This window comes from Juglans microcarpa x Juglans regia, chromosome 8D (assembly GCF_004785595.1).
Source record: "Juglans microcarpa x Juglans regia isolate MS1-56 chromosome 8D, Jm3101_v1.0, whole genome shotgun sequence".
Classification (NCBI taxonomy): Eukaryota; Viridiplantae; Streptophyta; class Magnoliopsida; order Fagales; family Juglandaceae; genus Juglans; species Juglans microcarpa x Juglans regia.
Genome location: NC_054608.1, coordinates 31,837,407 through 31,909,495, shown reverse-complemented (window position 1 = coordinate 31,909,495; position 72,089 = coordinate 31,837,407). Strand labels below are relative to the sequence as shown.

Below are 72,089 nucleotides of genomic sequence, written 5' to 3'. Positions count from 1 at the left end.
CATGTAGATTTGACCCCTGGGCAATATTTCTCCTCCACTAAATTGAACCTTTGGCGAAGGGCCCTTCCATTCGTCGCCGTAATCCACAGTAATAGCATCCTCCTCATTCAACATCGTTGGTGGCAGTCTCCATCTTCTAACATTTCCAGATGAAATCCCAATACAAGACATGGATTTTTCTTGTACTATATAACTGCCAAGCTAGTCCCTCACTTTTAACTCAAGCAAACTAACATCCAACGAGCCTCCTCCCCCTCCTCCACTTTTCCAATTCCTCCACCACTTCCGTTCCGAATTTGGCCAATTTCGGACGTTGAGTGATTGGTGGGCAGCCCATATCGGAGGTAAACACCATGTAGTTAATGTGAAATGCTCCATTGTTTCCTGCCCTACAGGTAACTCTGTATCTCAAGGGGAAAATCTCTCCCCTTCTCCCTTGCAGTTCTCAAAATACATTTATGTATGAATATTATTTTGGGGACTTGAATCTTATGTCATTTTCTTCAGTAGCCTATTCCAACATATATACACCTTTTGTGTGCCTTGTGCCATTCTTATTCTGTGGGTAGCATTAATGTTGAGGAATTTTCAAACTGTTGCATATCTTGCTTCACACAGCACATATGCAATAGCAAATTATTACTTGTGTCGGCCAAACATGCATGACCATTGGGATCCCACTTTTTACCCCTTTTAAAATGTATTTTAGTTTAGCCAAATTTAGAAAGCTCTGTCTGTTGGCAATTGCGTCGAATTTTTGTATCATTTTTTGCACTATAATTATATATAAATGCTTTTATAAACCGCCCTGCATTATTGTTAATGCACGGACCCCCATGGATACATTATTCCCCACAATGTATTACTTGGTCAGAAGTACATTGTTGTTGTTCGCGTCCTGGTGCATTGTGTGGTGTGTATCATTGTACGCCTTGAGGTTACATATATCCTACACTATGACTTACTAAAATGTATCTACTGATATCGTGGGTTATCCTATTGGCATTTAAAAAAGCTTATAATTATGAAAGAAATGTGAAATGTGCATTTGAAACCACAGTGCACAAGAGTAACGAACCCCATGAAGAAGCAAAGATGATGTTGATGGTTATTTTATAAGGATGAGTACTTATCAAAAAAATTTACATAATCATGAGTACTTGGTGCATTATAGTAGGGGTGATACCCGCATATGCGGGGACAGTGTCACCCATTCCCCGCACCCCGCCCCCGCATATGCGGGGGGTGATGTTTTCACCCCTGCACCCCGCCCTTGGGAGGTAGGGGTGGGAGAGGACATCCCATCCCCCCCGCTCACTTCATTCCCATTCGACCTAAAAATTATTTTAGGATTCAAAAATATTTTTTTAGACCCAAACTCCAATTATTATATAATCTAAATATTAAATTAAAATTAAAATATATAACTATAATTTAATAACTGATAACATAAAAACTAGTATCTTTTATGCCTGGCAGGGGCCCCCGCCCTCGCATGGGCGGTGCGGGGTAGCCCGCCCATGCGGGGGCAAGGCGGACGGAGGCGGGGTAGTGGGGGGCGAGCCTCCGCTGCCTACCCCTACATTATAGTGTGCGTGAAGCATTATTGCATTACATACAGAGCTCACTGTTTGATTTCATGTGTGAACATCTTATACTTAATGTGAAATAATCATGCACCTAACTGTCCATTAAAATTTTAGAGCTCTAGTTTTAATTGCTAGTGCATTTTGATAGTTTTTTTTAATAGTCAACAAGTCAAATTTGACAGTGATTTCATGAAAATGTTGTGAAACCTATTATAGTAAGACCACTACTTAATAATAAAAATATCATGTCTTGCGTCCTAGATATACACACCACGACCTGATGAAATGTATGTTATATGTCAAGGCACATATGCCCTGACATGCATCGCCCTATTGGAGGACTAAACAAACCCTATTAGAAACCTACATTGAGTCACAGATAGCCGTCAATGTTTACTTGTAGTAATCCAAGAAATTGTCACAATATATATATTCACGCCTTGAAAAATTTATTACAAGAGCTAATAACCTGTATGCAAGCTTGGAGAAGCCTAACGCGGGGAATAATTATATCTAATATTTTAATAACCAAGATTCAATATCTTCAAACACAAATTTTGAACAACACCTCATTAAAAACCAACTGAGTCAGACTTAAATGACATACGAAATCAACATGAATATTGGCAGTATCGACTCGGTCCCAGTAGCACATCCAAAATTCTTGTAGCTCTATACCATTCTCTAGATATGATTGTTATCTAAAATTGACGTGAGCATGCATAATTCCCTTTCTACATGTTTAAACTGCAATGCCTTTGCAACCTTGATGGTGTAAATCAGTCATACCAACGACATATGTAGATGGTACAGAATGTGAAACATGTTTTGCATCCTCTGTATATATGAAGACTATGGATGGAAACATCTTTGGAGTATAACATCACAAGAGTGGGCATGTCATCTTTGCGTTTGGCATTGTATGATTTATTTATATTCTGAACAAATATGAACACCAAATTACAAATCCCTGAACATGTCTCAAACTCTAGCATTATTCTGCTGGATGTTAATGATAAAGCCTATGACACCTAACCATGGGGGTTTTGAGATTTTGTAGTGCCCATAAAACATTAAACTTTGTCTGATAGGGACTGAAATGCAGTATACACAAGAACTACGTATATAATTTGCATCCCTTGGTTAGCCGTTTCTTTAAAGAAAAATATAAAAAATATTGGGTGAAGATGCTGGTTCAATCATCATTTACCTCTATATCTCGTTGCTGAAAAGGAGTTCCTTATTTTTGCCAAACATTATGTCAAACCACATCTCATAGACTATGAGATAAGTCAGTAATCATAGTCCATTTTATGCATTTTATAAGTGAGCTTTTTGCTTTACACAATTCACCGAGAATACTGACAATTACTCAACAACTTTTTCTATGTCTTAATCAATCGTTAGGTTGCTCCAGTTCATCTAATACTAGGCTTTCCCACCTTTAACTTCATATATTGTTTCATCTAGCCTTGTCTCCTCCTTGTCTTGATCAACATGGTCCTCATCTATATAGTACCATCTTTAATATTAGTCCATCCACCAGATAATTTTTATTTCTTGCGTTCATCAACTCTTGTCTCTTCATCGCATTTGCATTAAAACAAGTTAATCTCTTCGCTAATGCAATCCCCATCTAATAGTTTGCCTGCTAATATCAATGGCACCAAGCTGAGGGGACAAACATTCATACCACATTGAGTGGATGCACCCTTGGAGCCATTGATAGAACTGGCACAGTATCATGTCAGATGGTGGAGCTGGAACTTAGTTCTACATTGTTACAGTTTGGTTCTAACATTTGAAATTTTTTATGTTTTCTTTATAGGCTCAATACCAGATTGTATTCCAAGTAAATAGGTATAACCCAATTACACAGATTGTATACATGAGAATACACCTATTTGTCATGGAAAATTTCAAATTATAATAAAAAATAATATCAAATATTCATGTCATTCACTAGAATTGTAGTGAAGCCAAAAATTTAAAGTGATAAAGAAAAAAATCCCTAAATTCCCCTATTGTTCGTTCACAATGGTTGAACCACCTCCCATTTCTCTCCAACCATAGACACAAGAACAAACACAAATTAGACATCCTCCAAGCAGCTTTATTGCCTCCACAGACCACAACGCCTTGTCAACACAGCCACAACATCCACTGACAACTTGAAAAGTTATTACCCAAGCAATGCCTATCGTTGCAAATATTTAGTGCATAAATATTTCAGTCATTTCGCAATGAAGAAACATGTGGTCAACTGATAAGCCATCTGTGAGAGCACAAAATGAACCAACCCATCACTTATAAACCCCTTTTCCTTAAATTATCAGTAGTTAATTCTCTCTCCAGCGACACCAACTAGTAGAAAAATACAACTTTTGATAGGCACTCTAGCTTTCCAAATGCATTTCTAGGGGTATGTTTCATTATCATGTCTATTTAACACCTTGTAATAGGAATTGACCGAGAATATAGATTTATTATCATGCACCCACTGAATCCTGACCTCCATGACAGCCATTGTTCAAGTCAAAACAATTTTACATAGGAATCAGCAGCGTCACTCACTTCCCAGTCCTGTAAATCTCTAGTAAATTCCACATTCCAATTCAGCATGTGGTTAGAGAACAAGAAACCGGAGTACAAACCTCAACGACGATAATTAGACATTTTATGGAAGAGTTTCATTACATTTGTCTCCTTCCTTTAGCCATAAAATTTTGAATTTTTGTCTTCATGAAATTTCTTCCATAAGCATATATTTGTCAATACATGTTGAATCTCTTTTTTTCAACTCATTTTCCTCACTAAAAATTCAGGTTCTAACTCTTTGGTAGATAATAACAATTCATCCACCCTAATAACTTTCTGTTGTTACAAAGATTGTCTACAAGAGCCAAAAATAGAGTGTTACGAATAAAACAAAACATGCAGACAAACTAGATCAGATCCTTTGCTTCTGCATATGCACTCGAATAACTCACGTCCCATTATAATTCAATACAAAAGCTTGGTCTAGTCTTCACAATGCTTGTTGCAGCAACATTCACTAATAATACAAGCTAGTCCCCACGATATCCTAATGCATTGATATCCATAGATAGATTGGCTCAACCCAACATCAATATAGCCAAACACCGTACTCTTGATCATATGCTAAAAAATGTGATTCATTTTCACTATCTATTTTAACATTTATAATATCTTTCTTACTATTCATGCCTATTGCTTTTCCAATGAAATACGACGATAGCATGAGTTATCCTCATCATTATCTGTTGAAGTAGGCGAAGATGCTTGCAGAGACCAATGAGAGAGTATAAGAAACATTAAGAAGTTATTTAATGTTTCTTTTACTCCAAAACTGACTGTGCAACATAGAAAGCTATTGTATTTTTTTTATAATGGTAATAGGGTTAGCTACAACCTGATTTTACAGTTTATTGCCCACACATAAGCCAATGAATTTTGTGAATTAACTTAACTCAGATAAATGTACTCATCAAGACAGTACCTAAAAAAAGAATTTTTGTCAACCAAAAATCGTTTTCTTCCTTTCTTATTAGAGAAATGTCTTAGTCTAAATGAGATTATAATTTCTATACAAGATGTGTAGTTTGTTGTTGTGCAAGCTTGTCCGTCAGATCATAAAAAGGTATTTGTTGTAAATGGATCTAATATATTATATATACCCTAGCTCAACTTCTGAATTTATTTTAATATCATCTGCTTGTATATTTTGCACTTGGGAGTTATCTGTAATCTTTGAGCTAATATATTATATTAGGACGATAGTATTAGTTCATCTAATTGACTATGTTATATGAATCTTTTTAGATGGACAAAAGATGAATGAACCTACCCAATAGACTTCGATCACTTGCTTACGCCGAAGGCATTGGGAATTTTCTTGACATGGCACGAAACCACGCCATGGGAAATGTTCGCATTCGATTTCCATGCCGAATATGTTGTAATAATCTCTTCCTCCCTATATTTACCATAAAGAGTCACTTGTTTATAAAAGGGATCGATCCAAACTACACGCAATGGATTTTTCATGGTGATGAGGAAACCCAAAATTTCAACATGGACGATGAAGACATTGAGATTAGTGATGAAGATGAATTCATCGATGACATGGCCCATATGTTAGATGACATATGGGCCGGGACAAACGTCGATGTTCTCCAAAGTAGCACTCCAATGCCAAGCCGGGATTCAGTACCTGCATCATTACCATTGTCATCTTTTGACCAGCTATTAGAGGATGTCTAACGTCCTCTTTTCGACAGTTGTATAAAATTCTAGAAACCGTCGTTCATTATGAAGTTGTTACACATTAAAACAGTTGGTGGTTGGTCAATAAAGTCATTTGATATGCTCATTGACTTGTTGAGGCCAGCCTTCCCGGATGTTGAGTTGCCGCATTCATATGAAGAGTCACGGTCTTTGGAGCGAGGTTTGGGCTTCAAGTACCATAAAATTCATGCTTGCCCCAATGATTGCATTTTATTCTAGAAGGAAAATTCATAACTTAATGCATGTCCTATATGTAAGGTATCGAGGTGGATGTCAATTACAAATCGAAAATGGGTGACCCCTTAAAAGGTGTTGCGGCATTTTCCCTTAACGCCAAGACTGCAGCGGCTTTTTCTGCCTACAAAGATAGTTGCTGATATGAGATGGCACAAAGAGAATTGAGTGAATGATGAGAATAATATGCGTCATCTTGCAGACTCTAAGTCTTGGAAGATATTTGATTTAGACCATAGTTGGTTTGCTACCGATGCACGTAATGTTAGTCTCAGTTTGGCAAGTGACGGCTTCAATCCCTTCAACAACATGGCTAAGCTTTACATCATATGGCCAGTGATTATTGTCCCATATAACTTGCCATTGTGGCTATGCATGAAAGACCAATTCTTTATGACATCCCTCATCATTCCTGGGCCAAAATCACTAGGAAATGACATTGATGTTTATTTGCAGCCGTTGCTCGATGAATTGCTTGCACTTTGGGAACATGCGGTACCTACGTATGATGCATCCACCAAAGAAACGTTCAGAATGCATGCCGCTTTATTGTGAACAATCAACGACTTTCCAGCATATGGAAATCTTTCTGACTGGTCGACAAAAGGAAAACTTGCATGTTCATGCTGCAATACCAATATAGATTGTAATTGGTTGAAATATGGCCGAAAACACTGCTATATGGGACATCGACGTTTCCTTCAACCAACCCACATTCAGAGGATGAAAAAAGCCTTGTTTAATGGTAAAGAAGATCATCGCATGCCACTAAGGGAGTTAGAAGGACCAGATATTTTACATCAGCTACAAATGCTTGGGGATGTCTCATTTGGAAAATTTCTAAGAAAGCGAAAATGCACTGTTGAAGAGTTGAACTGGACGAAGCACAGCATATTCTTCAAGTTACCCTATTCGGCAACACTTCGTCTTCGACATAACTTAGATGTCATACATATTGAGAAGAATATATCCGATAACATCTTTGGGACTTTAATGAACATTCCTGAAAAAATTAAGAATAATATAAACTCTAGACATGATCTGGAGGTATTGGGTTTTAGAAAAAAATTGCATTTGAAGCGTGAAGGTGAAAAAATCTCAATGCCTCTTGCATCCTACATGTTACATGGAGATGAAAGGAATGCATTTTGTTCTTGGATGGCCTATGTCAAATTCCTAGATGGGTTCGCCACCAATATTGCGTGTTGTATTTCTGTACGTGATTGTAAAATCTCAGGGTTGAAAAGCCATGACTACCATATTTTCTTACAACGATTACTTCCTATTGCTGTCGGCGGGTACTTAAAGAGTGATATTGCGCTGGCGTTGACTGAGCTATGCACGTTCTTTAAAAAATTGTGCGCAAGAACACTGGATATCACTCGACTATCCCAACTTGAAAGTGATATCGTACTCATTCTATGTAAATTAGAGATGATATTCCCTCCATCATTTTTCGATATCATGGTTCACCTAGCTGTCCGTTTATCTCGTGAGGCCATACTTGGAGGTCTAGTATAATACATGTGAATGTACCCATTTGAGAGGTATTTGGGCAAATTCAAGCGACATGTAAGAAATAACGCACACTTAGAATGTTCAATTGTAGAAGCATACATTCACATCGAATGCCTGTCATTTTGCTCAATGTACCTTAATGATGTTGAGATGAGGTTTAATCAACCAGACCGCAATGTTGATGTGCAAGAAGAGTCGACTACAGATGGATTTTCAATATTTAACCAAAAATTGCGTCTATTAGGTATAGCACATGAGGTGCGATTAGAAGATAAACTCTTTATCATAGGTCGTTGGTACGTGATTAACAACTGCATCGAGCTTACACTATATTTGGAGTAAGTACACATCAATGATATACAAACATTTATTAAAAACTATTTATGTTGTTGCATACGTTTTCGTTGGAACTGTCAAATATATTGCATTTCTTATAGGAAACATACTAATATGGACGACTTCTCATATGTCATGCGTGCAGGGAGCACTACGAGAAGTGTCAAGGGAATAACCAAACTTCTGTTGATCGCACATATCAAAATGAGTACCCAGCATGGCTCAAGAAACGTGTAAGTTTGATTGTTGCATGTCTACTTAGAATGATTCACTACAATGTGTACTATTTCGACTGGCCATACGTGGTGATTAATGGCCCCATATTGTGTAGGTTCAAGATAAGCGAGCCATCAACCCATTTGATGTCTCCGCCGATCTATATGCGCTAGCATGCGGTCCTGATAATTGGGTTGCTTCGTATGTTGCTTGCATAATAGATGAGAAAAGGTTTCATACGAAGCAACGTGAATTTCGACGGCAAACACAGAATTCGAGTATCATGGCAACTGGTGACCATCAGTGTAATAATATAGGCTTCTATGGTGTTATCAATGATGTCGTGGAGTTACACTATATGGGAGGTCGTCACGTGTACTTGTTCAGCTGTGATTGATTTGATGTTGGTGATAAGAAAGGGGGTACGAGTAGACGACCATATGACTAGTGTCAGCATGGACAAGAAATGGTATAAGGACAAACCATTTGTATTGGCATGCTAGGCTTCCCAGTGTTTTTACATTAAAGATTTACGACTGAAAGGAAATTGGTATGTAGTGCAGAAGTTCACAAATCGGAGTGTGTATGACATTCCACCAGTCAGACGGGTGGAAGAAGATATTGATGGGTAATCTAGTGACGATGATGCCCATCAAAAAGATGAATCATCATACGATTACGTACCTATGCAATGTTATGATGTTCCTGTCTCAACTCCACTAAACAGTTCTGATATAGAACCTATGCAAGTTGATGTACGTGAAGTGAGTGCGACGGGTTCACAAGGCATAAACTCAATTGAAGCATTAATTGAAGATTTGCTCACTGCAACTAGGTCAACAAATGCATATAGGGATGGAAAATATTTTGATGAGGAAGACCTATCCACAGATGAGGAGTCCGGGTCAGAATAAACAATCAGTTGGGATAATGTAGACTTGTTAAGGTAAACACCATTTTTAGTATGAAGTTCACAAAATGGTTGATAGTCAGTTTAGAAATCATATCATTACTTCATTTGAAGTAACTTGTGTCGTACCAATAGTTAGTTGGCGTTGTAAATATTGTAACAACGACAATTGTCCTTAACAAGTTAACCAAACTAGTGTGTTTGTTTTAATAGGTGTATGCTCCAACGGGGTGCAATATGACCGATGTACTACATATTGGAAATCTAGTGCTCTTCCTATCCCTTGACTATTTTTCATGGACATATTTTTATGGAGATTATTGGCAGCACCATAACAAGTCGCTAATCGTGAGCTTCTCATTTTTGTGACTTTATTGCAGGTGAGAGGTTGTCCTACATGCTCTAAAGAAGTGGTGTCGGTGTGTTATGGATTAGAAGATGGAAGATCTTCTAATCACATTATTATTTTTGTGTAGTAGAGTAAAGACTAACTGTCAAAATCCATCAAAATGCATGGTCATTAGTATGCCAAATTATATGAATCCAAAGCTGGCCATTATATAGCATAAACAGCTTAATTTACATAAGATATCCTACTTAACTATCCTCATTTGAAGAATTGACCTAATTTGAACCCTTGATGTAAGATTAAGTTAGGGATGTGAATTTAAATTGTGTGCTGGGAAAGGTATCATAATTATTACCTTTATCCAAATCTGGCCAAGTTTGTCAAATAGAATAAACAAGTAAAAATGACAGCATCTTTAGGTGCAACAGTTGTAAGAACAGTTACTTGGACAGTGATGAGATTATTAATCTACTATGTTATGTAATAACATTAGTTTATTGCCAGTCTCAAGTCATAAACTCCAATGCCAAGATGGTGCTAAAAAACTGGTTGTGGAATGAAATTACATAAGCATGCAAAGGTGGTTTTTGGAATGATGCTTGCTACATTTACTCAATTATTAAGCAGGTTGGCAAATAAAAACTAAGGATAAATCACAAAGAATACAAACCCATTTGTTCAAGGCCTAAAGATTTCATGCAAACTGATATGAGTAGATTAGACTTCACTTGAAAATGTAGGTGAATTACTTCACATGCTTGAAAGTTGTAATATAAAATGTAAATAATATATAACTCCAGATTGAATCACTTAACTGTATAGTGTTAACAAATATACAATTGAAGTGCTAGCTATATGGAGGGTAGGTGAATACAGATGGTGCTAAATACTGGGAAATGAAATGTATGAGTAACCATGCAATATAGCTAGTGAATCAAGGGGAATGCACTGCAACACTTAAGTATGAGTGCTTATAATTAATAGTGGGTTTTAAAACTATAGTATGCTGCCAGATGAAACATTATCCAAATGCATGAGAAGTTCCTAAACTAACAGAAAGAGTTATTTGTCATCTCAGGTTTTATTTTGATTTGGCGTTGGGATTTTCACAGTTGGGCGGAAGTTTTACAAAGAAAAGGTAAAAGAAGGGGCAAAGCAGTAATTTCAAAAGTGGAAATCATTTCTGCTGACATGTATATAGCATTGCCAACACAGTTCTCATGGGTACTGACATCCTCCATTCTCGCACTAGGTTGTTCAGAAAACATAAGGGAAGGCTTTCATGGGTTGCAGCTTCCATTTAGCTTCCCACTTGTTGTTGATCTGAAGATAGGCTACAACCTAGTTATTTCATTGACTACTGGACAGATTGTGGTGGTCACTGGAGGACTATAGTACAAGATGAATTTGTAGTGCCCAAAAGTGGGAGCTTTTACTGGCCAGTGCACTGTCAATGTAGTTACAAGTGCATGCTTCAAGTTTGATAGAACAATTTTTGTGTAGTAGGCTTCTTGCAATTTCCAGGTATGTGTTCTAGTTGTTCTTAAGTTGTTTTGGATATATTTGGGTTGGGATTCTTGACTAGGTTCTTTATTTTTTCCTCTGCCTAACTAGGGGTGCAGACATATGGAAGTCCATGCAAGTATATTAGATTTTTTTTTTTTTTGGGAAGGGCCTGGGTGAGATTAAAATATCATTCAGGTAAAACAACATGAAAGATGTCTGCTGATTCTAGATACATATTTAGGGATTTGAATAATAAGACATGCTTGAAAATTTGGGGTGTTGTCTATAGAAATTATATACCCTTCTCCAACCTGATTTTAAGTTTTTGGTGTATGCATGTGAGAAGAGTGACCACTTATATGCAACCATTAAGTGACCTCATTGCTAAGTGAGTTGACATTTATGATCGAAATAATCCATTAAAATTCTTCCAACCTGATTGTATGACCTATTTGTCGTTTTGAATAATAACAAATAGGTCGAAAGTTGGGGAGTTTTGGAAGAAATTATATACCCTTCTCACACCTGAGTTTAAGCAGTGATATTTGGTGCATGCATGTGTACAAGAGTTTCCACTTATAAACAACCATTAAGTGACCTCAATGACAGTAAATTGTCCTGTGTCATAACAGGGCCCAAGATAGCAGTGGGGTGTATTAGACCGACAACAACTTTGAAGGTAGACTATTAACAGTCAAGGTGATGGCACAAATTCTACTTAACATATCTGAATGTATAGTGAGTGAATGCATTTCTGTAGCATCATATTTGCTTATAAAGTGTATTCTATAGAGTTGACATGTAAGTAGTCAAAGCTAGTCCCCTATTGGAACCCTGAACTACGCATACCAAGATGATGCGTAGTTCCATATAATATTTGAGATCTATTTAGGGGGTTTTGAGATTTGCAAGTAGTTGGTTCATAACAGCGTGTCGTCTAAACTTTATAAAGTCACAATAAAAATATAATTGAAGTTAACCAACATTGTCAATATAACCTTAAACCTGGTACATTTGAAGTGAGTTGCATGCATTTTGATGCATCAAACTGGATCATACACAGCATTTGGACACCAACAAAACCCATTTATTGATATACCATAGCAGGACTCAATTAGACATTGGACTTGGTACAAACACAGCCACAACCATCCACATTAGAATCTGGCCAATAGTTAAAGGAATTGGTATACTCCTCATGCTTGATATTTCAGCATTATATAAGAAGTCTAATGGTGGGATTTCATACATTTTCCGGTAAAAACAGCATGATGTTAGAATATGCATGATTTGGTGGAGATTAATACTGTTCCATCAAAATAAATCGGTAGTATTTATCCATGTTTCTATGTTAGTTGGTTCATTAACAAACTATTTTGCCAAGTATAACCACTTTTAAATTCAGGTGACCTCATGAATAAAAATGGACATGGAAGTAGGCGAGGACGGGGTATTCGTCCTAGACGACTTGTGCCGTACTCATGTCACGCCTGCTGACCACGCGGAGTGATCATCAGTTCATACAACAGCCCTCGGGATGCTATTGAGTCTAGCTCAGATGACTCAACACAGTCTCTCAGCCACGTTTGGGAGACTTCACCTGTCCATCCAATCCCACAACCTGCAGCTAGTAGAGATAAAAATGGTAGAGGGAATTACTAATAATTTTTCCAAAATTATTGAGCTTAATCATATAATTGTACAGTAGGCAATGATTATATATAAATAAATGAGATAATCATTTTTTATACTGTTTTTACAGCTACGGATGCGCCAACAGTGTCTATTGTCAACCAAGTACAGAATAAACATGGACGTGGACCCGCGAAGTACACGAAGTTTGAAAAGTTACGTAAGCACAGGAAAATTCCCTTGAAGATAAATGATGGAGAAACCGCTTCTTGTTGTGAGAATGCGAACATGTTTACAACGCGTGTGATATGGATATTAAAACATGACTTGGACGTGAACTATGCTAGATGGAGTGATGTACCCAAAACAGAGAAGGACGAGCTGATTGAATGTGTCCGTGTAAGATCTCTGTACCTTCACTCTAAATGTTTAAAAGCGGACCTAGTATAATTACTGAATATATCATTTTGTGATATATTGTGTACTGTTGGGTGACTTCGTCTTAGATTGGGAGCTGGATAATCATCGAATGGTAGTTTCAAAACAGTTGTGAAAGAGATTTAACGCCTTCCACCATGAGTTGCATAAGAAGTACTTGGCATATGGCAGCCATGAGGAAGTGTTGGTGTCTAGGACTAGTATGGTCGATCCCCTGGTATGGGTAAAGCTATGTGGTTGATGGGGATCTGAAGCCTTAAAGGTATGACATCCATTGTTTTGTTTGTATACATTGGCTAAATACGATTAAGACATAGGCTAAATTGTTTTAACCCTTATGTGCACATAGCTAACATTTGGCATTATTGGCAGAAAATATCAAGCCAAAACCAGGAAAACTGGAAGAGGCTCAATACTAATCACACTGTTGGGCGTAAATTGTTTATTTGAATATTAGAGGAAAAGGTAATATTGGATGGTTTGGGTGGCATATGGTATTATGATGGGGTTTAAAAACATCCCTCATGTGTTCATGTCGATCCTGAATTTATTTTTGTGCATTTGGTAGCTGTTTACAGTTTGTTACTTGGGATACATTTCATATACAAAATGTATGTATTGATTGATACTGAAACACACACATTTATAAAGGGCTGAAAGAGCAAACTTGGTGGACTTCGACAAACAAACTCGTTGGTCTAAGAAGAACAATAAATTTGTGACGTTTGCCACAGAAGACATCCATGTGAGTCCTCATAATAATAGATTCCTCATCTATTATTACAGTACTCTTGATGGTTCTAACAATTTTGTATACAAAGTGATAGATGTCTAGATATCAAACCAGAGAGGGTAACGTTTTATTTTCTCCACGTGCAGAAATCCATTGGCAAGATGGACGAGTTAGACCATTCCTAACGCACTGAGGAGGCAGCAACAACTGTCTTCAAGGAGGAACTTGGAAGTCGACCCAGATATCCATGAGGCCTGGGGGAGATGGTGATACCAGAGCCTACAAGAGTTCGTGATCGTGAGCGGGAGCAACGATACTTAGATTTAGTCGCCAAACATAAGAAGGATGCAAATACCCACAAAGCTGAAATGAAAGAGATGAGGGCAAACATGCATTTACTTTTGGAGCGACAGAATGAGACCGATAAGCTATTGATGACATTTTTTGCCAAATTACCAGCGTTCACTGAGTCTCTCAGGGGGACTCAGTGAACTAGTAATAGTTTATGGAATGACAATGATTTTTTGAGTATTTTGGGTGCATTTTGGTAGTAAGATGGTGGATGAGCAGTATATATGAATGGGAGGTTAAATATTTAGTGTTTTGTGTGATAAAGTTCATGGAAGTGTGACTGGCTTTTGGCATATTAATTGTTCAACTTTTTTGATAGGAGGATTTAGAAAGCTAGTTATATGAATGTCAGTTTTTGACTGTATATGGGGGGAGAGGGGTAACATGCTGTGACATATTGGTGAAGAGGTAAATACACCAGTGCCCATTGACAACTTTTCCTGCACATAACAATTATCACCTTTCGTGACCGACGACATGCACCCTAACTTTTACAATGTTGTTATACAGGCGTACAACAATGGGCGAGTCAACTGAAAATTGGGAGAACAACATGACAATAACTATGGGATGTGGGAGGCAAGTTGGTGCAAACTAGTATTGCAGATGGCCAAATGTGTAAAGGTAAGGGTTATACTTTCAGTAATCAGTCATTACCAGGTGAGATTGGAAATGTATAGGGGAATCTATATAGATTTTGATGAAATTATATATAAGATATAATTGTTGTTTATTAAACATTGACTATGTTTGCTTGTTTTATTTGCAAATAATCATGAAAATGTCCTCCACACTACATCAAACTATGGATAAATTAACTTTAAAACTGTTTTCGTTAGAAATAATATGCCAGATTTTAAACACATGAACAATTCTCTAGTTGCTGTTAGATGGAATATTTCTTGTGCATGTTTAAGAGTAGGTGCAGTTGTTGTAAGGAACATCCTGCATGTCAAATTTACATAGAAGCAGTAGCATAGAAATGACATATTTTACGTCGTAAGTACAGCTATGGTCATGAGATGGGGTGAATAGATACTAAGCATGATGGAAAAGAATTACTATATATACTTGTCAACATTAATGACATTCGGTTTCACTCAACTGACAAGCTAGTTGATTATAAAACAGGTTTTGTATATCATCATAGTGGGTCAGAAATATTGGGCAGAAAAGAATACATATTGGGGTGATATTCTTGGTTACATGGCCACTGGATTCCAAATTACAAATTTCTCTGTTTGATTAGGTTATGCATGCTTGTACAATCATTATGATGTTACTGCAAAGCACATGCAGTACTTCACTATATATAGCCTAGTATTTGTTCGCGTCTTGAGAAAAGTTGTGTAGCCAATGTCAAACATACTTGGTAATGATGTTTAATAAGATTAACTTAGAAGGATGACTTAACAAAGTTAACTTGCAGTGTATGGCCAGAGAGTTAGAGGCGACAACATCAGGGGACAGGGTAAATAAGCATAATAACTAGTGTTGCTGAAAATGTTATCTTGAAACAAATTAAAAAGCTAATATTAATTTGAAGCTAAGAAGGGTAGATTTTTTTAACTCTAGACGTGAACAGACGCATGGATTGAGGTAGCATATTCTTGAGCCTTGCATTTTATGACAAGTGGTTTAATGATGTCTCACATAGGAATAGAAAAAACTAGGGTACTACTAATTTTTGTTACATGGTTTGTAAGGTTTTTAGAAGTAGTGGCAAATTAAGTTTGTTTTATACAACATTGGGCGAAGATGCTACAGATTTTGATGGACAGTAGACCGTCAACAGATAATATAAACAATCTTGGCTACACGAGTAGATCAACTTTTGACCAGTTGCGAAGGGCATATGGATTGAAGGCGTGCAAGCTGCAGTTCATTGCTGCACTGTTATAAGGGTGAAATAGGGTATCATTCCTACCTGCTCGATGAAGACATCTTTCTACATGTTTATTCACTACATGCACCGGTGTATATAGTGGCTTAGGATCTTCAAATACATTATGTAATTAAGTGACTTGGGGGGCACCCAAATGACTGATTTAAGAATATGATGAATGAATGAGCTCTTTGTCTTAGCACATGATGATGGTCCTTATATGTAGACAAAGCTAGGTGTTGAGATGAGATGTATAATATACATTCAGAATGGGTGTGCATATACATACTATTACTTGTGTGTTCAGGATCTCTTTCTTGTTGGAGCCTTTATTTTTAGTGTAATTATTTACATTAGCCTATAGCCGCAGCACACCATGTGTTGAGTTCAAAAATATATATATATATATATATATCATGTGAGGTGTGCGGAGAGTACGGCTGATGTAGCCGCACTCTTATTTTTATGTGTATCAAAAAATATTATATTTACTTTGATATTTCCTGGGTTGTAACTTAATAATGATTTATATGACTGCATTTTGACAAGTATATTTGGGATAACTACCAAATGCATATATGGATGGAAAGGAATTTGGGGTATTGGTCCCAAAATTGTTGGGTGGAAGTAATTGTTTCCAATAACAGGTTTGACAAATAGAAATAATCATGTTTATTTATATAAGCATGAATATTATTGTCAATATATATTTGTGTTACAAGAATGCAGCCAAAAGTGCTACAAAAATAGCAGGAAAATTTCTTATAGACCTTCTTGTAGGTCATGATTATTTTAGGCAAATCAGTTCACTTTAAGCCTTATTTGCATTCAAAACCCACATCAACTCATATCATCTCATCATTACAACTTTATCAAATTTTCACATAAAATATGATAAATAATTCAACTTTTATTCTATTATTCACTAACCATCTCAACTTATCTCTGAATTCAAACCACTCCTAAGTTACAATTTTGCTGTCGAGTTTTTGAAAATTTTCGCAATTGAGGGCAATCTTGGCGAAATACACAGCGGACGAGAAATCGAAAATCACAGTAGACTCTATTGCGATGAACCTCATGATCATTGGGATTTGTGCCTTTTGCGGCGAGTTTATTGGTGCCGCAACAAATATTTACTGTCTAGGGAACTGATTTGCGGCGATATCAAAACGTTGCTAACACCGTATCACGGCGATTTACTTCCGACGGAAAAACCCAATATAATTCAGAATAGTCATTAGCGGCGGTAGCAAAAAGCGTCGCAAAAAAAAAAAATTACCAGCGACAAATTGCTCTATTACGACGATATGTATATGCGAGGAAAATTTATATTTGCGGCGATTAATATGTTGGTCGAGAAAAGGATTTACTATTTGTAGTGAATATTATATCTATTGCGAAGAAAATTTTCGACGATTTTAACTTTTCCCAACGATTTAAGATGGGAGCTGTAGAGTCATTTACGTCAAGTTTTGGGGTAATTGCGTCAAAAATATTTCTCTGGAAAAATCATCATTTTCAATGATTTTGAAAATTCGTTGCTTATTCACAAAAATAAGCAGAGAGTTGCAACAAACAAGCGGCGATGAAAATACGCCGAGAAAGTCCATTTATGGCGATTTTTTAGACTAATAGCGACGACAACTGGCGTTGAGAAATGCCTTTTTTCTTGTAATGACTTGAAAATATTTTTTATTTTAATCATTTATCATATAAAATTGTTTTATTTTTTGAATTTAAAGGCACAGCTGCATGCAATTTCGTAAAGGTTTCCTGGAATTTGCCAAGACATGAAAAAACTTGATAGATAGAGATCATAAAAGATGGTGACGGGAGATTAATATAAAAGCCAATCTAAAATAATATTGGGAATCGGCCTGGAATTATGCTGAAGTAGTCAATGTAAAGATAAAGAACATATATTCTTTTTTTCCTGTCGATTTCAGTTTTAGGCATCTTCACTTTCCTGGCCTTCATCTTCATGTGAAATATTAGTAGCTTCTTCTTCTTCTTTGTAAAGAAGAAACTTTGGAGTTTTACTGTCGGTTGGGGGGTCAGCATGACCGTGTTGTACTTTAAGGTTACGTTTTAATGTCAAGATCATCTCGAATCATCTTAAACCAATTATTAATGAGACTTACTATTTTTTCAACTTATGATAAAAAATTAAATCCATCTTAACTTGTTTCATGCACATATTTCGACCTATTTATATTTAAACACATCTCAATGAGACCTACAAAACACTCATATTCATAGATCAACTCAGATCATCTAAGATTATATCAGCATCCAAACGAAGTCTAAGTAATTCAAATCCTAATTTTGATCATGGGTCTGAGATGCCATTTTTTACTTTGACGATCGAGATCATGCAGTTCGTAGACCTCACGTCCAGATGTATCTTTCACTACAAGAAAAAAGTTTATTTGTGGCTAGTTATTTGTTACGAAATTGAACTTGCATTTTCTACTAAAAAGAGTCTAATCTCGTCGTAAATAATTATTCTCCTCACTCTTTATTTTTCTTGTACTGTTTCCGAATGTTAAATATAATACATACTCTAGAAAATGCTATGTATATATGCATATATAAAACACGATACTCGATACTCTAGATTGTTAAACCAAGTGAATAACAGAGTGCACCCAAGGTGTTTGAGAAAAAGCATCAAAGAAGACTAGAGTCTGAACAAGTATTCTGTGTATATTTCTTGACTTCCTTAATACAGTAACACTCAATTTATAGAAGAAATATTTACAGGAGAATCTTTCTAGAAGAGTCTACAACATTCTATTGAGAAGAATTGGTTTTATCATTTTGTTGAGAGGCAGCTACGGAAGGAGTGGAGGTGACTTTCTGTTGCGAATGTGCAGCGGACGTGGAGAATGTGGCTTGTGAGGTAGTATCCTCTAAGGCAGGTCCATGTGTTCTAATATTCCCCCGCATTTCAAGCGGCACCGGTAGAATGGTGAGGCTTGAACGTAGAAGGGCAAATCGTGCAGAGGAGAGCGACTTTATGAAAATATCTGCAATTTGTTCCTTACTTGGGACAAAGGAGACAGTGAGAGTTTTGTTAGCAATACGATCACGGACAAAATGATAATCAAGATCCACATGTTTAGTCCGTGAATATAAAACAGGATTGACCGAAAGATAAGTTGCACCAATGTTATCACATAACAAGTGTGGTGCTTCAGAAATAAAAATTCTCAATTCTTTAAGTAAAGCTTGTATCCACAAAAGTTCACAAGCAGTATTTGCAACGGATTTATATTCTACTTCAGTCGTAGATCTAGCTATTGTTGGTTGTTTCTTAGAGCCCCAAGACACTAAATGTGACCCAAAGTAAATACAGAAACCACCCGTCAATTTTCGATCATCCGGGCAACCAGCCCAATCAACATCAGAAAATGCTATTAGTTTATGAGGTGAGGCAGAAGAGAAAAATAAGCCAAAGGAGATTGTGAGTTTGAGGTAACGCAGTATGCATTTGACAGCTTGCCAATGAGAGTTACGAGGGCTGTGCATGTACTGGCAAATTTTATTGACTGCAAATGAGATATCCGGACGAGTGAAAGAAAGGTACTGGAGACTACCAACAACACTTCGGTAGAGGTGAGGATCCTCAAATGATGATTCATCAAGAATGGATAGTTTATCAGAAGTGGACATAGGTGTTGTCACGGTTTTGGACTCATGCATATTAGTCTTCTTCAAGAGATCAGAGATATAACGAGACTGAGATAAGAATAGGCCTTCGGCCGTGCGATAAACATGAATTCCTAAGAAGAAGTTAAGAGAACCGAGGTCTTTTACAGGGAAAGATATGGACAGAGAGTGAATAAAATCAGTAATAAGAGAAGAATCTGAGGCAGTAACAATTATGTCATCAATATAAATTAGAACATAAACGGAAGCAATACCAGATGAAAAAATGAAAAGTGATGAATCAGAAATGGAGGCATGAAAACCGAGTGCCAATAATCTTGAACTAAGTTTGGCAAACCAAGCCCTAGGGGCTTGTTTCAAGCCATAGATTGATTTTTTTAATTTACAGACAAAATGAGGGAGATCAGAATGAACAAACCCAGTTGGTTGCTGCATGAAGACATCTTCCTCCAAGTCCCCGTGTAAGAATGCGTTCTATATATCCAATTGATGAAGAGGTCATTTTCGAGACACTGCAATAGAGATCAAAAGCCGAATGGTAACTGGCTTAACTACAGGACTGAAGGTCTCTGAGTAGTCTAGTCTGACTTGTTGATGAAACCCTTTGGCGACAAGAGGAGCCTTGCGCCGCTCAATGGTCCCATCAGTAAGACGTTTGGTCTTAAGGACCCATTTTGAACCAAGAAGGTTTTGACTGGGATGGGGAGGAACGAGAGTCCAAGTATCATTTCGGAGAAGTGCTTCAAATTCACTAGCCATGGCAGTACGCCAAACAGAAAATTTAAAAGCCTCCGTGTAGGAGGTGGGCTCGTCGGGAATGGATGAATGGGTGATAAGCGAGGCACTGTGTTTAGGAGGAGGCCATGGGATGGTGCCATCTTGGCGTTGAAGAGGATGGGTGATGAGGGCTTTGGATCAAGTAGTCATTGAATGAAGATTTGTGGAAGACGGGATGGAGGACGAGGAAATAGCAAGATGAATTGCAGGAGACGGCGCTGAAGTGTTTTCGGGAGAAGAAGATGAATTTGAAGTATGATTAGGGTTTAATGTTATGGGCTCATGGGTTGGATTATTGGAGGGTAGATTGGGAGAAGGGACCATGAGGAGAGATGGGCTGGGCTGGAAGAAGTTGTGATTATTTTGAGAGGGGCCCGAGCAGGTAGGGAGAGAGGTAAAGGTGTGTGCAGAGATGTAGTGGGAGTTGAAGAGAAATCCTGAGAATGAGGAGAATCGGATGATGCAAACGGAAAAAGATTTTCGCTGAAACGCACATCTCGTGAAATATAAACTCGGCCAGATGGAATATGTAAGCAATTATAGCCTTTGTGATCAAGAGTATATCCTAAAAAGACAAAGTTGAGATTGCATGTCTAATTTGTGATGATTAAAAGGACGAAGATTAGGCCAACAAGCCGAGCCAAAGACACGTAAAAAATTATAATCAGGTGGAGAATTAAAGAGAGCTTGAAATGGAGAAATATGATGAAGAATGGGAGTTGACATTCGATTAATAAGAAAAACAGCTGTTTGGAAAGCGTCAGCCCAATATTTGGTAGGTGCTGAGGACTGAGCTAAAAGAGAGAGACCAGTTTCCACAATATGGCGATGACGTCATTCAACGCTACTATTTTGTGCATGAGAATAAGGATAAGTGATTCTATGGGAAATGCCAAGATTTTGCAAGATATCATGAAAGGGACGGAACTCACCCCTCCAATCAGATTGGACAGCAATAATGTTTTTAGCAAAGGTATTACGCACATCATATCCATGTGTTCTAATATAGACATACTATATACTATAGAGTACGTTTATCTAGCTAGGAACTCCAAAATGATACTTATAAGCCCATCATCATGTATAAAAATCAGATTAAGAGAACAAATTGTTGTAGATAATATCAAATTTTCACAATTATCAAATCAGAATTTTGATTTGATATCATATTGATTTTAAGATATCTACCTTAATTATTTGTAATTTTCTTATAAATATGGATCTATGCCTTGTATTCAATCACACTTGAAAAATTATATTGAAATGAGATATTTACAAGGCATAGATTCTTATTTATAAGAAAATGTCTTACTCATTATGAAAATTAAATCAAGATAATATCATATCAAAGTGATTTGATTATAATTATAAAAATCAAATCAAGTTCTTGACTTGATATTATTTTCAATATAAATGTATATATGATATGATAAAAAGACATCATATGATTCCATACTGATCGAGCTTGCTTAAATTATAAATAAGAAAAGATATTTACAATCGTAAATTGTGCAACCGTCGAGTAATCGATTTGAAAAAAGTAAATAAAATATAAAATTCGCAAGAAAAAAATTAATTTTTTAATAGTAGACTCCACTATTTTTCAAAACGATTACGCACATTTATATACTTCACGATTGTATGTAAAATTACTCATTATAAATTAAGAAAGGGTACTCATGATCTTCCAAATTAAAGGCGATCTTGTAAATTAAGATAAAAGTACTAGGTTGCCCCCGGAAAGAAAGAGTAAAAAAGATGGTAATGGTCAGTTTCAACAACTACCAACGATGTTGTTGCTGCAACATAACCAACTAAAGTTATCTCTCAATGCCCGCTAGATTTCCCAATATTCCAGGCCAGTACGACATCCATCGAACACATGATCATGACTAGCACTGTTCATCGGGATTCCGACCCAGGAACCTGGGTATACCCGAACCGGAACCCTGGTTTCAAACCCAAGCCGAAATTCGGACCGGATTAGCCCGGATTAGACCAGGGCCGAAACCCGGATGAATTCAGGTTTTTAAAAACCCGGATTCTGGGTTCCGGATTAAACCTGGATTTTTTTTTTTTTTTAAGTAATAGCAAAAAAAAAAGAGAAGAAGAGACGAACTATAATTACTATATCTAAGACAAAGCAGCGTGTATAAATGTAAGGTTGGCCCTTGGGAACTCGGAAGGGTCTTGGGACTTGGGACTTGGGATAAAGCAACTAAAACCTTGGGAACTTGGTAGAGTCTTGGGAGTTGGGATAAAACAATTAAAACACACAAAGCCCCATTTGAGCCATCTCTATCATCTGCTGCTGCATAAGCCAAAGCCACGTTCTCTGCTGCACTGAAAAGGGAGACGTAAGCACTTGTCTCATGTTTGCATTTCCATCGTTGTTGTCTTTCACCTTTGTCAAATTCTTTTCCGGCATCCACTTCTTTGTCGCTGTCAATGTAGAAGCTGTGATCTGAGACTGAGTTCTTCATCTTCCTGTCTTAGATTTTTGACTCTGCAAAACTCGTACACATTAAAAAACCTTTCAACGGGTTGATTGGAGTCTGAACTCTGAGAGCGGATGAGAGATATGGGGTCGAGGGCGTGGAAGAGAGACTGAAGCACGAGATTCGAGCTGTTGGTCTCTGCCATTGTTGATGAACTTGAGGTTCCAATGAGAGGGGAGACGAAATGCTTTTATTGGCGTTTTAATGGAGGAAACGAACAACCTAAGTCGAGAGAAGGAAGACATAAACATGTACGTGATTTTATGTGTTTGTTCGAAATTTTGAACTAACGCAGAAGGTCTGGAATTGCTTTTTGTTTGCGGATTGAAAGACAAGGAAAAAAAATCCGGGTATCAGATTTAAAGCCGGGTTTCGGATTTAAAATCCGGTATCCGGCCTGGATGTATCCGGGTATTGTTATGCGGGTACCGGGCCAAATTAAATCCGGGCCGAAACCCGGTTATCCGGGTTCCGGACCGGGCTGGGAAAAAACCCAGCCCGGATGAACAGCCTTAATCATGAGCATCCTCGATCTGAGCAATTTTACTTTTTTTTTTTTTAAATGTTTAAAAAAGTTACTACGTATTTTTTTTAATATTAAAGAAAAATCAAAATGCATAAAAGGCAACCTAGCATTACTCTAACTTGATGAATATATTGGCCAGGCATGCATTTAGCATAAACAATATGACATATATACTTCAGTCATGATTTCATTTAATTATTGTTAACATTAATTCAACATTATTTCGTAAATTGGTGTGTAAAGTGCATATTTTATAACCTTGACATGTCAAAACTTGATTTGCAAGAGCAATTTAAAATTCAATTTTCTTATAACTTAAATCTTGACATGTCAATAGCCTGAAAAATATGTTATCCACACCAACTTAAATAAGAATCCTTGCTTTGCACCTGATTTCATTGCATTTCACTAATGCATGAATAAATGAATAAAAAGGGATGTATGGAGAAGACAGCTTTAATGGTCATGAACACTTCATAACTTCTTTTTTTGCCTTGTTTGGAATTTCTTGAAACTATTGTCTTAAAAAAAAGGAAAAAATATGTTCATCATCAATTTTCTCATTATTCTCTTATCATCTCATGATGTGGCATTAGATGATAGGTTTACAAGTAAAATATAATAAATAGTCTTCAATCATCTAATGTCGCATCATGAAATGATGAGAAAATAATGAAAATTGAGATGATGAGTAAAATTACTCTAAAAAAAAATCATCTTTTCACATCAGCGATAACAAAATTCTAATTTCATATATTCGATTAAATAAAAATATCATTATTGCCTTTTATCAAGAAAAAAAAAACCTAAAAAAAAAAATTGGAAGTTATTTATTTCCCTCTCCTTTTCAATTCAGAAATGTTTTTTGAACAGAAAAATTGCCATTTATTTTTAAAAAAATCATAATTATTCAAAAAAAATGCACAAAAAGTCAAAAGAATAATTGGATCAAACCACATTGGGCTGAAACCAAGTGGGTTTGGGCTGGCTTTGGTCGTAAACCTACAAACTGATTGAAGCCCGGCCTGAAAGCCCTTTGACAAACTCTGACGGACCGTTAATTTTGAGCGCCTAAACGCACCGACGCTGAAACAGGCCGTGTCGTTAGGGACAACATCGTAAAAGTCAACATTAGAAAATAAAAATGAAAAGGTAAAAGGAAAAAAGTAAAAAAGAAGGCGTATATTTGTACGATCGATACCGTACAACTCCGAGATCTCCTTGTTTCCTCTGCAACCCGAGCCCTTTCCAGAGCTACGAACGAACCCTAGCGCAAAAAGGCTTCTAGCTCCTCCAGAAATTGCAGATCTCCACGCGGTATTATGCTCCCTTTATTCTGTTTTCAATTTTCCTGTTAATGGCTTTTATTGTACGGTCGATGCTGTTTGCTCTTTCTTTTGATTCTCTTGTTTCTTTGTTAGTCTGCTTTCGCTGTAGTTTACGAGGATATCTTTTTTTATTATATGCTTTTCTGGCGAAACGAAATGCTGTCAAAATGAGGAAAAAATGGGAATGTGTAATTGGGTTGAGATTTGTTGCTGATGGTCGAGGTGTATTCTCTGTGGGGGCAGATTTCCAGTTTGAATTGATACTGTTATTAATGTTAGAAAAATCTTCGTATTTAAAAGCATCTCTAATTAATGTACAAACTATCCGACTCCAGCCTGTAATTAAAATGATAAAGCAGCTTCTACTGCCCCCCAGACTGTTTCAACGCTGTAATTTCACGGATTTCGCTAGGACACCCACTATGGATATTTTATTGCTCCTCTACATTTCTATTTTTTTTTTTTAATTTTTCAACAAAAACTCAATTTGCACACATATTTAAGAAACCCTGCCCACCATGAGTTTGTGCACGGTGAATTGCATATTCTGAAGAAGCGTTATGTGTTTCTTGAGGTGCGTATAAGGGCGCCTGTTTGCAGGATTTCGATTGTGTCCATCTGCAATTGTTATGCACATCTTTTAACTCTCATTTCTGTATAAATTTATAATGATAAGCATTTGATATATAATCTAGGGAGTAAATAAAAATCATGCTTTCCATAAATAATGAATCCGTAGCTTTTGAACTTTTCATGAATCTCAGAAGTACCTTAGTTTTCCCCATTGCAGCTGATTATGTTGCAAGCTTTTTTTCGCAGCTCTGGAAGTTTCTTGTGATCTTGAAGATTGAGAACTTGCAAAAGGAGATTCATAGAGCAAAGAGTGTGAGACTGAATACTTTTGTAGTCTGCTGTGAAATTCTTGCATCTCGGTGAAGTGAGAGGCTTGAAACCGTTCATTTGATTTGTTGAGAATTATACCTATAAAAAAACTTTTCATTTGATTTGTTTGAGAATTATGGGATCCAGAAATGAAATGGGGAGATATGGAGGGAAATAATAGTTGTAACTTGTATTGATTAAATAAGGGATGCAAGTTTTATTAGAAGTGGGTTACATATGTTTCGGCGTTTGGGGTGGTTCATTGGTCTGAATTATACGAGTTGGTCGACAAAGAGGTTGCCTGATGCAAAACCCCGCCCGGCTAGGGTTAAGCCGGTGGCCATGTTGGACACTGTGCAGGAAATTGCCATTTACATTCATAGGTTTCACAATCTTGACCTGTTTCAGCAAGGGTATGTGCTTATTGATTCATCACTTCTTGTGAACTTGTTTTCTCTATGTATATGTTTCCTTAAATAGATCTATGAGATGAATTACTCTTAACCTCAGTGAGTTTTTGTTTTTTCAGGTGGTATCAAATTAAGATTACCATCAGATGGGAAGACGGTGAGTACACTTCTTTGGGAACTCCAGCAAGGGTTGTTCAATATGAAGGTACTATATTGGAGTTTTTAGTAGCTGTTCTCTTCTTTTATTATCACGTATCTGGTTTTGATCATCCATTTCTTTTTTGTTTTTTCTTTTTTCGAAATATGATACTTGAAATCATGAAAGTTTCATCTATTGGTTCATGAAGATTCGAAGTGCTTATCAAATTACTAATAAAAAAAAAAAAAAGTGCTTATCAAGTTACACACAAACATCCACACACCAACACACGTAGTTAATACACACTATATATGCACCTGTGAATTGGAAGGATACCTCTATAAGTACATGGTATGAATAAACTCTTTTTAAACTAAAACATGAACGTTGCAGATTATACAATTGGCCAATATCTTTGTTGATATGGTTCAATCTATTTACTTATTGATTAACCTGCACTATGACTTCTACTAAAACTTTGAAATTATGGTGTTTAATATCATTGAGGAAGTATATTCTGATTTCAATATCTAGCTTCACCAGTGGAGATTTAACTTGAATAAGAGCTACCCTTGTTCAGATATTTTGTTTTAAGCCTCCATTTTTACTGAGAGTGTGATCAGGTGGTCAAAATATGTTTTTTATGATGTATACTGAGATAGACCAGTTCAGTTCCTTGTGCTAATGATGAATTGCATGACTGCTTCAGAAATTTTTACATGGGGTTGCTCAGTAAAATTAAATGATTTCCAAGTATCTTTATTCTGTTAAATACTGTGTCATTGTTCACACTTGAATATTTTTCCCCTTCACTTAAGTGAAAGTATCTGCTAGCATGGCATCTTTGATATTCTTTTTTCAAAGATGAGCTAAGGACTGAGGTGGAAAGTTTCTTTTGAGCTGTAGCCCCTGACCTCGGTTCTGATGATGTATATGGAGTATGGAGGATTGATGACACAGACAACAGCTTCTCAACACAGCCTTTCCGGGTCAAGTATGCGAGGCAGGATGTTCTTTTATCTATCATGATTTCATTCAATCTACCTCTTGGTAGATATGAGGTAGTGCCCTCTCTCTCTCTATATATATATGTGTGTGTGTTTGCATGTTGATAAAAAAAATAGTGTTTGGTGCAGGATCATGTTCACTCAATAACATTTACTATTTGATGTGTATATGTGTGCGCATGTTGCCTGCGTGTGTGTGATAAAATTTTCTTAGTGGAGTAAGTGATTATCTCCAAGTATAAGATAGAATTTGAGATAGCAAATAGATGATCTCCATTGATTTCAAGGTTGGCATCTTGAGTCAGCTAATCTCTATCCAGCAAGAAGCAGTCCTAGTTTGTATGCAGCAGTCTTAACATTTACCCAGCCAAAACCTTTGCTAGCTCACTTGATGGAATTAGAATGTCTTTGGATATCAATGTTATGAATCATTGGACATCTGAGTGTTTCAGGATATATGGATCCCAGCTCTGAAAACTCTTGGGCTACACTCTTTGAGAGATTAAAACAAAAAAGCAAAAGCAAAAGTGTTTGATTGTTCCATCTGGCTAGTTGTGGCTTTTTCTGTTTTTAGTATCTAATGCTGTCCATATAATGTCTTGGCTATTTTGCAGGGTCCACCCACATCTGCAGTTATATTGAAGTTTGAGCTTATGTATGCTCCAGTAATAGAAAAAGGGTGAGTTGAAAGTTTTCTAATATTATGCTTTTGTTTTTTAATATTTTATGCTCGAAATTCAATTAGAAATTAATGAGTCCAGAATGCTTCAAAATGAAAAGGCTTAGGAAGTGAGGAAGGAGTACCCATGGTATCTAGGATGATGGGAATGCGAAGGCCTTTCCTTCGAAAGGAGACCCAGGAAAGGAGCTATGCTATTGACAAACCCTTTCATAGTGACTTCGTTTCTCATTTACTTTTATGAGTAAGAAGACACTAAGACGCACCCACTACAAACTACACACTCAAATGACTAGTGTGGTCCTTCCCCCATCAAAGAGCCACGTATCCAGGGTTGACCACATCATCACTGTTTTCTCAAGGTGTGGCCACGGTCTCAATTGGGTCAGTGTTAAGTATGTCCAAGCTTGACAATAGCAGTGGTGATTTGCAGTCCCTTGGAACGCGACTCCCTATGTAGGTTTCTTTCCCTTACCTCCATACTAGGCTAAGGGCTGCCCTCTCTGTTAGCTGGATGTGGCCATATCCTATCTTTTATTAGGCAGCTATCCTAGGATCTAGTCTGAAGTAGGACAAGCTATGTATTACTGGCGTACAACCTACGGTCTGCATAGCCAAAATAAAAACAACTAAAAGGGATGTCTGGTTTTGTAACTTTAGTCCAATCTTAGACAAAGAGCAAGGAGGATATGAAGCACCGCTGGGTAGACCATGGCTCCAACCAGGGTGGTTCATGACTGGGCTAATAACGATGGGGGGCCTCATACTCAGCAGCTCTAGAGATGTGAGGCTATCTCAATCATTTGTGCGTATCTCAAGATACTCTTTTTTTTCTTATAGGTAATCAAAGATATTATATTCATAGAAATAGGCAAAGCCTAGGTACACATGAAGTATACATGAAGAACGCCTAACTAGAGGTTACAATAAAAAGAAGAAGATCATGGACATTAAGTCCGTTACAAACTAAGGCCCCCCCGCCCATAAGAACAATGACTTGAAAAAGAAAAGTTTTAGCTCATCCATTGTTCTCTCTTGATCTTCGAAACTTCTAGCATTTCTCTCCCTCCAAATACACCAACACATGCATATTGGTACCAATCTCCAAATTGCCGCTACTTGAGAATCGCCATGTAGTCCTCTCCAGCTTGCGAGGAAATCCACCAATCTACAAGACATAACCCAAGACAATCCAACCCTTGAGAAAAAATTATCCCACATAACCTTGGCCACCTCACAGTGTAGTAGCAGATGATCAACTGACTTCTCATGCTTCGGACACATACAATACAAATCTAGGATAATAATCCGTTGTTTCCTCAAATTATCTGTAGTGAGGATTTTGTCCAAAGATGCTGTCCAAACAAAAAAAGCTGCTTTTGAAGGAGCTTTTGTCTGCCATATGCTCTTCCATGGGAACGTAGACATTCCAGAGTTCGTAAGCTTTTGATAAAAAGAACTGACAGAGAAAATACATTTCTTAGAATGATTCTAATGCATCTTGTCTCTGGTGCCCCCTGAAATACTTGCGGAATATAATGTCGCAAAGAACTCCGTAATAGACTCTTAACTCCCAATCATGGGCTGCCCTAATGAAGTCAATATTCCATTTAAGGGTGCCATTTGAAAAGACCAGAAGGTTGGCGATCGATGCCTCCTTTTCTCTAGCAAGCGCAAAGATAGCAGGGAAGGTATCTCGTAGACAATGGTTACCACACCATTTATCAAACTAAAAAGGGACACGCAAACCATCGCCCACAACAAAATGTACATGTCCTCGGAAGGTCCCCCAAAGGCTCCTAATGTTTTTCCACAACCCCACTCCATGAGTGCCTTGTACCTCATTCGAGCACCATCCTCCCCAAGTTTTCCTAAACTGTGAATCGATAACAGACTTCCATAAGGCCTCCCTTTCGTTTTGGTACCTCCACAACCACTTACCCAATAGAGCTTGGTTGAATTTCATCAAGTGGCAAATCCCCAAACCACCCCCAGAAATTGGGGTACAAACTGTTGGCCAATTAACCAAGTGGAATTTGAACTCTTCCCCCAATCCACTCCATAAGAAATCCCTTTGTAACTTCTCAATACGGTTAGCCACCTTTGTGGGAAGCAGGAATAATGACAAAAAATAGGTGGGTAAATTTGAAAGAGTGCTTTTAATCAAAGTCAACCTACCACCTTTTGCCAAGTATAGCATCTTCCAAACAACCAATCTGTGCTCCACCCTTTCGACCACATCATTCCATATCCTTTCAGATTTAAAGGAGGTACCCAAAGGTAAGCCAAGATATTTCATAGGAAGATAACAACTTTACTTCCATATCTCGGGATACTCACTCACTCAAAGATAACAACTTTATCTTTAAAGAGGGAAGGAAAATTCAGTGAAGGGGGCACATTCCCCCGAACTCTGAATCGACTTGACTGCAAAGCAATATGCAAAGCAGCAAGATGGAGGTAACTTGCTTTATAGTGAGTTCTTTCTTTCTTTTTAGTTCTTCCAAGGGTTGGTTCATAGGGGAGAGTAAAGTGACGGTCTTGACCTGGAAGGATTGAATGCTGTAGGTGCATTTACTTGTCTAGTGAAGCACAACCACTCTTCTTTCATGTTAATGGTGATTTTAATTCTTTTGTGTAGGTCTAAGGTACTCGCTTCTCTTGATGCTTCCCCTGCTGCAGTGCATGAATTTCGAATTCCTCCTAAAGCTCTTCTAGGGTTGCATTCTTATTGTCCTGTTCATTTTGATGCTTTCCATGCTGTGCTTGTTGATGTAAGCATACACACAAGTCTGCTGAAGGCTGGTTCTTCCGTGTCCCCAATGAAGGTACCCAGGTTTGTCACATATTCTAGTTTCTAAAATAGATAACCTGGTCATTGTCACATTCAATTACGTAATTCTTTTGGATAGTTAATTGTTATAGGTTTTGGTTCTGAACTAGTTCTTATTTATTTGTTGAAGTAACTTGATCAGTTGAATTATTTCAGTGATTTCTGCACTACCGAAGATGATGCTGGTGACAGTTTTTTTGGCTCGAATCTAGTATGTTCTTCTCACACATTGTATTTATCTGTTTGAATCCTTTGCCTAGTTCTTGGCAACATGGACCTATCTATCTTTGCTCATGAGTACTAGTTTATATGTTGTCTGAGTTCTTTGCTTGGTGCAGCTATCCCATCATGACAATGTGTTTGCCACCAATACTGCATTTATGTGTTTTGATTGGGATGTGTGCATAGCATACCTGTGCATGTTGATGGATGTGCTTGTTAATGTCAATTGTAATTGTATAGGTCTAGCTTTTGGGTTTCTTGGCGTGATATTAATAGCTGCGTAAGCAGTAGGATAATTTTGGATCCAACTTTGCCATTGAAATTTATTTTGTATTGTTATATCAATGTAATTACTATATTAGATATGAGTAAATGATTGTACAAGCCCTGCGCAAGCTCTTTGTAACAAAGTGGACCCTACCATAAAAAAGTATAAAAAAATCACTTTTTTCTAGTAGGACCACTTTATTTACAAAGGGTCTGCTTGAAGCTTGCATACCCAAGGCTTGTTTCTAGCATTACTCATTATATATATATACACTAAGAAGACTATTGGCTCAAAATGTTGTGGAAATTAATTTGAATCCCCTTTCGGAGTGTATTTACTTACCTTGTTCATTGATTACCCAGTATCCCTCTTTCATAATATCCCTAGTGTTGCCTGTAATATTTTCTTTTCTTTGTTATTCAGTATTTTTTTTAAATTCAAAACTTTAAATTTCCAAATCTAGTCCCTCAATAAAAAAATAAAAAAATCGAATTAATTGCAGCTAAGCCAATCAAATGCTAGAGCTCCATCTATCCCTCTTATAATTTAAACTCTCCCCTTCTTTTGTTGACATTCTCCCTTTTTCCCCTCTTCTTTTTCTTCCTCCTCCTGATTCTCTCTCCCTGAATGCTTCTCTCTTGCTCTTTTGTCTCTCTGTTGCCCTGGGTAGCATGCTATCTGGTTAGCCAGTGACCCCTCCCCCCCCCCCCCCTCTCTCTCTCTCTCTCTCTCTCTCCCCTCCCCCCCGCCGCACCCCCACCCTTCACTCAACTCTTTCCCTTTTGCTTTCTCTCTCCCAGTCCGCCCATCACAATCGCCATGGATGGCTTGCTACCACTGCAAGTGGTCTGTGCGAAATAGCAGGACCTTACTCTACCTTACTCTACCTCTCTCTCTCTCTAATCAAACGCTCTACAAACCTTTCTTCATTTACCTTTCCACACAAAAATCATTCTTACAGAAAAAAAAAAAATTGTCTGGGTGTCACACATCGTTGCCAATATAAAAAAACTTATCCCAAAAAGAAAATTCCACTTAAAAATCAAAGCTCCATAAAAAACAAATTCATAATCTAACGACAGAATAATCAAACTACCCGTACTTTCTTACTCTTTTCTCTTCAAGGTTTCCTTCTCTCTTCTCTCTCTCTCTCTCTCTCTCTCTCTCTCTCTCTCTCTCTCAACAGTGTACAAAGATGGTGAGGGAGAATTTTCTTGTGGGTTGAATGGAGGAGGAATGGGGAAGGGGAGGGAGACTTGAAGGAGAAAGGGAGGGGAACTCCTCTCTCCGTATGGGGAAGGGAGGGGGAGGGATGTTCTGCACCTCACCTCATGTTTTCTCCCTTTATTTTAATAATAAATATATGTATATGTATTTTTGTCTGTGCATTCACACTATATAAGAGCTTCACATGATTCCATCATATCATTCAGAACTCCCCAGATTTTTTATTGTATGATATAAGAGCTTTGATAAGGTAGAAAAATGCCATACTGGTAATGGATTTGTGCCTGATGCAAAGGAGTAGGAACCTCTGTAAAATGAAATCTGAATGGTAAACATTTTGTAGAAATGTGCTTTAATGAATTTACTTTCGAGGTGCTTCCATCACTCATGATTATAGTGACTATCGTTTCTTTGAACACTGCTCTTTCACATATTGACCCATGAATTTTGTGATTGGCTAGGCGTTGGGTGGTCAGGTGGCTTCTGTACATTTGAAAGAGATCATGCTTATTAAAGCATTATTAACTTCTCGTGACATTTTGCTTGAGGAGCTACAAAAACTTAGCCGAGAAATTGACAAAGCTGTTGATTTGACTGATTTTATATCCAAAATGGATGATATGAAGTTGTTTGATCCTGTCCTGCGAGCAAATCTTGGTGCTTCTGATGGTCAAGTTTCAGGACAAGGCAAGCCACGAAATGGTCTTGAGGTCCTTACTTAATTTCATGCAGCAGAATCTTCTTGATTCATTTTTGCAATTTTCTCAGGTTTTAAGTTTTTGCTGTTTACTTAATATTCTCTTCTGTTCTTGACAGAAATCAAATGGTACTCTAGATCTTCGGAGTGAGGAATTGCTTCGCTGCTTATCACAGGGTGATTTATTGAACTCTTTTAACACGTTGGGAGATCAAATGTCATATTTATGGAATGCTTTTCTGAAGTTTCACAGGTTAGATATACCCCAATATCATTAAAATACTGTGTAGACTTTGGGTGGTTTTAGTTATTTTTTCTTTCAAGAGCCAAATAAAATTGTATCAGTCAGCTGTGTCATTGAAGGCTCGAGGTGCTTTAAGCTGCAAAAGTGCATAAAAGGCAAAAGCCTGAGTGGCGTAAAGTGAATGTTTTGGAGATACAAAGTAAATGAAATTGCACAGAATGCAAATGGTATTGCAATGGTGCAATGCATGATGATGGAAGCAACAAATTCGAATACATTTTATACAGTTGATATTGATTCCACTGCATCAATCAATTTCTTCTGTCAAGACCAGGTTATTGTCATGTATGCTTATATTCAGTAGCCAATTGCACTTAATAAGTTGAGGAATCTAATACTGAACCCCTAAGGGTTGGTTCAAGTGGTGAGGGCTTTGGTCTTGGGAGTATGCTTCCCCTAGGTTTAAGGTTTGAATCCTTGGGAATAAAAATTTCTAGGGCCACACCCCTTCGATGAAAACTGATGATTACCTGATCCATGTAATGGAGCGCATTACATGGGTTTAGGGTTTAACTCGGTAAAAGATATGTTGCATTTGCATGGTCGCCGGAGTTCCTCGTCATAAAAAAGTTGAAGAATCTAACACCAGCAAGTTAAGACTGGTAACAATTACTAAATATCTATTTTAGAATTATGCCCTCTCACATTTACCATCTAAAAGCAAAACCACAGCAAAGCTCGTGTAAACCTCATTATCGGTATAAAGGACTGGCCAATATGGTTATAAAAAAAATTGACTGGTAAAATGCATTGCTATACATTTTTTTTATAAGTAATGCAATTTTATTGAATGAATCTGGGTACACAGGAAGTGTACAAATATGTTATTATACCATGACCTCGTATTCTTTTTTAGTGGTTGGGAATAAGCAAAAAATATTTGGCTTTTGCTCTTAACCTGGGCCTGATTGAAGGTGCTTGGCTTGGAACACTTGAACAACTTCATGTGCACTTCCCCACATTTTGGACTTAAAAGCATGCCTCAGTGCTCTTATAATAACATCGAACTTGCCTATAGTATTTTATTCTTTAGTAACCTATTTAGCAAGAATTTTTATTATTTAGTAACCTATAAATGTAGTGGTGAATCTATTGATCACTAGCTAACTCATTGTACGGCTGTTAAACACTTTTGTTGAATGGGTGATGGCTGGGGTTGAAGGGGTGATGGCTTCTACTACAATAGATGTGTGACTTTGTTGGAAAAGACTGATTGGATCATATAGGAACAGTTTGATCTGGAATGCGGCCCTCTACCCTGTGTGGATGGTTTGAGAGGGAGGAATAACCTCATCTTGCCGACATTGAGTTATTTACCATCGAGCACAACCTTTTTTTTTTTTCAATATTGAGCTCAACTTCTCATTTCTATGAACTTTTTATGCGTGGACTAATATGTTTGACAATGAGTTATCTACTAAAGTTATCTACTTGATTGTAGTTCTTTAGGGTACTCCACTATAGTCGATTATAGCTCTTTAGGGGATTCTTCTATATACTTCATGTGTATATATTCTATACAGACGGATAGTTATCATCATTATTTTTGTTTGGCACTGGGTGTCTGGAAACAAAGTCCCGACTAATCCCCAAGGTGCACAGGCCCTTGGCAAGGAGTTTCCTGCAAGTGCACCTCGGGTAATTCAAGGGTAAATTCCCCTAGTCCAATGGCCTATAGAAATTGTTTGCATCCAGGGTTTGAGTCTTAGACTTGGAGGGAGCATACCATCAAGACCAAGGCCCTTGCCACTTGAGCCAACCTCTAGGGGGTTAAACAGGGATGGTTATTGACATGATCTGGACCCATGAAAACTTAAACTCACCAAAAAGAAAAAAGAGACGAAACAGCTTAAACGGCTTGAATTTGAGAAATAATTTTTGTTTTAGAAATTGCTGTCTAAATCTGACTTTTTTCCCTTTGAAGTTGTCGGAGAAGTCTCTTACACGAATGTCCATAGGGTTTTATACATAATGTTGATACCTACATATGTGCATCGATTACCTGCATACACATATGTATCTGCACACAAATACTTGCATCTCTTAATAGACTCTGTGGCACGATTTGCTTGGAGAACATTTCTCTTGACTCTAGTTATTTAAATCTGATAAGTACTGTAGTTATTGGTGGTGCATCCATGATAATACGTTTATGGATCAAATTCATGCAGATTGAGATGGCTAATGAGTGGTTAAATAGTCTTATAAGAAAGGGGTTTCTTTACCAAGATACTAAGTGGTTTCTGGGTTGCTTGATATGTTGTGAAGAGCAGCCTGAGTTTCTTCTAAAACATCAAACAACCAGCTTAGGACCTCTTTCTAGGTGGAATATGCCTATCCTTACCCACAAGTTAATGAAAAGAGAGTTCAACCCTGTTACGCAGTTGTTGCTTTGCCTTTTCTTTTTCTTTTTTTCTTCTTTATGTGCTGATCTATAGTTCGATCTAGGGGTAATGAAAGGAAGATTTTGGAATTCTTGCGTGATATATGGGCTAAGGATCGGAGAGCTGAATGGTCCATATGGATGGTATACTCTAAGGTTGAAATGCCTCATCATTATATAAATAGTGGACTTGATGAGTCTTCTCACCATGGTGTACATAAAAGAGTTTCAAGTATGTGGAAGTTAACTGATGATGTAAGTGCTCATATTTGTCCTACATTTTTGTATTCACTTTGTACAGAATGTTAATCTTGGTTTAGCCTTAAGATGTAGACAAATGGATTCTCTATTGTAGAGTCTGACTTGAGAATTTTCTTTTATCTGTACAGCCTGCCCAGGCTGCAGCCATGCGTGCTGAGCTTCATAGGCGAAGTATTTTACAGATGAATGTGAGCAATTGTTCTCTCATGGACTGTTTTATTTTGCTTGTTTTTAGTCAAACTAAAAACAGGTGATTTTTTCATGCAGATCAACAATAGGTCAATTCAAGACATGCACCTATTTGGGAATCCTTCACAGATTCCTATTGTAATTATAGAACGTGTGACGAATGCTCCACGCCGTACTACTAGTGCAAATTCATACCTGAGACATCAGGATGTGATAGACTCACAGGGATTGCTCATTGGACCAAGTTCTGCATCTGTCATCAAGCAATCTGACTTTAGCTTACACCAAAATGCCCGTGCTTTGAAGATTGTTGTCTTTGTGCATGGGTTTCAGGCAAGTTTTGTTCTCTTAGAGCTTCTCTAAAATATATACATGCCATGTGGTTATCATCCTCATGTGTGAAGTTTCATTGCCACAATGAAGATTTTGCTTGTGAGAGGTGCAGATACATATTATCGCAGGGTAATATTTTTCGTAACTGCATATATTTGTCATGGTTTTAAATGTTATGTAGTTGGAATAAATTCATTTGTTATGACCTTGTTGGGTTCTGTAGCACTTTGTGTAGGCCTTCTCGTCAAGGACATTTTATATAGATCCATGTTGCTGGGTAGAAGGTTTCATTAAACTAATTAACATGATCTTGGTATATTTCATTTCCAGCTAATTTAGAGAAAGAACTACATTAAAATTACATAGATTCTTCAAAAGAGCCAATGAGCTGCTTCATGATTTGCAGGAAAAAGAAAGTTATTTCCTGTGTAATATAGTGAATATTTAGCTAAAACTAGATTTGTTTTTTTTTTTTTTAAATATTTTCCATCAACATGGTTTCATATTTCAAGTTTTGGTGCAATCTTGTTATTTTGTAACATTTTGATACACCCCTTCTTTGAAGAATACCTTGGAGATTTCAGATGGATTTTAAAAATAGATATAAACTGAGGAGTTTACATCTTGGTTCTTGGGATTGGGATACTTCTTGTAAAACTGCTTAAGATTGGCACCGCATTCAGATCGACGTCCCAGGTTCTGCTTTGGCCGGACCAATGCTGGGCAATGACCATTTGGGCTTGTGAGCCTGAGTTACCTTCTTTGAATCGGTTGCATGCAGAATATTTTACAATTATTTAATGTGGGGCTTTATAGATATGTTTGGTCCTGTTACCCAGGTATACTGTGCTTGCTAGTGGGAGTTTGATATCAGTAATTACTATGATTTAAAAAAAGACTCAGTTTGGTTATCGGACCATTATCTTTGAAGCCTTTTTTGTTCATGTTTTGTACTCTATTGTAGATAAAGCATAAGCCAGAATAATAATATTATTTGGTATAACTCAACATTATAGGGGCATCACCTGGATTTACGGCTTGTTCGGAATCAATGGCTTCTGTTAGATCCGAAGACACATTTTCTTATGTCAGAGGCAAATGAGGACAAAACATCTGATGATTTCAGAGAAATGGGACTAAGGCTGGCTCAGGAAGTGGTTTCTTTCGTTAAAAAGAAAATGGATAAAGTTTCACGATCTGGAGCCCTAGGAGATATCAGACTTAGTTTTGTGGGACATTCTATTGGAAACATCATTATCAGAACAGCATTAGCAGGTAGAATCCTAGCCTTGGATGCCATGTTTTTCTCTCAGTTTCTAGACTGGTACTAAATCTTGGCTTTTGTTTTTGCAGAGAACATTATGGAGCCATTCCTAAGATACCTATATACTTATGTTTCAATATCTGGTCCACACCTGGGTTATCTTTATAGTTCAAACTCTTTATTTAACTCTGGGTTATGGCTTTTGAAGAAGCTCAAGGGTACACAGTGCATTCATCAGCTAACTTTCACAGATGATCCAGATCTCCAAAATACATTCTTGTATAAACTGTGTAAGGTAATGGAAAATTCCTTTGTTTCTTAATCAAATTTAGGTGTCTTGTACTCTTTCAAACACACGAGAGAGAGGGATATGCTCTTTTCTTACAATCTACTGTTTGACTGAAGACTAAAACAGTAGTTTTATGTTATTTCAGGAGAAAACACTGGAGAGATTTAAGCATGTAATCCTGTTATCTTCGCCCCAGGTATGATTATGGTGCTTTGTATTTAATGATTGGCAGGCTATTTTTTACTTTCTTTTACTAGTAATTGAAGATTTTATTTTATAAATGTAAAAAACATAGTCCAAGAACACAAGACGAATACAAGAGGAACACCTATTATAAGTAGAAAGATACAAAGAATTCATGAAAACTCAGTATTAACATACGTAGTGGCTGTCCAAAGAAAGAAGTATCAATGAGGAAAGAAAGTATTAACATTCATTTTGACATTGGCTCAAAAAAAAAAACCGGATGTTTCTTGATGATGTGCCAAATTTCATTAAATCTGCCTTTGTTTTAGTTGATTTAGTAAATGGGAGAGACCTAGATACTTGTTCATTTTCTGGTTGCCCAAGTGTTATGTTTTTCCCCCTGACCATGATGCTAATAATTCATTATGCCTCTCAGGATGGTTATGTTCCATATCATTCAGCCAGAATTGAGTCATGCCAAGCAGCTTCCTTGGACTCCTCAAAAAAATCTAAAGCATTTCTCGACATGCTAAATAATTGCTTGGACCAAGTACGAGCTCCTTCTTCTGAGTATCGTGTGTTCATGCGCTGTGATGTCAACTTTGATACATCCTCCTACGGCAAGAACTTGAACACCTTCATCGGACGAGCCGCTCATATCGAGTTTTTGGAGTCCGACTTTTTTGCAAGGTTCATAATGTGGTCTTTCCCCGAATTTTTTCGTTAAATGGATGAGGGAGGACCCTTTCTTCCTTGGCATTCTTCATGCTTCTGTGGCCAGTCTTCAGTGGGACATTCTTACTATTCCAGCATCAGCGACCATTGATGGTGGGTGGGGTGGGGGAACTTATGTATCCATTGGCCATTGTGAATTATTTGGTTGTAGCATGTTCCGCCCGAATGAAAGTTGAGTCTGAGACTTAGGATGAATGTGAATCATAATGTGCTTCCCAAGAGGCTTTGGGATCTGACGGTTATAAGGAATAGTGATGTAATTACTTGCTATAGGAGAGGGTTAGATTCCTACTAGTGATTATGCTTTTGACTCAGTCTCTCTTAGATACAGCTTATTTTATAGTGAACTTAGATACGGCTTATTTTATAGTGAACCAGCGAATTAAGAACGGGTCCTTCATTAACTATAATAAAGTTTGGTATAAGACCATCTTTTTGTAATCCTTCTTAATGGACAACTTAATTGTTTTTCTTGAAGGATAAGAGACTTGCACATCAAGAGTGGAGGATCTCAAGAATCACCCAAGAATACCAGCATAAAGAGGTCAAACAATTTGGGGGAAATGGTACCAAAATTTGTCTTTTGCTGAGGTGATCTAAGATACTCTGTGAATAGTAGTAAAAAAGTAATAAATAGTTTGTGAATGATAGTGAACTGTTCATGAATAGTAGTAAAATAGTTTGAGACTTCTCAACTTCCCAAACACAGCTGTTCATCTCATATAAGTTGAGGGAGGTGATTATTTGAAACATTTTGTATCATGTCACCTATAGCCAAGAGGCGAAACTGTGGCCTGCAAGGAACTTTGGCCTTAAAAAATATTCAAGGATTCCAATCAGCTCAAGGATTAGAATCAGTTCAACACTGCAGTCCATATATAATTGAAAAAAATTACTTTTATATTTATTTGATACCAAAATGTAGAATAAACCAGGAAATAAGCAACTTTGATATTATTGAAAACATACTTATAGATAATGTATAATAAACCAGGAATTAATCATTAAGTACTTGATATTATTGAAAGCATATTTACAAGGAGATTAATTCTCAAGAGTAGTGGTAGCGAAATACATTAACAAGACATTATAAAGGAGAAGATTTATTTTTCGCAAAGGAAGAGGGAGGGTAAGATCATGAGAAGAATGATTTTTCTGAATGTCTTTCCTCCGATCCTTGAGTCCCTTTTATAGACATCCAAACAGTAAAAATATACAGTAAGGGTAATTGATCTTTTTTTTTTTTTTTTTTAAATAAGGATAATTGATGCGTAAGCTGAAATGATAATTGATAGGGCCATTTGTCTTGATATGTTCGGCTGTAATGATAATTGACGAGGCCGTTTGTCTTGTGTGCTAGCTGAAACAATAAAAGTTAATAATGATGATTCCTCTAGACGAAAGTTATTTGTCTTATTGTGTCGGTTGGAAGACAACAATAATTGATGAGATTCTTTTGTCTTGTTGCGTCTTTTGGAATAGTGAAAGCTCTTGGATAATTGAAGAGTTCACATTTTTCTTATGATACAATTTGAAGATCATAATCTGAAAGATCTAGATCAAATAGATCTTAGGCTTCTTAAATTAGATGAACTAGTTGGAGAGAAGAAGCCTCTGAGGGGGAGGAGGCTTGCTGAAGATAATCTTGATTGAGATTGGCCTAATGATGAGAGGCCTGTTGTGTTGTAGCAAGTCTTCGCCATTGATGATAAGGAAGATCAAATTATCCAATATGCTAAGAAGATATTAGAAACAATACCCATGAGAACCAACTTTGACTTGTTCAAATTCATTTTCAACCAAGAAACAGCTTCAACGCATGGAAAGAGGGCCTCAAATGAGAGGAGTTGGGTTCACCCCCACAAAATACCAAGGTATTATTTTCAAACAGTACGTGTAAAGTGAGCACACCAAGATTGCTAGTCCCCATAGAAAAGCTAGAGAGAACCCCCACAGAAGTGCTAGATTCTGATGCAAGTTTTTGCACGGCAATCTTCTATCTACCCAATTACTGCCTTTGATATTTCAAGAACATAGTGATAGGTTTAGTTTGCATTTGGGTAGTAAGATGATCTTAGATATTCTATAAACAGTAGTGAAAATGTAATGAAAAAGTAATGATATAATATTGAATAGTAAATAATAGTAGTGAATAGTAATAAAAAGTAAATAAAAATTAATAATAAAATAATAAATAGTAGTAGAGTATTCTAACAAACTAACCCTAAGTTTTCACGAAGTTCTTCGAATGCAGAAGATTTGGGCAATTTCTTCTTATTTTGAAAAGACTATTTTTATATGTATTCGATGGATATATAATTGAAAAGGACAAGATTAAATTTGGGCCAAACATAATCAAAAGTCATCTTTATATATTGGTAAGTTATTAAAAAATTCAACAGATTAACCATGAGGCCCTATTTGGTTGTCAGGTTGTACTGAGATTAACTCAGTTCAATTTAATTTTAACGTGAGTTTAATATTTAAACACTCAATACTTAAACTACTAAACTCATCTCAATTCAAAATCTCTTTATACGGGACTCCTAACTTTTTTCAAATTTGTATAAATATATTTAAACTCATTTTAACATTCAAATACATCTAAACTCATTTTAAGTGGCTTTACAAAACTTACTCCACTATCTCAACTCACTATTATTTATAAATAACTCTACTTATCTCAACTCAACTCAACTCAACTCAACTCAACTCAACTCAACATCTAAACACAATCTGAATCTATTTACTTTTATAAAGTATTAGTCTAGTGTAGGGTATGTGATATTTTTCAATTTGTGAGTGTAATGACTCAGCCCATCGTGCCCAGGCCCTCCGAAACTTTATTTTTTACTTCCCCCTTTTTCCCACAGACCAATACTCCAAGCCGCTGCCCTGAGACTGGCCTATCAGAGTTGTTGCCACATTTCTCTCAACAGAGAGATGAGGATAGGATAAATGTAAAAAACTCGGTTACGTAAGGAAGATAAACTTTATTCTTTTGTATTTTCAGTTTTCTCTTATCATATACGTAAAAAATCTAGCGTTTAATGTTTTTTTTTTTTTTTTTTTTTAAATGTTGCCTTTAATGTTTTTTTTAAAAAGAAATCTATTATTTAATGTCTATATATTTACATTTACTGTACAGAAAGAGAAAATGAATATTTTTCAAGGAGTTTCCATATTGTCAGTCGCCGGTAATTACTTCTCCCCTCTGCGTTTCTTTGAAAGCGACTTGGAGCAGAGTGTTGCTGCAATGGACTCGTCTCTCCCTCAAGATTCATATTTTCTCGGATTTGACAGTTCTACTCAGTAAGCCACAATTTACTCGTTATTCTTCTGTTTCTTCCTTCTTCTTTTTTTTTTTTTTTTTAATTATAATATGCAAATCAAAAGTACCCAGATCGCTATTTGAAGGACTTGGTGTCTTTTTATGTTAATGGGTGTTTTTTTTTTTTTTTTTTATACTTTTATCATATTTGGTTTGGAATTCTTTCATATAATGGGATTGAACTGTTATTGATCAGGGGCTTATCTCGGGGTACAATTATTTTAATTTGTATTTATGATAATTATATGTGTGAGATTGGAATGTTTGTAATCTGAGTTGAATGAAATAATTTTTTTTTTTTTTTTTTCTCAAAGGTCCTTGAAGGGAACTGTATTGGACTCCAATCTCAACATTTTTACTTCAGAGCTGGTCCATTTTGACACTGATTTGCCCCATTACCAGACCAGAGATGGGGTTTTCCGGGACCCCTCCATTAATGGCAGAATTGTCTCACCCACATTAATGTGGGTGGAAGCTTTGGATCTCATGCTTCAAAAACTCTCGAAAAAATTGGATTTTGGGAAAGTCGCTGCTGTTTCTGGCAGTGGACAGCAACATGGTAGCGTGTACTGGAAAAATGGCAGTTCTGCAATGTTTTCTTCATTGGATCCCAAGAAGACATTGGTGGAACAGCTTAGCACTGCCTTTTCTATAAAGGAATCGCCAATATGGATGGACAGCAGCACTACGGCTCAATGTAGAGAGATTGAGAAAGCTGTTGGTGGGGCATTGGAGTTAGCTCGACTTACTGGGTCGCGTGCACATGAAAGATACACCGGTCCACAGATTAAGAAGATATTTGAAATGCAGCCGGAAGTTTATCATGATACCGAGAGGATCTCCCTTGTTAGCTCTTTTATGGCGTCTCTTCTTATTGGCACTTATGCTTCCATTGATGAGACTGATGGTGCAGGGATGAACTTGATGGACATTAAGCAAAGGACCTGGTCTAACATAGTTTTAGAGGTTTGTAATATTTGGGGACACCCTTGTTTATGACCAAGCCGTGATTATTCTGGAATTGATGTTGCCACGTTTTAAAAAATTGCGATCATAGTTTGATTAATGTTCATTGAATTCTTTATATAATTACAGGCCACTGCCCCTAGTTTGGAGGAAAAACTTGGGAAATTAGCCCCTGCCCATGCCGTTGCTGGTTATATTGCTTCATACTTTGTGGAGAGGTTAGGGATACATACATCTTTATTAATTAACCAAGCATTTGATTCTCTTTAAATGCCATAGTGTTTGCTTTGCTGAGCTTTAAGTATTTGATGACTGCATTGAGGTATTTAATATTGGCCGTGAAATGCTATCTTTGTTAACTGTTTCTATTCATTAAAAACATGTAAATTCAAAACAAAGATTAGTGCCTATCGAATTTTAATATAACCAAAGAGTGGCATCTGCATATGATCACATTATCAGACCTTGGATTGAGAAGTACCCTGGGATTTGCATGTGCATGTAGGTATATACAAGACACATGCATCTTGCTGTAACATATTTTAGTTGACGTCTAGAATTCAAATTCATCTGTTTTCAGGTTCCACTTCAATAAAAATTGCTTGGTTATTCAGTGGTCTGGGGACAACCCAAACAGCCTGGCAGGTGCATGATCCTTTCTCATCCCAACTTCTATTATCATATTTATTTGTTAGTTATTCTTATATTTGTTATGTTTTTGTATGTGCGGTATGTTCCACAAAATGCCTTGCAATAATTGTTTGTAGTAAATTTATCTTAAACAGCTTTAGAAATATTTTGATTGTGACCATCGAATTTCTCTGTGCCATGAAATTGTACCATCAGTCTCTAAATAGTTAATCAGTGAGAATGCCTCTTTAAATGTTCTCTTTAGCAAAGTTAAAATTTCACTGTCTTAGAAAAGTGATGGTTTTAACGTATGAAGCCTTTTCTTTACACGGTAATTGAACAGCAAAACATTCATAGATGTTGAGTCAGTTTCTCAATATTTAAGACTTCGTAGAAGATTTGAATTAACTTTTTTAATCTATATTATTTTTTGAGCCTGTTCTCTAGCAGTATATCAATGCATGTGATGCATGTTAGGTGGGTAAAGGAGGTAGCTTAAAACTAAAGAAGAAGATAAAGAGTTCTTTCTGTAAAATTTTAATCTAAGTTTGGCCTTCAGTAATCTCTTGGCTAATGGCAATGTATGTCAGATCTCCCGGTGACAAGAAACAATTAAGCATGCACAATGTCAGCATCCAATGCATTCATGTCTCCAATTTAGTGTTACAACACCTATTGAAATTTTGTACATAATAGGAAATCAATGCATCAATGGCTATCAGAGCGAAAGTCGTGGTATAAATTGCATTGTCCGGGGCATACCAGTTTTTGTAAATAAAGACGCATAAATCAGGGCCCATCTGTACTTGCAAACATTCTTTTGAAGCTACATTTTGTAAAATGAGAGTACTCTCTTTTCTGTTGCAACATTATTTTTTATCCTACCAAAAACTCCTTCCCCGTATACCCTTTAACACATTCAAAGTAGGGCATTTACTAGAGATGAAGTGAAAATGTAAAAGAAAGCATTCTTTGTTTTATTTATACCTTAGCATCTACTAATGGTTCTGCGCTACTAGTTTTTCATTTATGTTGTTATTAAAAAGGTTCTAATCATTACTGAAAAGATTTAGCTTCACATCCCCCCCCCCCCCCCCCTCACCCCCTTCCTTTGCTCTTCTAATCATGGCTTGCAGTCGTCTCCAATTTCATTAATTTTTTATCATCTAAGAGCACTGTGGACCTGCAGGTTTAACCCTAAATACTCCAGGGGATTTGGCAATCAGTCTTGGCACTAGTGACACTGTAAGTTAAACATTTTTGTTTTCTGTAAGTTAAACATATGAACTTATTGTTTGGTCTGTGTATTTGTAAGAGAAACTGTGGACTTTGTTATCTTTAGACCACAAGCGACGATGGCAGAAACATTTCCTTAAATGGAGATACATACCATCATCATTAGGTGCTTGATTAGTTTCAATATTGCATAACATAAATAATTAGCTGAAACTCAATATTAATTTCTTTTGGATAGTACTGAACCTGCTGTTTTTATCTGTATATATACAGTTGGCTTTAGCTTTAATTCGGCCATGTTTATTGCTCAGGTCTTTGGGATTACCACTGAGCCTCAACCTAGACTGGAAGGACATGTTTTCCCCAATCCAGTGGACCCTGAAAATTACATGGTAATGTTGGTCTACAAGAATGGGTCTCTTACTCGTGAAGGTACCATGTTGTCTGATACATATTCCCATGGGTTCCAGTTCAGCCATATTATTTTTCTCTTATGTGACCCATATCTTGATGTCAGATATCCGCAACCACTATGCAGAGAAGTCTTGGGAAGTGTTCAATAAATTTCTGGAGCAAACTCCACCTTTAAATGGTTTGTTACTACGTTCCTTTTGTAGTTATTTGCAGTCAATTGTTTATTGCTTTGTTTCTTTCCTCATTTTAGTTTATGAATAGGTGGAAAGATGGGTTTCTACTACAAGGAGCATGAAATTCTTCCTCCCCTCCCAGGTAAGATTTGGACTGGGGCCAGGCATGTTTTTTCAATGGAAAGTTCTACATACCACACTCCTATCTCACATCTATCCCACTATGATGAGTAGACATTGTCTGCTAACCTTTGAATTTTTCTTTTAAAAAAAATGATCCAAGGGGGATAAAAGTGCCACATTTTATATAGTGGGATGAAAGTAAGAGGGGGATGTGGTGTGTAGCATTGCGCTTTTTCTATATGCCTATCCTGTTGGAAGTTTACATTATCACTTTCCATTTAAACTAAGTTGTAAAAGAGTTGCAAAAAAGATTTTATGTGTATCATTACCCATCCTGCTGAATTTCCCCGAATTTTGGGATGGTTTTTCATAAGCGATAGTTGTGCTTAACATTTGAAATGCATTACAAGCACTAAGATCCACCATCAAGTGTTTTCGACCACCTGATACTATTGGAGAACAACTGGTTAAACTGATGGTAGTTTCGGATCTCCCAAATAGGCCAATGAGGATCCCAGTGACTGGTTGGATAGTTTTATGTAATTTTGACAGTTTACAATTTTTTATGCTCCAGTTGGTTTCCATCGCTATGTTCTGGAAAATTTCTCAGAAAACACTTTGGAGAGCCTGAATGAGAAGGAAGTTGAGGAATTTGATCCTCCATCTGAGGTTAGTAATTGAATATTGATTGTTGACTTAAGCAGATGAGATCCTACATGGACTCTTGATGAACAAAAGTCAATCCATTTACAGGTTCGGGCATTAATTGAAGGTCAGTTCCTCTCAATGAGAGCTCATGCAGAAAGATTTGGGATGCCTTCTCCTCCAAGACGAATAATAGCCACTGGGGGAGCGTCGACCAATCAAAAGATCCTTAGCTCAATAGCTTCCATTTTTGGCTGTGATGTCTATACAGTTGAGAGACCTGGTAAGGAAGTGTACATCTTATCGTGTCATTTCCCATCTCTAATAGTTATAATTAGAAAACTAAACAGAGACATGTTCTGGTTATGCAATGAAAAAAACATTAGTAAAAACATCAAACATCTTGCTCCTTCAATATCCCAGTCTAAACAAGTCGGGTAGTGCCTTTTGTAAGTTTCAAAGTGGCCTTTTTCTTCCCTAAAATAATATCTCTTTCTTTTATCTTGAGCTGTGCCTGATGGAGAAACCTCTGAATCTTCTTTCTTTGTTACAGATTCGGCTTCCCTCGGAGCTGCATTGAGGGCTGCTCATGGTTGGCTGTGTAAAAAGGGTGGTTTTGTACCCATCTCAAGCATGTACGAGGACAAGCTAGACAAGACATCTCTCCGCTGCAAGCTAGCTGTGAGTGCTGCTGACCAACAACTAGTTTGCAAGTATGCCTCATTTATGAAGAAGAGAATGGAGATAGAGAACCGCCTTGTGCAAAAGCTAGGACGTTTCTAATTTTTTATTTTTTATTTAAAAAAAAATATGCTTTATTTGGCCACCGAATAAACTAAATGAATATAGGGAAGATTTATCATTGCTTTGAGTTTTTGTTTCTTACAAAACAACTAAGTAAATTATGTTTATTAAATTAATAATAATATGAGACTTTTGGGTTGAATCTGTCGAGATAAATGAGGTACATATACGCTAATGAAGTGACCTCTCCTACACCTTGCAATTACACATTCATTGCCATCTGATATCACATAATCACAAAGTGTGTTTAAACACAGTTGTAGGATATATAATTGTTGAGTTATTATATTCTCAAGTCTGTATATATAGCACACCATTCACGTTACTTAAATGATAAGATTTGATTTATATAAGATTCAAATTTTAAATTTTATATTTCAAATAGAAGAGAGAAGGGATAGGTAAGGATCATGTCCGACGCAACCCTTTCCCACACTCTCTTCAGTCCTATGTCCGACGCAACCCTTTCCCACACTCTCTTCAGTCCTTGGAAGTAACTTCCCTTCAATTTGAATATAAAAGGTCATCAAACCCATTCCAAGAAACAATGCTTCGAGTCTCTAAAAAATAGGGCAAGGGAGATGACCGCACGAGGCAACGAAGCTTAGATTGGCAATGGTGGTTAGGGTTTTAGCAAGAGAGAGATAATTTTTTTTTTTTTTATTTTTATAAATAAGAGATAAATTTTATTGATGTGAATGAAATAGGCATGTACCAAGTACACAAGAAGTATACAATAGAACACCTAAATACATTCCAAGAGCGATGAACTAAGGATAAGAATTCATGAATATCATCCTCATTTAATACAATAGCTGAAAATCAAAGCAATAAAGTACGTAGAAAAAAATTCTTCAACTCCACCATTGTTCGTTCCTTGTCTTCAAAACAACGTGCATTCCTTTCCGTCTAAATATACCACATGATACACAACGGAATCATTCTCCAAGTTGCTGCCACTTGATGACTGGCTTGCAATTTTTTCCAACAACCCATCAAATCCACCACCCTCATAGGCATTACCCAAGTCATACCAACCCTTCGAAAAATCTCATCCCACAACCCCATCGCTAGGTCACAATGTAGTAAAAGATGATCTACCGATTCTCCATTCTTTTTATACATGTAACAATAATCCAACACTACACATTCTCTCTTCCTCAAATTGTCTGTGGTCAAGATCTTTCCAAGGGCGGCATTCCATATAAAGAAAGCAACTCTAGAGGGCACACGAGACCTCTAAATGTTCTTCCAAGGGAATGGGGTGTGAGCAAGAGAGAGAGAGAGAATTCGAGAAGGGTTTCAAGTTTTCGACCCTTTTGAGCATATATACCGACTTGAAAATATAATTTTATAGTATAAAAAATTGAATAAATCTTCACATCCTCCTCACACTCTACATTTTTTTTTTAATTTTTATTATTATTTTTTCTTTTATCAAATATTTATTATATGAATAATGAATAGAAAATTTGAAATAATTTAAAAAGAATAAACTCAAAAAAAAATTTAAAATTTAAAAAAATGTGGAGTATAGAGTGTAGTGGAGATTGTGTAGCAAAACTCTAAAAAATTATTGATATTTTGACTTTCTATTAACAAACCAGCTTTTTAGTAGTAAAATTTTATTAAAAAAAAATATAGAACACTGATTCTTTTCATGGTAACTTTAATAGTATGGTGTATCAATTAACACTGATACTTTTCCAATTGCCAAATCAAGAGCACTTTTTTGTATCACATTCAGCTTCTTCCACAGGTTGAATTACGTACTAGCTCTCAAGTCCAGATTTGTACTATCATGATGAGAGGAAATAGCAGAAGCACTACAGCTCACAAACTCAAACGAACCATTATCGCAAATACAAGCCTTTATAGACACCATAAGATGCGTCAAGCCGAATAGGAAGAGTATTACAAAGCCAGAGCCATCATGGGTTCCAAATCACAGAAAAATATTATTGATAATGCAGAAGTCTGCAGAAAAGCACATACAAAGCCCAGCAACAGCTTTAAAAGGAAACAACCGCAACAAAAGCCAACATATTACAGCAGACATCAAAAGGGATTACATCGAGCCTCTAGTATTCATCTCCTTCATCACCATCCTCTCCCTCGGCAGATTCTGCACCAACCTCCTCGTAATCCTTCTCCAGGGCAGCCAGATCTTCACGAGCCTCTGAGAACTCCCCCTCCTCCATACCCTCACCGACATACCAGTGCACAAAGGCACGTTTGGCATACATGAGATCAAACTTGTGGTCAATGCGAGAGAACACCTCAGCAACACTGGTTGAGTTAGAGATCATGCAGACGGCCCTTTGCACCTTAGCAAGGTCGCCTCCCGGAACAACAGTGGGTGGCTGGTAATTGATACCACACTTAAATCCAGTAGGACACCAGTCAACAAATTGGATGGTGCGCTTGGTCTTGATGGTGGCCACAGCTGCATTCACATCCTTGGGCACAACATCACCACGGTACATCAAGCAGCAAGCCATGTACTTGCCATGGCGTGGGTCACACTTTGCCATCATGGAAGAGGGTTCAAAGGCACTGTTCGTAATCTCGGCCACTGAAAGTTGCTCATGGTATGCCTTCTCAGCTGAGATGACAGGAGCATAGGAGGAAAGCATGAAATGGATCCTGGGGTAGGGAACCAAGTTGGTCTGGAACTCAGTCACATCAACATTCAGGGCTCCATCGAACCGCAAGGAGGCAGTCAGGGACGAGATCACCTGAATTACAATCACCCATTATTTACAGCATCCATTTTAATTCAAAGGGATGCCAAAAAATGTCCACAATCTTGGAAATTTCATTATACCTGAGAGACAAGGCGGTTAAGATTAGTGTAAGTAGGACGCTCGATGTCAAGGGAGCGCCTGCAGATGTCATAGATGGCCTCATTATCAAGAAGCACAGCAACATCAGTATGCTCAAGGAGGGAGTGAGTTGAAAGGACGCTGTTGTATGGCTCCACAACGGATGTGGACACCTGTGGTGAGGGATAGACAGTGAAACCGAGCTTAGACTTTTTGCCATAATCAACGGAGAGACGCTCCAAAAGCAGCGATCCAAGACCAGAACCGGTACCCCCTCCGACAGCATTGAAAACCAAGAAGCCTTGAAGACCAGTGCAGTTGTCTGCAAGCTTGCGGATCCGGTCCAGGCAGAGATCAACAATCTCTTTCCCAACTGCACCAGAAAGCCACAGAGGATCGTTAAAAAAAAAAAATGGCATTCAAAGACCCATACAATAACGAACGGAGCTAAAAAAAAAATATTACTGGTGTAATGGCCACGGGCAAAGTTGTTGGCAGCATCTTCCTTGCCGCTGATGAGTTGCTCAGGGTGGAAGAGCTGGCGGTATGTTCCAGTCCTCACTTCATCAATGACAGTAGGCTCAAGATCAACAAAGACTGCACGAGGGACGTGCTTCCCAGCTCCAGTTTCGCTGAAAAAGGTGTTGAAGGCATCATCTCCACCGCCAACTGTCTTGTCACTCGGCATCTGCCCATCAGGCTGGGGGGAAAAGCAAAATTTCAGCAGATGAAAATTTACGCATTGCCTGATTTAAATGGAGCAATATATATAACAAACGAACGCACGCACGCACACTATATGTAGAAGAAAAGATGAAAACGAATTCAAAAAGAAGAACCGTTGCCTGAGACTAATAATAGAAAAAATTTCAAGACACCGGCCACCATGTTTGCCGATAAAAAAAAATCCGTCTTCTTCCAACTTTCAAACGAGCATGTCTAAACCCTCAAAATACTTTCTCTATTACAAACATGGATACCACAACTTTCATAAAAATTAATTAAATATTGATCTAAACCGCAGATCTAGCTGGACTAGAAAATTTCAAGTGAAAAATGAACCACATCCAAAGCCAGATCTAACGAGTTCTATAGCAAGGATTAATGACAGCACGTCGTTGAGCTAATACATTAAAATTTTCTACGAAGATTAACCATATATCGAGAAGAGAAATGAGAATCGGAGATAATAAAAAGCAACAGCTAGCACAACAAATTCCGGAAAGAATAGAATGGTAAAAGCAAAGGAAGGGAATGAGCAAGTGAGCGAGAGAATATTACCTGAATGCCATGCTCGAGGCAGTAGAGCTCCCAGCAGGCATTGCCGACCTGGATACCGGCCTGGCCGATGTGGATCGAGATGCACTCTCTCATATTTACAAGATGAGTTTCGGGAAGATTCGGAGAGTTTCGGAAGGAGCGGCGTTTATCAAGACGCCTCTCAGATGAATGCGGGGGTTTTCGAATCTGAGTCTCAGGTTATGCTATTTATATAGCTAGGCAGAACGGACGATGACCCGTAATTATCGGGGCAAAATTAACCGGTTTGTGTAAATCTCATTTAAATTTTCAAAATGAAAGAAATTTCGTAAAAGGAAAGTTATATAACTTGCTACACCGTATATTTAATTTATAATATAATGTACTATATTATGAGTTTATATTTCTAAAATTTTAATAATGTTAAATATAATTGTAAAATGCGTAAATAATATACAATCCTTCTGAAAAAGAATATGGAATACTATTAAAAATTAGTTTTTTATACAGATTTATATTTATCTATTATTTTTTAAAAAGATTATACAACACTTACACACTTCACTTCATTTCACGACTATAAATATTATTTTTCTAAATATATATATATATATATTTACTTATATGAAAATGTCAAATGTTCATAAGTTTTGGTGATACGTTTAACGCATAAGGCTCAACAAATATGTTTACAAAACAATTTTTCAAACTATTATTATTATTATTTTTTTTTTTTTTTTTGAGTCCTTCTACATCTATCGAAGAAATGTCTCGAAGAAGTGTTCCGAACAATGCATTTCTTTTTTTTATTTTTCTTTTTTCATGTATTTTTTTAATCATCATAAACATTTTAAAAAAAATCACAATATCATTAAAAAATACTTTCTTAATTATTAAGTTAAAAAAAAAAAAAGTTTTCGAGACCTACTTTCGATGGGTTTTTATTTTTTATACGTTTAGAGAGGAAGTTTTGAATCCAACACCTCCATTTTAAAATGAGTTGGAGGTTTATCTCAATCAGCATAACTATAAATTTTTTTTTTTTTGACACTATATAACTATAACTGATTATTTAAATGGTAAATATATAATTACTTAAAAAATATAAGACATTGGAAGTATGATTAAAAATAATATTATAAATATTATAGGTACCTAGAGGAAGAAATAAGTGGTAACTAGGATTAGTTGACCATGGTTAAAGAAGGGTTTGCTTGGCCATTTGCGACAGCTGGCTGGCCAGCCTAACTGAAGTGACTGTTTAACCGTGGTTAATTGCCCGCCGGTTGTACTTTTGGACTTAGATTCGGAAAAGGCCTTGATGTTTGGCCGAATTACGAAGATGACATTGGGCGAGTTTTTTTTTTTTTTTTTATTTGAGAATTAGCTGTTTAAGACGTTAAAATCAAATCATATAATAAATTATAATAAGTTCTCATTTATTTTTATAATTTATCTCAATTAAATTAAATTAAATTTATCTTATTTTATATTATTTAATTATTATAATTTTTAAATTTTTATATAAAATAAAATAAATAATTTAATTTTAAAAATTTTAAAATAAAAATATTATTAAAAAATATATTCTAATAATATTTTATTTTTTTTTTAATTTTAATATCTATTCATTTCACCTTATATACGAAAACAAGGAGCCTGAGAGGCAGCGTCTCGAGGAGGGTAATGTCGTCATTTAAGTGATAAATTATCTCGAAGCAAGCACGTGATCGCTTTCATTGATGGGCCAATAGGGGCCCAGGAGGGACATGCAGTGGGTTGGGCAGGTGGGCTGTCAAAGGTCAAGTAGGTCCTACATTGCTGTCGTTTTAGGCCCGGCATCTTAGGTGATAATAGACAGCATCTTGGGTCAAATTGAAATTTATAAATTTTATGATAGGATCCTAATCTCGATTGAAATTATTGCTCAAATTACATGTTTAATCTAGAGAGAGATAGAGAGAACGCATTGAATCTACAATATTACGAGTGTAGTATGTAGAATTTTTTTAAAAAATATTCAACATTTGATGAATGATATCGCCTCATCATAGCAGGGCAAGGTTGCATTTAGATGTTGAGTTGAATTGAATTCTCTATAAATAATAGTGAGTTGAGATGGTATAGTGAGTTTTATGAAGCCCACCTAAGATGAATTTAGATGTGTTTAGATGTGAAGATGAGTTTAGATGTATTTATGAAAAGTTGAAAAAGGTTGTGGATCCCATGTGTAAAGAGACGTTAAGTTGAAAAAAGTTACAAGTCTCACGTGTAAAGAGGTTTTGAGTTGAGATGAGTTTAATAATGTGAGAGTTAAGTGTTTAGATATTAGAAGATGGTTAAATCTGAACCAAACTCAACTAAGCTAAGTGCAGTCAAGGAACCAAACGAGCTCTTAAGAGTTATATGAGAGTGCAGTATGTAGAATTTTCTTAATAAAAAACATATTAATATTTAACTGCATCCCATACTTTCTATGACTATTCAAATTGGGTAGAATAGTCATAGAAAGTATGTATTACATGATCGATCGATTACTTTTATTGATGTATTTGGTCAACGAGGGATGAAGATTTTCTGTAATTATTTTATCCAAACTACATTTTACATTCAAGAGAGACAAACACAACATGTTGATTTTCTATTATATAATGCTGTTCCTAAATAATGTGGACTGACACCGGCAGGCATCCGTCCGACGACCCATGCAATCATCATCTGCACTTAGTCACACAGCTTGGACCGCAATGACCAGGCTGGACTACAGTCCAGTTCAGCCCAAAACCATTCGTAACCCTCCACTAAAGGGTAGAAGAGGACTTAAAATTCTGGAACAGAGCCGCCCCTCACTTGTTTTATAAGGAACTTGAAGTCAAGCCCAAGCCACTTTCAATCATTTAATAAGCAATGATTTCGGTGTTACTTGAAAGAGTTTATACATTTTTATCTGTTTTGCAATTTTTGAGTAAGCTGCACCTTATTTTTGCTGCTCCCTGCAGCCTTGCAACAGTCATAATTAAAAGGTGGTGAGCAGCATAAATAATGGGCACTGCCCCCAAAAAGATGCCAACCTGTGGAAGTTCATAGAAAAGTGCCAGCTTCAAATTCAATGACTCTTGTTGGGTTGGTCGACTTACCGGCAAGGAAAAAGGCTTTAGTAAACATTCCCATTAGTTAGTTTGCATGAGAAAACAGGCTGCTTGCTTGCATTTAATACTTCAAGATTGAAAGGGATATCTTAACCAATTTGAGACAGGATTCACTCAAACTGCCCAAAATCATGCTGAGAAAATCTCCATTTGATTGCCAAGAACGTGATGGAAGAAGATTATTAGAATAGAAAAACCAGCAATTCTGGTTCTTTCACTTGGCCTCGGATTCATATGATTCCGATGAGTTGTGTGTATATATCATTACCCAATCCGACCGCAATTTTCTAGGAAGGCTAAACACGTAGTAGATGATAAAAGGATAATGAATAGAACGATGCAATTTAAATCAGTCATAAAATGTTAAATTACATCCTGTCTTGAAGTAGGCCACTTCATTTCCAGAGGACATTCAGGTCCTACCAATGGAAAGTTTAGCCACTCATCTTCCCTTATCCGCTTTAGCTTTAACATACATGGCGGCTGGCCATGTTGAAGATACATTTATTCAAAATATAAGCATATTTCGCAGATATTTACTACACAACTGACAAAATGCTTTACCTGTAAAGCGACAAGCACAAGGACAAACAACACAGGCAGCCGGTTGAAGACTATATCTATCTATCTTAAGGGTATAAAAGAGGAAATTCGGCAAGTACAGTACCTAACGGCTGTATCTAAGTTGGAACAAGAAGAGAGTAATATGACACTAAACCAGAATCAAATCACAATCTCTGCACTAAATAGAGTCCAAAACGAAACCCTGATTATCAGGAATGAAAACAAAGCCCAAATTAATCTGTACCCACGAGAAAAAGTTCTACTTTTTTCTTTCTTGATCATAATATTCTGAGACCATAAATGATATCAAATGATTTTAGTACTAATGTAACAAAGTCTTAACAAAGATTCTGCAAGATCAGATCATGAAAGTTTTCGGAAAGTTTTAGTTGTTGACACAACCAAATAATAAATATTCAGATGATTTTCATCAAAAGTACATGACTGACTTGTTGAGAAGATACACATGAACAAACTTTAGCTTGAGAGGTAATTTTCATGGATGGGTTGAAGGAACATGTACAATTGGCAACAAGATGCGTACATGGAATGATCCATGATATTGAACACATTCTGTACAAATAGTGATGATCTAACATATGTGCATTCCGATATGGCATAGTTTGGCGCCACTATAGTGACATGTATTCTTTACAATGCTACATATCAATGTCTTCTAATGTAGTGGAGGAAAAATTTCATAGTGGAAAGAAGCAAAATGAACCTCTCACCAAGCAATAGAAGGAAGTTAAGGAGCAAGATCCGTGAGCTTGAGGAAAATTCCAGCATTATGTAATGGATAGAAAACTTCTCATAAAAATTAGGGATCCAAAAGGAACAGACATAATGCAGAGGGATACGCTGACAAAACTATTGTGAATGAGCAACATTCATAAGAATCAAAGCTGCTATCAAGTTGCCAGATGGAGAGCACTGAATCCACCTGTTATAATGTCCATACACACAACGCACATTCTTTCTTGGCAGACAAGATGCAAGAAGATGCTTTAAAACCAGCCACAATTGATACAGTCCCACTGATGAGGTTGGTGCATTACCTCATGCCAGACAAAATGGCAGGAGCAAATCCTTATAGAATCTAAAGTAAGTTTCCACTAACAGTGCAGCTACTCGCACTATGCAGAAAATTACCAAATTAAAAGGCCATTGCATTTTATTTGCAACTTCCAGCTGATTTTAAGGAAATAAAACAGAATTGACATGGACTCAGTTAGAGGTAGCCATGAAAGAGCCGATTGCCCAATATGTGAAAAATAAAAATAAAAGCAAAAAATGTGAAGTACAGCCAGCAACCAGCAAGTCCCATCCAAATAAGTCTTAGCAAAGTTTAGTTGAAGTATAAAGTAGATTAGCTGAAAGGAAGAAAAGATATTGGGTAAAGTTTTATCTCAAATTAAATGAGTGAAAAAAAATAATAGTCAGCAGTTTTGGCTCTACATATCCGTAGTTGGGATTTTTCATTTCTTTGTGGTTGTAACAATCACTTCAAGCAGTGGAAATAACAAAAGGATGTGAAATATTTATATAGATAATTTCATGGCAAAAATAACAAGGTAACAGTTTTTTAGTTTTATATGGTGGGATGAAAAATTCTATTTGTAAGCCAGTGTGTAAAGCACGCCCTCCATGCCGTTGACATGGCAAGACTTGATTTGCAAGAAAAATTTAAAATTTAAATCTCTTACAAATCAAGTCTTGCCATGTCAAGGCATAGAGGGCGTGCTTTACACACCGGCTTACAAGTAGAAGAGCTTGGGTTCCCAATAGAAGAAATCAAATGCATATGAAAAACAGAGCACCATCAATTAAATGCAGAAATGATCTCCACACGGCGCACACAAGCATTGTTCTCTAAATATCTTGACAGATGAAATCAAGGCGTAGTAAGCAAGAGCACTCCAATTTTAAGTATTCATTGCATGTGAAATTAATGCATAAATACCACAAAAGATGAACAGCAGACAAAAAATAAACTTAATTTGACTCCCACAGGACGTGAACTCTTACTAAACCTAAGAGTTCAGTTTCCATGAGTGAAATTGGTTGGTGGTTGGTTGGTGGGACTTGCAGAACAAGTACAGAAGTTGATTTCTTAACAAGCGTACATGAAGCGAATGATAAGATTTTGCCCAATCTGACTGGTCAAAGAAAAAAAAGATTTTTCCCAAACTGAAAAGAAAATGCAAATAGACATCGGAATGTGATATAATTTTGGAAGAAGTGTCCATGATCACTTGTGACCTCTTCAATAGTCAAACCAATCAGATTGTTGCTCCATGAATGATTCATTTAGCACCAGCATATGGATTATGGACAGTTTTGACCAAATATTTACACATTTATTTTTAACCAGAGACGGTGAGTGGATCTTATTACATACAGAATATTGATATGATAGGGTTGAAAAGAAGGGGGGAAAGTAACTATGAAGGTAATAATGATAGGCCGCTGTCAAGCTTAATGCTTGGAAAAACTTTGCGCCTTGGACCTAAAAGATTAAATTTTGTACATTATAATAATGGTAATACGGTGAAAGTGCTAGAGTTCCTAACTTGAAAGATACATTACAGAAAATATTATCAGGTAATCATTAAGATGGAGTCAAGACATTATGAGACTGCACTGCGCTGCAAATATTCCCGGAAGAAACTAGTTAAAAACCTTTACAAACACGTATAGATGACAGGCATATCAAACAGATAATGATAATACTTAATAATAAAATCAAATTTAAACAAAAGAAAAGACATTTGCCTATGAACTTTAATGGACCACATTAAATTCAAGTGTAACTCCTACCTTTGTTTTGCTCAAAAAAAAAAAAAAAAAAGATTCGAGTGTTACTCTGTAATCCCATCTATATCAAAGGACGACCGAAAACGGAGAGAATCAACTAAAACGCTAGAGCCAATGGAATACGCTAATTCCAAATGCTACGAAAGGCAAAAGGGAATCGTTTCCAAATCTACAAAGGCCCTTATTAGCTTCAACGAGTATGAGCATATTCAAGAAAGCTCATCCATTTGTCACCCAAACATAAAGATAAAACAGAGACTAGGAAACAAATAATGAAGCCGCAAGCCGCAAATGAACGAACTATAACATTATATCAAATAAATAAACCAACTTAGTCTATGGAAAATTCGGAAAAGCATACATAATCATCAAGAGCGCTAACTGTGTAAAAATGGGCAAAACATCTGGCATACATACAGGTGAAAAGACATATACTTTCAATCTTCTTTGGCATTTCAAACTGTGATGACGAATACCCATGATTGATGACGAATCGTATGCTCCTCCTCCTCCTCGTCCTCCTTTAAACTCTCAGGGGGAAAAAAACTAGACCCAAAACAAAAGGACTAACAAACGGGTATGGAAGGTTTTGAAAGAAACTATATTTATATTTATATTTGATAGAATGTAGAGATGATATATATTGCCTGGCTCCAACCTGTCTGCCTTTTTCCACGCAGCGAGAAGAGCTACATTGTTGTAAAGCTTCTCATCTATAAAAGCCCAAAAAGGACCTTCGATTTAGAGATGCATGCTGAGAGAGTACCTCTCTGGGACCGAGGGAAGCCTGGTCATTGCATGAAGTGGGAGAGAAAGACAAGTCCTCTTCGTCCATTGCAGAGCAGAGAGAGAGAGAGAGCCAAGCCCAGCACAAGCTCGCTCTTCAGTCTCTGGGTTCTTCCCTTTTCTTTTTCTTTAAGAGAGAGAGAGAGAGAGAGAGAGAGAGAGAGAGAGGAATGTTCAGTGTGAGTAGAAAATGGCGTGCCGTGCTCGATTGGTTGAAGGAGGAAGTTGTTTTAATGGAGAGAAGCAATAAGCATTTTGGATTTAGGGAGGCCGGTGAAAAGCCATTTTCAACTTTCTCTTTGTTCCTCGTCTTCTGCTGAGACTCACCGTTTTGTCTCTCTTTCTCCCTCTCTCTCAAAGCAGTTCCGTTTTACCTATTCCATACAAAATGTGTGTGCATATTATAACAGAAATGCTAGTCTTACAGGGGTGCTTCCTGCGTCTTCCATGAAATCTCACAGCTTTTCATTTGACTTTAAAAAATAAATTAATTAAAATTAAAATTAAAAAAAAAAAAAAAACTATACCATTTCCTATTTGGATTTGGATCATACACCCCTGCCACAGTATACAGGCTTATATAAAATATATCAATTGAATTATTAATGTTGTGTTTAATTCTGTGTTTGCCTCTCTCATCTTAAATTCTAAAATTTAATGTGAATGAATAAGAAAGGTAAATTAGATTTAGGGATATAATCGGTTTGGTTCTATTTTATAGACGTTGACGAACCAAATCGAATAGCTCGACTTTGTAAAAATTGAAATCGAAACGGATAAATTAATAAAGGATTTCGATTTTGGTTAAGTTTCTAGTTTAAATACTGAGAATATTTTATTGTTATTTTTTTTATTTTTTATTTACTTTTCACTTATTTTTTATTAATATTTAATATTATATCATTACTTTTTTATTATTATTTACAGAATACTGAAGAATACCTCACTCTCTAAACGCAGTTTAACACCTGATATTTTGTTTTGTTTTTTTTTTTTTTTGGTTTTTTCCCAAATTTTTGTACATTTTATATGTTAAGTTTCTTAATCTAATTATGTGTAATAATAAGGTTAAAAATCCATGCAATAATTATTATCTTTTAATATATATATATATAAATAATATGAAATATAAATAAAAGATTATAGAATATTAAACTCGGTTTGGTTCGGTCTAAAAAAAAGTTAAGAACCGGGACCGAACCAAAAAAGGATAATCGAAACAGACTGAACCCTCGATTGAATTGATCTGCTCCTTCAAATCATAAGTAAATATTTAAAAGCCTTCATTTACAGGTATTTTTTTCTCATATCGTTAAAGATAGTAATTGTTTACATATATATATATATATATATATAATAAAATATCTCTATTCATCATATTTAAATTATCATTTTTTATTATTTATTTTTAAATTATTATAAAAAACTATTTATTCTTGTTCACTCATCTATTAATTATTTGATGCCACGTGATATAATAACCTCGATTAAAAGATTATCAATACCATTTTTCATCTTAAATAATTGAAGACATGAAAGACATTAATAATTATTATTAACTCGACATCTTCCATTGAAAACAAAAGATGGTACGTGGTTGTGATATAACTTGTCCAAGTTGCATTGAAAAAGAAACATATATCATCTCGTGTTTGAAATTAAATTAGTTTTCTACAATCATACGTCGAGAAAAATTCTATTTTTAAACTGGTGTGTAGGGTATATCGTAAAAAATATTTATATGGTATGTTTTACACACCGATATGATAATATAATAACTCGAGAAATGTTACAAGGAAGCCTTACACTACACACATCTTTAATCAATATGTAATTTGTTATTTTTATCATTCTATTTAAACATATACATATTTAAACATTAAGATAAAAATATAAAAATGACAAATTAAATATTGATTATATGAATGTGTATGATGTAAAACTTCTATGCAAAAATTCTCTAATAACAAGCCAAACTTTAATTGTATTTGCATGTTGGGAATTGAAGGATGAGGATTGAGGCCGGATGGAAGGGGTAAATTGCAATGGTGCATAAATGTCCAACGTGGCTCTTCATTGTATCCATTTGTGTGTGTCGGCAGGTCCTTTTATTCTTCAGTGGATTTAAAATTAACATGATCTCTCATTTTCCATCTTCAATGTTTAAATCAATCGAATTTTATGCAGAATGCAGTTTTTCGTCTTGAATTTTTTTATCCTCAATTACATAAGTCAATGCGTCATATTTTAAGTTTTTTGTTTTGTTTTGTTTTGTTTTAATAGTTATTTATTTAAAATATATTACATCAAATGATTTGATTAAATATATTATAAGAATCAGTATTGTTCATCTAGATTTCAGTTCGGGAATCTGGATATACCTGTATCGGGTTAGCTTGGATCAAACTTATGTCAGAACCTAGATTGAAATCGGTTTTTAAAGACTAAGAACCCGAGTTTCGTGTTGCACCCATATATATATTTTTTAATCAAAGCTCACATGTTATAAATATTTTTTCATGAGAAAAATGTTGGTGTAACATTCAAACTCTATTTATTTAATCTTTTAAATCAAAGCCTACATGTTCCTTGACCACCAATAAAAAGCCACATGGAGAAGAGAGTAAAAAAAAAATCAATAAAATGGATGATTCATTAGACATAATATGTATTTTTCTTTTAAATTTTTGTTCATTTAGTTGTTAGAAAAGAACAAAAAAATAAAAATAAAAATAAAAATAATCAAAACATTCAAACTGTAAAATAAAAAATTAACAAAAAAAGTATAAGGTCCAGGTGTACCAGGGTCAGAACCTGTAACCAGGTTCGTTACAGGTTCCGAACTTGGCTGGAAAAAAATTTGATCCGAATGAACATGCCTAATAGCATTGTTCTAATTTTATATCATCAGTGTGAATGGGCAAATAAATTTAAATCATAGGAAATTAGAGTTTCTTATAAAAGGTATTTGCATTATGCAAACTTTTCATCCTTTTTCTGTCATAATTGTAAAGATTTTTCCTTTTCTTTAACAAGCTTATATCTTCAAATGAGATATCAAGTAACCAATGAATGTCCGTCTATATTTGTTTTATTTTGTCATATCTCAAAAAATAAACGTTTTTTTATTTTATTAAAAAAACTTCAAATAAATTAATAGTTTTGGAATTACAAATTATAAAATTATTTTTATTATAAAATAAATATAATATATAATGTGAAACTATGTCAATTTATAAGTTTATTTTTATAAAATCTTTTTGTGACTGTACTTCTCTTTGATAAGCGAAATACTTTGACCATAAAGAAATTTTATAAAAGTAAACTCACAAACTAACGTGGCTTAATATGTAGTACGTTAGATTGTAAAATTATTTCTATTGTAAAGTAGATATAAAAATATTACGTGAAATCATGTCAATTTATAAATTTCTTTTTATAAAATCTATTTATGACTATAAGATTTCTCTTTTAATAAATCAAATATATAAAGTTTTTAACAAAAAGTAGAACAAATGTTATACCGAAAGTGATACCTCAGCCATTAATTCATCTTTTATTTATGCAATAAAATGATCATTGGTGTTGGTCACTACATTTATGATGATTATTCTTTTGAAAATTAAACCAACCAAGACAACTTCTTATCTATTTATATAAAGGCTGTCCTTTGGACAAACAGAATATTTCTATTTTTAATCAAAAATTTATGTGCAGCTAAGCTTGACAATAATGTTTGAGCAGAAAACTACCTTCACCTTGTTTCTTACTTATAATCCATCCAAGAAGGCACCCACCATTCTTTATATATATATATATATATATATATGGAAATTATACTCGCAAGTTGGCGTGATGACATACCTTCCACAATAACTTGCTAAACTGAAAAAAATTAAAATTCATAATTAAAAAATTTTCTTAAAATCCAATTATACCATATCACAGAGTAGAGTATGTGTCTTTCATATCGGACACGACTATATACCTACATACGTACTAGAAAAATGCAGAAATTAAGAGAGGGACACATCGGCTAGTTATTAATTATAAACCATTAAATAAAAGTCTTAGAGTGAATTAAGTACTCTATCCCTAATAAGAATGATTTGATTCATAAGCTTAGTAATGTATGAGTGTTTTTCAAATTTGACCTGAAATTAAGATTTTAATAAATTCAGATTAGTGAATCAGATATATATAAGATTGTGGTATTTACTATCCAGATTGAACATTACGAGTGGAATACAATGACTTGCTATATTTAAAGCATCAGAGACAGCCAATCCGGGTGGGGATGGCAAAACATTCAGATGAGTAGCCCCACAGAATTGTTGTTCCAAACGTGGAGGTTGATTGGTTTGTGTTTGTCCGATAAGGACGACAATTGCACGTCCCTAACTTGATATCATCTTCTCAAATAAGTAACTATGCGTTTGAATAGTGAGGTATTTTCAGATATTTTGTGAATAGTAATGAATAGTAAATAAAAAATAATAATAAAATAATAAATAATAGTAAGGTATTATGAGAATACAATATCCAGACAGCTTGTCTCCCTAATTTAGAATTTGAGTTTCAACTTACCCCATAATAAAAAAATAAAATAAAATAAAAAATTGAAGAGTTCACATGATGTATGGTGACCCTTTGTTTTCCCTAGTTTTGGATTTATCAATTTAATAATTTTAAAAACCGAGTTTGGATGACTTCAAATCCAAAATCTTCATCATGCATTCATTTAAATTATTGAAAGGAATTGTTCTAAATGTAGTCCCCACTCGAGTACGACGTGCAAAAAAAAAAAAAAAAGGAGAAAAATACAATTAAAAACAACAAAAAAGCATGGTGTTAGGGAAGGGGGTCCCGTGGAAGATGACCTCTCACGGGAGGTTGAAGCTTTGAGATTGCCCCACCTCCGCATAGGGTGGGGGAGAGAATTCCTCCTTCAAGTGCATCTCATTATAGACCTCCCCAAAAGGGTAGATCCCCTCTTTCCCAACAATGACCTAGAATATTATTTATTTCTTTATTTTTTACTTTCATTTTCATAAGTCTAAATCGTTTGAGAGCCATGTGAGAAATCTTATTCTAGAGCATGATCTTAAAACCAATCGTTTTTTTTTTTCTAATAATGCTACATACATTCTAAGAGCACTAGTATTAAATTATACATCTACATATTTACATAATATGATCTTAAATTAGGCTGTATTGGATTATGCATATCTAAAAATTTATATAGTTATGAATAATATTTCTAAAAATTTGAAGATGAATTATTCACTCTCAAAATCTTATTTTTTTACTTTTTTCTTTCTCCTCCTCCCTCTCTCTCTCCCAACTGATATAGAATTTTAGGAAAAAAAAATTCTAGTGGATGCTAAATGATAGAATTTGCAATGGTGCTAATTGCAAAATATAAAAAAAAAATAGAAAAAAATATTTTATTATTATTTGACTCAAATATGTATAATCCAATATGAGAGTTTTTCTTGATATGTAAAATCAATTTTCAAAAGATGTGATTTTAAATATGCATATAGAGAAACTAATGCTAGTACTCTCAGGATGAGTAATCCCTGTAAATTTAATTTGAAAAAAAGTGAGATCTACTATTAAAAATAATTTTTTCATGTAAATTTTAGATTTATCAATATTTTTAAAAAAGAATGTGCGAGATTTGCAGATATATATTTTTTTTTAGTCTTGTATCTAAACTAAAGTGGTTATGAAATAAGATTACATAAATGGATTTTAATAAATACAATATTTAATGTTGCAATCATAATTCACAAGCCAAATGTGTAAAGAAAATAAAGTTTGTGGTGTGAGAGAGAAGTAAAAAGCTGTTGTGGCTTTGAATATTATCAATGAAATGGTTGGTTTCCGATAATGGGCAGACTGGCAGGGAGGGGCAGCTTCCAATCAACACAAAAGGCCGCTGCAGCCATTTAATAAACTGTCCGACAGGCGACAAAACTGCCCTGCCCTTGCAACAAACATTATTTGCCTCGTTTTAGAGTAATTTTGCCACATTAAATGTGCTTTTTTGGATGTTCTTTGTAACAATAAATCTTTCTAATTCTGTGCAATCATTTTTTTTTTAATGTTATATATTGAATCCATCTCACTTTACACGTGAAAATAAAATAATTTATTTATTAATTATTAATTTTTAATTTTAATTTTTACTTCAAATAATCATCTTTGAAGTAATCATGTTTTCATTTCTAATTGAGCAGTTTTTTTTTTTTTTGATGTACTAATTTAAAAAAACAATATTGTAAAATAAGGGAGAAAATGGAGTGAGAAGTGCCCAATGGCCAATGCAACCAGCTTTTTTTCCCATTCTCATTAATAGCCAGTCCTTTCATGTGTAAGAGAGTTTATTAATTAATTTTTTATTGTCATTTATTATGAAGTGTTGTCAATATCTTGACAGTTAATAAAAAAAATTTAATTTCTGTTTCTAAATATATGTTGTGGAGATTCAACCTTAAAAGTTTCAAATTTGTGTAAATTTGGAATAGTATATGATATTTAGCTGGTTTTGTTGTCACCCACATGTTGACAACTATTTTTCAAATTAGTAACCTTTTTTTCTATATAATTAACATAGTTAAACTACTAAGCAACAGAGGGCTCATTGATGATAATTTCTAACTTAAACTTACTCTATAAACAATATCATAAAAGAAATTTGGAATGCATTTATTATGAAGTTGGTGGATTTGGATTTTCACGTATAAGTTATGTTCTGAACGTAACACCTGTATAATATCATTAACGTGATAGATATTAACATGTTTGCACATAAATTATTGTTCATTGGCTTGAATACAAATATGAGTGATGCTAGGCTGCCGTCCAGCAGTGATTGTCGGGCGTGAAGTCTAGGCAAAATTCATCTTTTTTATTTTTTTCATTTTTCATTTTCACATTTTTTTAACATCTTTAGACATTTTTTAAAAAAAATTAATACATTAATAGTCAATTATTTAATCTATAAGTAAAAAAAAATTAAAAAAATTAAATATATGAACGGTCAAAATGAGGAGACAAAATCAAAAGCCATACCAGCATTATTCATACAAATATTACAAGCAGGGTATTGCAAGTATGATTTCTTTTTCTTAATCCTTTCTTTCATTTGATCAATTACTTCCTTCAAGCCATGTTGTCAGTTGTTGCACGATGTTTCACTCTATTCTTTGATGGGCAAATTGGTGCAATGAAGATCTTAGTGTTGCTCATAGCTCCTGTATTTAGTATGTAATCATGGTATGTGGAGGATAGTCGATGAAATACAATCACTCAAATAAATTATTTGATCGAGATTACTTTTAGGTGGATTTTTTTTTTTAATCTTTATGCTTGATTTACCATATCAGAAATAAATTAAGCAAAAAGTGAATTAAAATTAAAAAAAAAAGGAAAAAAAGGCGGTTAAATAATAAGTGATTATTTAGAATGATATGAGAACAAAGGAAAAGAAAAACGAAAAAATTCATAAAAATAGTTCTTAAGTTCTTAATTCAAATTGATGAATTGAATTTAAAGAAGATAAATACTCATGAAAATAATATCAAATTAAGAATTGATTTAATTTGTATAATTATCAAATCATCTTTTTCATAATTATCAAATTAGAAGATTTGATTTTTATTATTGGAAACGCTATCATGGGCCTGGGTCATAGTAGCCCGACGAATCACTCCAGTCAAGACTCAAACTCCTCTAGTCTGATATGGCTCATGCCAGTTTGTTAAGTACATGAATGCCCACCTGCTTATCCAGGAACGATTGAGATATTTACTCATTCAAAGTGAGCAAATAACTAGCCTGTATGTTTCAGAATTCAAATTTTAAATAGTGAGCAAAAAAATTAAGTCCAAGTTATCCTAAAAGGTCAAAAGTTCCATTTAAAGAATTCATGTATGCTAATGAAGTTTTGGAATAATTTGATTCTAAAAAGATTTTTATCATTACTGCCTTAGACATCGGAGGTGTCCATCAAATCCTCAAGCCACCTTATTCTTTGCTTACAAGAGATCGAGGGTGCATATCAATGAAACACGTCCTTAACAATTATGATGAAAATATTTATTTCATTATATCTCTACGTATTTATTCTAAAAAGAAAGAACTAATGTTTTGTATTTAATAAATATTAAATTTTATAATACTCAAGGGATGTTTCATTTTAAATGATTTTTCTCCAAGAAGATGTAGGTTTGTGCACCATATCGCGTATAGATGATTTTTATAATTTTAAAAAAAATTTCAAAAAATTTTTTGAGAGAAGAAGAAAATCTCTTAGATCATGAAAATTATTTTTGTTTTTAATTCACATCATTTTATTAAATATATATATTATATATCAATATTAATGCACAAATTGGTGCATCAATTTAGTTGCAATAAGATTTTTCGGATAAAAAAAAACATCGGAGGGACAATCAGATTATAATTTCAAAAAAAAAAGTACAAAATGCTCTGCAAATCCCGTAAAGTAGTAAGCGTTATTGATTTCAAGTAATTAAGATAATATCTTTGTGTCGTAAATCTCAAGGCCATTGATATTTGGTCCTTTCTTTCTTTTATTGCATCTGGAATATATATATATATATATATATATATATATATTTATATATATATATATATAAAATGATTCATTTCATAAGGACAGAAAGATTTATCTCTGTAGATTTTGTTTTAGTTTAAATTTTGTTATTCTTAATCATACTCGTTAGATCGTATTTTCTAAGTATTTATTATTTAAATAGTTGATATATGAAATTATTTAAAATATATTGCATCAACAAGTGTGATTAAATATGATAAAATTTAAAATAAAGATTAGTATTAACATCTCTTTTTATTTATCTTTAATTCTTTTAAAAAAATTAACTTAAGATTTAATATCAATCAACAAATTCATGCATAGTAAAATATGGTAAGAATTTCACGTATGATGTTTCATATATTTTAAATACGGTTTGGACAGTGAATTGAGATGAGATGAGTTAAAATAAAAATTGAATAAAATATTATTAAAATATTACTTTTTAATTTATGAGATGAATTGAAATGAAATATTTATTGTATCCAAACAAGGCCTTAAAGGATATTTGATCCGGTAGCTAGGGAGGGGTAAATGCAAATATGGGCCTCTCCTCAGTCCATTGGGCCACAGGATTGGACAACTCGTGGGAATTGGGTCTGGTGGCAGCAGAATTGTTGCTGTCTTAGGGAGATCCATATTTTCTATCTTTTTCATAAAGCACATCACATGTTCGAGACATTGCCTCATTCATCCTCAGCTGCTTAATCCCACTCCCTATCAACTCTAAATGCACATACATCATAGTTATTAGTTCTATTTTGAAAAAAATACAAAAGGATGCACTACCATTTAACAGATTTTCTTGGCATTATGAATAATCTAACCCAATGAGGGTGCTGCACTTCTATTGTGGCAACATAGAACACACTCATTACACCTACAAGTAATGGCTCCCATTTGTGTCTCACCGGTTGAGTTTATAATCATTGTCTCCATTCATTTGCTAATGTCAATGTCACTACCAAATTGTCATTTCAGGCAGTGGAGTGGCAATCAGATTAGCATTTTCTGGCTATGAAAACATGTAAGTTGTCACTACTTTGATTCGTGTTGGGAGTTTGTGATCCAGTGAAAGTTGTCATTAGATCCTTTTCTTTTATCATGGCAAACAATTTTGAAAAGAAATAATTTGGTTCTTGTTTGTTTTCGTTGACGAGAATTTTGAGATGTGTTTTTTTTTTTTTAATTGATATTGTAAGAGTGGTGGGGTTCATTGAAAAACTATTTAAAATTAAAAATAAAAAATGATCGAGATACGAGTTTTTGGTGTTTGTGATCCATTTTGTAAATGTAAGTTTTTTGGTACGTGGGTAATTTCACATTTAGGCTTCGTTCGGTAACTAAATCCATCTCAATTCATCATTACAACATAAAATATAATAAACAATTTAACTTTTTTAAATCTCAAAATAATAATAATAATATTAAAAAATAATATTCTAACAATATTTTATCATCTCAACTCAACTCAACTCAGTTTAACATCCAAACGCAACATTAAAGTACTAAAATGGTGGGATCTACTAATGATTAGATGATATTGTTGTTTTCTTAAAAAGATGAAAAGATTATATTAGGACTCTTCATGTTTGTGTTGAAAGTGGAAGACATTAATTTCTGAGTTTCCCAGAGTTGATCATTTGTTCTTGTACTTATGGAGGACACGTTGTCCTGAAAATGAAACTTCTAATCCCATCAAAGCATTTGCAAAAAAAAAAGAAAAAAAAGTGTTGAAGCTTCTCTCTTTTGACTATGGAGTCTCCACCATGCCCAAAAGAAATGTATATTTGTCTCCATGAATCTTATTCTTCCAAGAGGACCCCACAAATCACTCACATATACACGTGCATATGCACACACTTTTTCAGTTTTTCTAGCACAAACAGATGAAGAACATGTGAATGTGTTGCCAGGATATATGCCTGTCACACAAAGCTGCCTTTGTAGAAAGAATAAGAACCAGCTTGAAATCTTGAACTCTGTGTTGTCCGTGTGCTCCAGTTATAAAAAGAGTCTTATGCTATTTTTATGAGATTTTAGAAGACATACTTGGAAAAGAAATACTCTAACCACAAAGTGATTATACAAAAATAATCTTACAAACTGAAGTGATTTGATGCTGTTTGTCAGATTGTAAAATTATTTTTATTGTAAAACAGATTTGATGAATCACATGAAACTATATCAGTTTGTGAGACTACCTGAAAAGCATGAGAATAATAATCTTATAGTATACCTGCAAATAGACCAATCACCTTTTTGAGTATTGTGCACAAATAAAAATTATGGTTAGAAGCATGAAAAATGTAGATGGGTATGCCCTAGATATGTTACAAGCAAGGTCCATTGAGTGAGATTCTGCACCATGGAGTTGGCATTTTCTATGGACTTTTTGAGCAGATTTTTAACTTGAAGTGGGAGAAGAAGCTTATTCTGTTTGATATAATGATTTTGGTTTCCTATTTTAAGGGCAGATTGAATTTTATATGGCTGCCATGATAAGAGAACATCCCTCTGGCTAGAGTTTTTGTTTTAACAGTAGCCATTAGGATGGTCTTAGCTTCCCTAACTATGGGATTAATAATCCTAGAGGAGATCTTTAGTATTTATGCATTACAGAGAGGTTGGTCTCTGCTAGCCATTGTTAACACTGCAAAAGCTTTCATAATTAAAATGCATTGTAGAAAAATAACAAAAGAGTTTTGTGACTTACAAGTTAGTGTGTAAATACTCAATTTTTTTTTTTTTAAGGAAGATATACAATATGAAGAAATTCATGAGCCTAACTCAGTTCATAAAACCGGTTCAACAAGATAGGATTGCTCATTCTTTATAAGCATGCTCAAGACCTTGTTCACAGGCAATGTGAGATTATTTCTCAATACTACCCCTCACTTGTAGGCCAGTATTTTTTCTTATTTTTGTCACGTGGTAAGTACTGTGGATCCCCCATTAGTCATGTGAAAAGCTCTGATACCATAGAGAAATTCACAATACTCCAAATTTATTAATTGCCATCACTTTTGACTGAAAAATACTATGCACAAAGATAGTCATAGATAAGAACTTGGGGGTTACAAAAATCCCAAACCAAGTTAAAAAAACAGAGCCAAAAACCAAGGGTAAATACTCCACTTTTGTGGGATCCATTACAATTATAAAAAAAAGTCAAAATTTCAATACCTTTTTACTGCTAAATGTTATGAAAGGCTTCTACATCAGCAGTGTGGCGGGTGTGTCAATAAGCGAACCTGCAAATAGATTCTTTCATAAAAGAATCTGATGTCATACTCATAGCATCTTTGATGAAAACAAGTGTTCAAATTGGAAAGTGGAAGTTCATTGCCGAGTGCCCAGTGCCCACTATCTACGGTGAAACGAGGCTTGTGCTTTTGCATCCATATACCTTCTCCATTCCAACAAAACAATCAAACCCACATAGAAAAGGAAGAAACAGGGCAAAAGAAGAAGATCAAAAGTTATGCTTTCTCCTTTGTCACTAACTCCTACATGGACACAAAGATGCTCATCAATCAATACTTTCATCTACCCTTTTCCCAATGGATAACTTCCCTCAGGTGGGGGGGCCTCCATATGCGAATCATGCTTCAATTTTAAATTGAGAATCTGAACCACTTTGATGCAAAAAGATGATCCTAGCAAATCACAACCCTTAATACTGACCAATATATCTGCCTTTTCTAGAGTCTCTTCTTTTAAAATGGACCAGTTTCATGAAACACAACAAAGATAAAGAGAAGAAATAGAGAAATGATAGTTGTAATTGTGATTATACAAGTGTCGCGGAATTACTTTGAAAAAAGTAAATAAATACGGATCCATATAAAAAAAATAAATTTTTTAATAGTGGACCTCATTTTTTTTCAAAGCGATTGTACAACATTTGCATACTTTACCACGACTGTATGTAGTATTACTCGAAGAAAAAACAGAACAAAAACAAAAGCTTCTCAAAAGCTAAGGAATGATTTAATTGCTGGGTCTCTGAAATATATATACTTTGTGTTACTATAAAGCAGTTATACCGATTGATTCTTTAAATATTTACAAGATAGAAAAGAAAAAAGAAAAAAGAAAAAAATGACATTAATCTATAAACTACTTTTGTTAAAGATTACAAAGATAGTAACATATAGTAAGTAACTCTAATTTTCTAGTGATGAATCTCTCATTTAGTTTGAGAGAGAGTTTTCTCTGCAGATGCATGCCAATATTACTTCACCTCAGACCATGCAAACTCCTCCTCATGCATGACGCAAAATCATAACTCAAATGGGTTCTTTATTTTGGTGACATTTGATGCGTCTTTGGTCTTATTTGAGGGTTTGCAAGAATTGAATCCACAAGGGTCAGCCTCAATCAGCAGTTGAACCACCTCTTTCATGGTTGGGCGAAGTGCTGGGGCCTTGTAGGTACAACGAATGGCAATACGAAGAACTTGGATCATCTCGTCCTTGAATGACCCTGATAATCGATTGTCTAAAACCTCCATGGCTCCTTCTTTGGTGTCCACTTTGTTTGAGACCCAATATATAATATTCTTGCCCTCTCCAAACTCTAGCTCAACTGGCTTTTTCCCAGTTATCAGTTCCATTAGAA

At 35.5% G+C, this 72,089-nt stretch overlaps 4 protein-coding genes and 1 long non-coding RNA gene across 8 annotated transcripts in view; 2 read left to right on the top strand and 3 right to left on the bottom strand.

Moving 5' to 3' along the window:
• Positions 1-24,640: 24,640 nt before the first annotated feature.
• On the top strand, positions 24,641-39,411 carry LOC121242532 (protein FAM135B-like). 2 transcript variants are annotated; one of them, XM_041140396.1, is made up of 16 exons: positions 24,641-24,798; positions 25,629-26,104; positions 26,221-26,306; positions 27,147-27,301; positions 27,862-27,926; positions 30,568-30,762; positions 30,916-30,970; positions 32,938-33,186; positions 33,293-33,426; positions 35,926-36,115; positions 36,250-36,309; positions 36,389-36,643; positions 37,660-37,918; positions 37,997-38,202; positions 38,342-38,392; positions 38,819-39,411. In XM_041140396.1, the coding sequence occupies exons 2-16, from the start codon at positions 25,929-25,931 to the stop codon at positions 39,107-39,109; spliced, it is 2,427 nt and encodes an 808-aa protein (XP_040996330.1). In that variant the 5' UTR covers positions 24,641-24,798; positions 25,629-25,928; the 3' UTR covers positions 39,110-39,411. The 2 variants fall into 2 exon arrangements, with proteins under 2 accessions (XP_040996330.1, XP_040996331.1); XM_041140397.1 differs by having other exon boundaries at positions 24,643-24,798; positions 25,600-26,104.
• LOC121242535 lies at positions 31,854-32,169 on the bottom strand. The gene is made up of 2 exons (XR_005935918.1): positions 32,022-32,169; positions 31,854-31,987 (listed from the first exon to the last, which is right to left on the bottom strand). It is a non-coding gene; the product is annotated as an uncharacterized LOC121242535 (long non-coding RNA).
• Positions 39,412-41,993: 2,582 nt separating the features above from the next.
• Positions 41,994-47,581, top strand: LOC121242530 (xylulose kinase 2). 2 transcript variants are annotated; one of them, XM_041140395.1, is made up of 12 exons: positions 41,994-42,089; positions 42,266-42,429; positions 42,763-43,414; positions 43,544-43,632; positions 43,995-44,059; positions 45,234-45,289; positions 45,592-45,712; positions 45,798-45,872; positions 45,956-46,009; positions 46,565-46,659; positions 46,744-46,918; positions 47,189-47,581. In XM_041140395.1, the coding sequence occupies exons 2-12, from the start codon at positions 42,275-42,277 to the stop codon at positions 47,416-47,418; spliced, it is 1,767 nt and encodes a 588-aa protein (XP_040996329.1). In that variant the 5' UTR covers positions 41,994-42,089; positions 42,266-42,274; the 3' UTR covers positions 47,419-47,581. The 2 variants fall into 2 exon arrangements, with proteins under 2 accessions (XP_040996329.1, XP_040996328.1); XM_041140394.1 differs by lacking the exon at positions 41,994-42,089 and having other exon boundaries at positions 42,201-42,429.
• A 1,794-nt stretch (positions 47,582-49,375) lies between these two features.
• Positions 49,376-51,851, bottom strand: LOC121242529 (tubulin alpha chain-like). Of its 2 annotated transcripts, XM_041140393.1 has the most exons (5): positions 51,546-51,739; positions 50,730-50,964; positions 50,267-50,637; positions 49,717-50,177; positions 49,376-49,631 (listed from the first exon to the last, which is right to left on the bottom strand). In XM_041140393.1, the coding sequence occupies exons 1-5, from the start codon at positions 51,636-51,638 to the stop codon at positions 49,508-49,510; spliced, it is 1,284 nt and encodes a 427-aa protein (XP_040996327.1). In that variant the 5' UTR covers positions 51,639-51,739; the 3' UTR covers positions 49,376-49,507. The 2 variants fall into 2 exon arrangements, with proteins under 2 accessions (XP_040996327.1, XP_040996326.1); XM_041140392.1 differs by having other exon boundaries at positions 49,376-50,177; positions 51,546-51,851.
• Positions 51,852-71,437: 19,586 nt separating this feature from the next.
• The window catches only part of LOC121242528 (receptor protein-tyrosine kinase CEPR1-like), a 3,839-nt gene continuing 3,187 nt past the window's right edge, over positions 71,438-72,089 (bottom strand). The window contains exon 2 of the mRNA XM_041140390.1: positions 71,438-72,089. This exon is cut by the window's right edge and continues 57 nt beyond it. Within this exon, the coding sequence (XP_040996324.1) occupies positions 71,752-72,089 (338 nt within the window). The 3' untranslated portion in view covers positions 71,438-71,751.

What these genes read in the sequence shown, in the direction of transcription:
- LOC121242529 (XM_041140392.1), bottom strand. Translation starts at nt 51,638, where the DNA reads ATGAGAGAGTGCATCTCGATCCACATCGGCCAGGCCGGTATCCAGGTC. An exon ending in GCCTCGAGCATGGCATTCAG is followed by an intron (nt 50,965 to 51,545) that starts GTAATATTCTCT and finishes TTTTCCCCCCAG; the next exon opens with CCTGATGGGCAGATGCCGAG. An exon ending in TGCCCGTGGCCATTACACCA is followed by an intron (nt 50,638 to 50,729) that starts GTAATATTTTTT and finishes TTTCTGGTGCAG; the next exon opens with TTGGGAAAGAGATTGTTGAT.
- LOC121242530 (XM_041140394.1), top strand. Translation starts at nt 42,206, where the DNA reads ATGTTTTTTTTAAAAAGAAATCTATTATTTAATGTCTATATATTTACA. An exon ending in CAACCCAAACAGCCTGGCAG is followed by an intron (nt 44,060 to 45,233) that starts GTGCATGATCCT and finishes GTGGACCTGCAG; the next exon opens with GTTTAACCCTAAATACTCCA. An exon ending in TGGGTCTCTTACTCGTGAAG is followed by an intron (nt 45,713 to 45,797) that starts GTACCATGTTGT and finishes TCTTGATGTCAG; the next exon opens with ATATCCGCAACCACTATGCA.
- LOC121242532 (XM_041140396.1), top strand. Translation starts at nt 25,929, where the DNA reads ATGTTTCGGCGTTTGGGGTGGTTCATTGGTCTGAATTATACGAGTTGG. An exon ending in CTTGACCTGTTTCAGCAAGG is followed by an intron (nt 26,105 to 26,220) that starts GTATGTGCTTAT and finishes TTGTTTTTTCAG; the next exon opens with GTGGTATCAAATTAAGATTA. An exon ending in GCTTTTCTGAAGTTTCACAG is followed by an intron (nt 33,427 to 35,925) that starts GTTAGATATACC and finishes AGTTCGATCTAG; the next exon opens with GGGTAATGAAAGGAAGATTT.